Source organism: Ooceraea biroi, chromosome 2 (assembly GCF_003672135.1).
Source record: "Ooceraea biroi isolate clonal line C1 chromosome 2, Obir_v5.4, whole genome shotgun sequence".
Taxonomy (NCBI): domain Eukaryota; kingdom Metazoa; phylum Arthropoda; class Insecta; order Hymenoptera; family Formicidae; genus Ooceraea; species Ooceraea biroi.
In genome coordinates, this window is record NC_039507.1 from 11,308,126 (window position 1) to 11,380,214 (window position 72,089).

The window sequence follows — 72,089 nt, forward strand, 5'->3', positions numbered from 1 at the left end:
ACACATCCAAAGCTGAGCTCCAGATAGGAGCTCCGTAGAGCACCGCGGACTCCAGCACGTTTGCATACAAAAGTCGCTTATGCTCCGACGGCCCCCGCAGGTTAGGCATCAAACGGCCAAGAGCTCTCGTGACTTTGCACACTTTCCCCTGCGCGTACCTGAAGTGAACTAAGAAGGACAGACGCGAGTCCAGCATCACTCCAAGGTATTTCATCGAAGGCTGCATCCGTACGTACGTGCGGTCTATACGTATAACCGGATCGAAAGAGGGTTTCCGCCGTCCATAGAATAAGACCGCTTCGGTCTTATCCGTAGCTATCTCTAGCCCCAACTTACGAATGCGGTACAATATTGCTGCCACCTGAACATTCACTCTCGAAAGAGTCGCCTCCAAGTCCATCGCTCGACCGATGACGAAGGTGTCGTTCGCGTATTCCAACACCGATCCTCCGGGCCTATCGCGCATAGAGACCAAATAGTCATAAGTAATGTTCCATAACAATGGACCCACGATAGAGCCCTGAGGTACACTCGCACTGAAACCTTTTTTTTGTCCCACCATCCAACCACTCGTAAGGAGCCCCGGAACTGAAATACGCAATACATCAGGGCCAACCACCGGTTCCACGCACCCGACTAAAATGGGTGGCGTTGCGTCTACGTCCCCCTGTGGGCCCCCATGCCCCTAGGAGGTTCGACGATCGCCCCCCCCCCCCAAACCGGACTGCGCACGTCCATAAAAATACGGAGCAACCCTGCCATTACCGGGCAGAATGCCCCACCCTATACCAAACCGTACCAACATCAGGGTGGGTCATGCTGCCGGGTTAGCGAACTAACCTGCGCCCCTGGCCACCACTGCCCGTGCAGCAGCCAACATGCGTTCCTCCTCGCGGCCATCTTCTTCCCGGAGCATAAAGATGGTAGAGATAACCTCCACCACCTCGCTCCACTCGTCCTTGCTGGTTAGCATGCGGCTTACCAGGCGTCCTTCAGCCGCTGCGAGGCTGGCACCAGGTGGGTCGATGTTGGACCTGTAATCATGCCAAACAGGGCATGAGTATAGCACGTGGGTGGCGTCCTCAGAGGACGCCAGACAATAAGGACACTCGTCCGACTCCCTCCTGCCGATACGGGCAAGGAAGGAGTTATACGCTCCGTGCCCACTGAACCACTGGGTGGTGTGGTAATTGAGTCGGCCGTGGGTCCGATCCAGCCATCGGTCGAAGACCGGGAGGAGAAGGCGCCGACATCGGGACCCCGGATCTGCGGGGATCATCGCTGTGAGGATGGTTTTCCAGCGTTCTCGAATCCTGTCGCGCACTTGCTTGCGCAGGCGCGCACGAAGTCGAGGGTCCACAGGGTTCACTGCGTATCGAGTTCCTCGTATTGTCGTGAGGTGGTCAAAACCCCACGAACGTTCTTCGGCCAGGCATTCCACCGGCGGAATGCGGGCCAGCATACCGATCGTTGTGTCCGAAACGGTACGGTACGCCGACACAACACGAGCGCACAAGCGCCGATGAACCCGGGTCATCAGTATCTTGACGCGACGAGGCATACCCCGCTGCGCCCACACGGGGGCCGCGTACAGCAGGATAGCCAACACGGTGTAAACGTATAAACGACGTTTGTCTTCGCTGGGCCCACGAAGATTGGACATCAGCCGTGACAGCGCGTTCGCGACCCGAGTAGCCTTTTCGGCAACGTACTCGGCGTGCAGGATAAACGTCAATTTACTGTCAAGTTGAACGCCAAGACTCTTGATGGCGGGGGTGAACGGCACCACCACGTCATCCACGGGGAGCTCGCGCTCCTGTAAAAACGGGGCAGGGCCTCCGAAGACCACGGCGGCTGTCTTCGCAGGCGTGACCCGCAACCAAGGCGCTTGATGGCGTTCAACACAAGTGAAACTGCGAGAGTCGCACGCGCGCGTATCTCGCGTTCGTCCCGACCACCCACGAGGAGGGTGGTATCGTCAGCGAATCCGGACACGAAACAATCCGGCGGCAGTGCTGTGCGCAACACCTGGTCGTACGTGACGATGCAGAGAAGCGCGGCCAGCACCGCACCCTGTGGGATCCCGCATTCGACCCGATGTCGAATAACGGAGCCATCCCCTAACACCACATAAACCCATCGGTCCGACAGGTACGAGCGCAAAAGGGCGATGAGGTAGGCAGGAACGTGCCAATCCTCAAGCGCCACCAAAATCACGGACCACGGCAAAGTATTAAACGCGTTCTTAATGTCTAAAGAAACCGCGATGCAATAACCACCCCGTGTGGTATAAGCGCGAGCTGTGCGAACCATGAAACGCAATGCATCACACGTCGATCGATTGATGCAAAAGCCGTACTGATATTGGCTGATGCCACCGCAACGCGCGACGTGCTCCGTAAGGCGCAAGACAATAATGCGCTAGAGGACCTTGCCGGCCTCGTCCAATAGACAAATAGGACGATACCCACCATGGTCACCGTCCGGGCGGCCGCTCTTCCGAAGCAAGACCAATTTGGCCTGCTTCCACCGAGCGGGGAACACACCCGAGGCGATACACCGGTTGAAAATGGCAAGCATCTCGTCCGGAGCGGAACAAAGAAGGTGGCGCCAAATAAGGCCCGGTATGCCATCCGGACCAGGGGCAGTATTACGTCTGCCAACCCTGGTGGCACACCGCGCAACTTCCGCCGCGGTAATGTCATACGGCGCGTTCCAGTTCACGGAATCCTCGGAAGGAGGCGGAGGCAACGGAACAAGAGCGACAGCGCGTGCAGCCACAATATCCGGCGCGGGGGGAAACAACCCTGAAATAATGCGACGCGCATCCGGTGACGTCAACAACGCAAGAGGCGCAGGTCCACCCGAACCGCGAAGTCTCTTTAACACGATGCGATAGGGTCGGCCCCACGGATCCGCATTCACCTCGCCAAGGAGCTCAGCCCACGCGCGCTCTTGGGCACGAACGATGAGCTGGCGATACGATTTGCGCGCGGCTACATAAGCCTGTCGTGCCACCAACACCCGGGCAGCATTCCGGCTGCGACGCGCACGCGTATACTTACGATGGGCGGCGTTCGCCGCCGAACGAGCTTGAGAAAGTTCCTCGCCCCACCAATAGACGCCGCGACGATCCATGGGACGGCGAACACGCGGCATGACCACATCACACAAATCCGTGACCCTGGTCACCAGATCAGCGGCCCGATCGTCAATGGGCACGTCGGCATCCACCGCGCCCAAGAACCATGTCGCATACGCCAGCATGGTGTCGAGCTTCTCCTTATCGAGCTTTTTAAGGGACCAACGAATGTCCCGAACTACAATATCACGTTCGCGGCGAGCGGTGATTTTGTCGACCCGAAAAAGAATCATCCGATGATCCGACAAAGACTCGTCCTCCAGAACCTGCCATGCGGACAGGAACGGAAAAAGGGCGGAAGAGCCCCACGCAAGGTCGACGATCGAACGACCCTGGTACCGATCTACAGTGGGGGTAGTGCCCCGGTTGAGGAGGTGGAGCGACAAAGATGCCGCCCACTCACCCAAACACTCACCGCGAGTTGAAGTCCGCGTATCGCCCCATTCAACGGAGCGAGCATTAAAGTCGCCGGCCACGATTAATTTGCGATGTGAGAACACGCGCACGACGTCCTCAAGGTGCGACAAAAACCGCTCAAAATCCCGTTGCGGCTTGTTGAGCGAAAAATAAACCGCCACGAACAAGTCATTAATTTCCACGGAAACGAACCCGTCGCCCTTATTACGCGGTGTCCACGAACACGAAAACGACGAACCCGACCGCAAAAACACCGCGCACGTCGCGTCAAGGCTGGAGGACCACTTCCCAGCTCCAGCAGCCCGATACGGCTCGGCGAACAATGCGATGGGAGCACCACGCTCCGCCATCGTCTAGAAGGCCAGATCCTGGGCCGCTTTCGAATGATTGCAGTTGAACTGCAGCATGTCCACTAACGGGCTGAACGGGAACCAGCAGGTGGGGCAGCCCTCCGTCCCGTCCCTCGCGCATCAGCCACTGCTAGCTGACATTGTGCACTCCCCACGCGGTGCTCGGCGGGCAACCCGGCTTCCCGGCACAAAAGACAGTTCGGACTCGGAGCCGAACACGCGGAAGCCTTATGGCCCGGCGCGCTACATCTAAAACACACGTCCGTACGGTCCGGACGTGTGCAGCCCTGCGCAACATGGCCGACCTCAAGGCAACGGTAATAACGTAAAGGCTTAGCCTTCATCAATTCCGCCCTCATGAGCATCCAACCAAGGCGTACCTAGCCCTGATTGGACACTTTAATCGCTGCAACTAACGGGCATTGAGCCCACACAATCCCCAGGCCATTGCGCAGAGGTCGGATACTGCCGACGCGAACGTCATATGGCGAGCACTCGCCTATTTGCGCAACAACCTGCGCGACCTCCCCCGACATGACCGACTTGTCCAGCCCCACGAACCGGAGCTCGGCCTTCTTCACAGGGCGACCTACTCGAGCGCCGTCCTGGAGCATCTTCCGGAGATGCCCCGCGAGCGCGTCCGCTTTGGTCCTGTTATCAGGACCACCGACTTCGATGAGAAAAGGACGCCGGTATTCGTATACCGGACGCGGGTCTTCTCCAGCCCGATATCGGGTAGCTTCGCCTTGGCCTGAATAAGCGTTGCCGCATACGTAGGCCCATTCTCCGCGCGCGTTACCGTCACGACTGACGTACGGGGGGGACGACGACGATCGCGCGAAACGCGCTCAGCAGCGGCAAGAGCCGGATTCCAGGGGCGCTGAGGATCCACCGATCCTTGTGCATCCACGGGTGGACGCGATGGGGCGGCTGGACGGCGAGCAGCCCCAGCGTACGACAACGGGGAGGGGGGGGGGCAAAACGCGGATCATACGCGTCGGAGGGGTAAGCTCCAGACGGAGGACCTCTATGACCCATCGACGGGTAATTGCGGTCGTGTAAACCTCATCATATCCCTGCGTCGGGCCATCCGAATAGTACGAGTCAGCCACACGCGCGGCAGGCCGAGTCGAACCACGAACATCGCGACGAAGACCACAGGAGGTACTCCTAGAGGGCTGACGGCGCCCTCGGCTAACACTTCTAGACGCGCTTCGCGGGCGTGGACCAAGCACACCCTGCTGGAGCAAGGTAGCCATGACCGTTTTAACAACGGTATTTGTAATAGCCTGCACATCCGTCGGGGGAGAGGGCGAAGGCGACTCTCCAACAGCGAGCTTGTCAACACTCGCAGAACGACGATCAGCGCTCGCGCGGACCGGTGGGTCCGTTCTCACCAACCGAACCCTTGGACACATCTCACTCGAAACCACGAAGTAAGAGATAAGGAGACCGAGCTCCATAGCGCGTGAGTGATAAAAGTGGTTCTGATTCTGTCCCCTAATTGGGAGGGAGTCCGCTGAATGGAACAGTTTCTTATGGATGGACGCCATTTGCAAAACAGTGTCGTAAGGTTAGTTGTACGCATAGCGTCACTAATCGCAGTACGTGTTTATTGCTCCGATGTGCGATTATAAAGCCAAATAAATTGAGAAAGGATTAAAAAGTTTCTTTTATTGCATGCATCGTTATAACGTTTTCTGACAGGAGCGGAAAATATTCACGTCAACAGCAATAATGTGCAAAATATGCAATAATACATGTTAGGAAAGTTTACCTTCTTCCGAAGTCTTACATTTTTCCGCACAATATTTTTACATCTCGCACGGGTTTCACCAGTTCTTGACAATTTTTTCAGTCGTGTTGGCCTATTTAATATTTTAAGTTTCTTTTTATAATGTTTCGCACACGAAATACATCTTTCACGCTTCACACCACGTACTGAGCAATCTCTTGTCACGTATCCAATGTACAATTGTGCACTACAAAATGAGGGATAATGTAATACATGCAAATATGAACAATTTTTTACATTTTGTATTTTCAATTATTAAAAGATACTATGTAAATAAAAAGCTTTTCATTGCAATGTTATTTTTCAAAAATGTCAATACTAGTGATAATAATTAAATATTCATAAATACCAGGTTTTATTGCCAACTTCCTTACATGGATAGACATTGGATACTTTTGTAAGAATATTCTGAAGATCTTCTATACTTTCAATTTTCTCACTTAGAGAATCAATTTCTTTTTCTCCAATAAAAATCTGATATCATACATTTCAAGCATTAATTTCAAATGTGACAGAAAGTGACACGAACGATCTTGTATTCATAATTTTCCAACATAATTAATGATAGATACTTACATGAAGTACCATATTTTTTTGAAGTATCGGGTTGTTCGGAAAGTCTCCGCCGGTTTCCGATAGATTGTATTGGTCACTGTAGGGGACGCTGTATTGTTGTTATAAACCTTTGATATTATATATTTTTCGAAAGGTGGCGCTTTCGAGTATGTTTGTGGCTATTGACTATCAACATTGGTTTAGTCGTGTTTGTTTGGCGTCAGTGTGAACATGGAAAACGAAAAAGTGCATTTTCGGCATTTAATGCTTTTTTACTACCGCAAAGGCAAGAATGCTGTTCAAGCAGCGAAAAAGATATGTGTTGTTTACGGAGACAATGCTGTAAGTGAACGAACAGTGCGCGAATGGTTTGTGAAATTCAGACGGGGCGAATTTAACGTTGAAGACCGGCCACGCTCCGGTAGGCCATCTGCGGTTGATGACGACCAAATCAAGGCGCTGATCACAAATAATCAGCATATTACCACTCGTGAGATAGCAGAGAGACTCAAAGTGTCGAATTCGACCATTTATGAGCATTTGATGCGGCTTGGCTTCGTTAGTCGCCTTGATGTTTGGGTACCCCACGAATTAACCGAAAGAAATTTAATGGACCGTATTTCCACCTGCGATTTATTGCTCAAACGCAACGAAAACGACCCATTTTTGAAACGGATGATAACGGGCGATGAGAAATGGATCATCTACAATAATGTTGAGCAAAAACGGTCGTGGAGTCATTCGAGTGAGCCGCCATCAACCACCCCAAAGGCCAATATCCATGCCCAGAAAGTGATGCTCTGTTGCTGGTGGGATTGGAAGGGCATTGTCTATTACGAGCTGCTGCCGCATAACCAAACGATTAATTCGGATAAGTATTGTAGCCAGCTGGACAATTTGAAGCAAGCCATTGACCAGAAGCTCCCAGAATTGGCCAATCGTAAAGGGGTGGTCTTTGACCAGGACAACGCTAGACCACATGTGTCTTTGGCCACCCAGCGAAAGTTGTTGGAGCTTGGCTGGGATGTCTTACCGTACCCATCATATAGTCCTGACCTGGCACCTTCGGATTACCATCTGTTCCGCTCTTTGCAAAATTCGCTCAACGGAAAAAAATTCAATTCTCTGGAGGACTGCAAACAGCACCTTGAGACGTTCTTTAGCGATAAGCCAGGGACGTTCTATGAGAGTGGCATAATGAAACTTCCCAAAAGATGGCAAAACGTTATCAAACAAAATGGCGCATATATTATTGAATAAACTTGATTATTAGTACAAAAATTTTTTGTTTCAATTTACCCCAAAAATCGGCGGAAACTTTCCGAACAACCCAATACAATACGCCATATACATGAAGACAAATCTTTCTTCCAGTTAGTCCACATTGCCATCTCGTCTGTAATCACGGGGATGCAGTACTCTTATGTAAGAGTAAGATTGTGCAGGTTCCTCTTCATTGCAGCCCACGTTTGCAACTCGTAACGGTTATCAAGCGCATCTTTATTTGCTGAACAGTCTTCCTCGTGGTAAATAGGATTGACATCTGATTCACATGTAGGTAGCACGGAAACGGAATGATTAATTGTACTCTCTAACTGGGTCGTTCCTTCATTCTGCAGTTCTTTCCGGTTCTCCTCGTAAATAGGATTCAAACGATATGTACTGGATGGAAAAATAGATGGTACAGCATCTTCTTTCAATTTCGGTACCTTACGTTGCACCGTAATAGTTGCACCATCTGCCATATGAAAAATATCTTCTCGAAGAATGTCCATGTTCTCAAAATGCAACTCACATATGCGACTTTTTTTGCTGAATTCGTTGATGCCTCTTTCAGCAATCTCGCTGTCACACCAGTTCTTGAACATTTGCTCCGTGCGCGCTGTGAAAAGGCTTTTTTTTCTGGACGTATCTTTTTTCCCTCCTTTGGTGGTGCATCCACGGATCCAACAAGCCATTTCTATAGCTATATAAAGCTACCTTTTCGTATCTTTTCGTCACAATCGTCACTACTTACTCACGAGCACTGTGTACGGCCTCTCTCCAATGTATACTGATACAAGAAACGATCGCCGAGGCAAACATGAAGCCCTCGAACATCCAAAATGTTCTTTCCTCAAGCCAAGCCACTTTATCACAACTGTAAATGTTGCAACATTTTGCGTAAAAATAAAATACAGCATTCTCGTGTTGGCACGCTAAATCCTGTCGATACATCCTGACTTACCTTCTCGTTATTGTTTCTCCACTCTTACACTTCAGTACTTCTTTGTACCTCGCGTGAACGCAAACACCGATAATTTATGTATTGCCGTACGATGACCGCGTCGCTACGGCAATGTATGTACGTGCGCTGGCCCTAACAAACTGAGGTTAAGATAATTGCAAATGGCGTCCAGCCATAAGAATCTATTCCGTTCAGCGGACTCCCTCCCAATTAGGGGACAGAACTAGGACCACTTTTGTTTCACGGAGTTCGGTCTCCTTATCTCTTACTTCGTGCTAGAAACCATAATTGGCTTTTGCTTCGCCGGAGGGGCAGGCGCCGGAGGCGGCATAGACGCCTTCGCCAGTGCTTCGTCGCATGCGCGACGCAGATGCACGTTTGCATCGCGGAGCACAGTGACCTCGCGTTGTAGGGAGGCCAAAGAACGACGCAGATGATCCGACTCATCATCGCCGCCACGGCCGGCCAAAATAAAGGTGGCATCCTTTATTTGGTGGAGGAGACGTTTCAAATCCCCACTCAGCTTCCCCTGCATTTTTCCGCTCCTCTTGCGGATGTCGTCGACGCGTTCAACGTATCCCGTAATACGTGCGCAGATCTCATACGAGGACGTAGAGTCGTCGCCGGGACGGGAGGACGCACCCCCGTCGGAGTCTCCATCAGAAAGGCGATTATCAGCCTTACGCTTCTTATGCTTGTTAGCACGGGAAGCGCGCGAAGCGCTGGACCCCTGCGACAGGTACGAACAGACGGACATATCGTCATCGTCAGGGAACGCAACGACGTCCGTGAGGTCAATCGCGTCAACAACCCCTACTTCGGGGGGAGCTGCCTGAGAAGGAGGCTCAACATGGGCGCCAGAGGTGCCCGGTTCTGCCGGTGGAGGCATGCCGGAAAAAGGGCTCTCCGGCGGAAGAGGCTCGTCGCAATAGTATGCGTTAGTGACCCTATAATAAGAGTCTGGCCACGCGGTGAGAGTCGCCATTTATGCATAAAAGCACACGAGAGAGAGAGAGCAATATAAGCTCACCGTCTCACTCGATTGACGCATGCGCACAATTGTCCTTAACCTCTTTTCCTTACATAATTCATGAATAAAGCTGTATTTTGATATTACAAATCTTTTCTTAAAATAATTATTATAAAACAATTCCAGATAATTGATGTGATCTAATTGTATAATATGTAGTTTTCGTCGATGTTTTCTAAGATTATAATTGTAGTATGGAACCTTCGTCAAATAATAAAAGATAAATAATTCCATGTTAAAAGAGAAAGAGTTTTCAAGATAGATATTCGAATTTATTATTAATATTACAGTACAAAGTACATAATTTTGTGTTTTTTGTGAAAAGTCACAGTTGCTCTTTGTCTCTAGTACTTCGTCCTTCATCGCGAATCGTAGATTCACCTGAACATTGATCTGTAGTGCTTTGTCCTTCATCGCGAATCGTAGAATCAACTGAACACTGGTCTGTAATGCTTTGTCCTTTATCGCAAATCGTTTCATTTTGTACTGAATGTGTTAAAGGCGCCTGTCGTAATACAAAGAATTAAGAAATGTGCTACAATTATTATTTTTACAGTATAAATAACAAAATTTATTACCTTGTCTTCAGTTCGTTTAAATGTTTTTTCTTTTAGCAAATATCCAAAAATTGTTGGCACTGCATTCAGTTTCAACTTCGGTGTTTTTTCACGCCTTTGCTCCCACATTTCTGGAGAAAAATGCACCTTCAAAAAACATTTGTAATTAATATGTTAAAGTAATCTAAATATGCAACATTCCTGAAATAATTCATCACTTATTATTTCATTATTCTATTACCTACAATACATAGATATCTATAATAGCCCGTGAGTGTGAATAATCACTTTTATTTAAAAAATTACTTACCTCGCATAAATATGGTTGTTTGGTATTCAGTTTTCGATATTCATGTTTGCAACCCATTGTGCCCGACGTTCAGGATTTTTCGGAAACATCTTTACAATATATCCTTTGGCAGTAGTTGTTGTAAAATGGTGCTGAGCATCCAATCATATTTATTACTGATATAATACGTTTTACTTAATACGGTTAAAAACAAACACTGAAAGACTTCACTTAACATCTGTAACCTCAACACTGAGCGAGGTGACAGTCTACTCACTTGTGTGAGTAGACGAGAACACACGAATACTTCCGAACTTTATCGAAGAATGCATAAATGGCGGACCAATCAACAAGCAGGACCGCGTGGCCAGACTCTTATTATAGGGTCACTAGTATGCGTCAACCATCAGGAAACACGTAAAAACCACTCCAAAAGGCGAAACAGCCAAAAACCAAAAAGTAACTAAGCCTAGGGGAAATTCCCTAGGCCCATTTAAAATAAGCGCGACCAAAAACCGATCAATACTACTTGAACGATTCGAAATCTAACTACTGGTCCTCGAAAAAAACTCAAAAACCAAAACCCGCCAAAATCCAGAAGTCATTAGACTTTGGACAAATTCTCCCAACCGAGGAGAATACACAACTACCTTAACAACCCGAAAAATATAAACGAAAAACCTTAAAAATGCAAATACACTAATCCAGGAAGAATTCCCCAGAACGAAATACAATTTTGTCCAAAATTTAGATAAACGCAACACTACGAACAAACCGAAAATACAAACACTTCAAAACGTCAAGTCCTACCTTACAATGGCAGCTAACCTGCTTCGCGCCGAAAATCTGCCGCCAAGAGAAAACGAAGTCCCACACGCCTCGCACAGGCAAAAAGGCCACAGCACAAACATCGCACACAATATCCGCACTCCCGAAAAGCCGAACAACGCGAGCAAATGTCCTAGGAAGCGACAAAAGCGTCCGAAATGTATGAGGTGGCCGGAGACCACGACCCGTCACCGGCACAACACCAAGTCCAACTGAGGTTTTCCGGAATGTCTGGCGGGCACCAGAGTGTCCCGGATTCCTCGGAATAGCCGCAAAAACACGTCGCGCACGCGAAAAACCCGAAAAAGCAACCGCGAACGCGGTAATAAACTCGCGATGTCGAGCGGGCTAACCCTAAAATGATCGGCATGTTACTTCGACACAAAAATCAACGAAAACTCAGAATTGCGGCAAAACTCGACGAGAATCGGAAAGCGCGTACTGGAATACACTAAACCAGCGTAAAGCGAACACCGAAAACCAGAATTGAAAGGCCGGATAAAGCAGCGAGTGCGGAGCGTACTGAAGACGCGTCCGCTCGGCTCGAGGCATCCGTCCAGACCCCCCCTCACTGAAACCTACCTAACCCAACCTAACCTAACCTTGGTTAGGTTATATTTTCTGAAATTGGAGCCCCGGACATATACGCTCGGTTTTTAGCCCGCTTCGCGAGAGGGTGGGGAGGGAGGGGCTTCGCCCCTCCCCCCGCCGGCATCCGTGCCGTGTACCAAGTGATCAAAATCTGTGTGAAATTTGTTACACTGGTTCTGGCGGGGGGGGGGGGGGCGAAGCCCCCTGCCCCCCGCCCTTCGGCGAAGCGGGCTGAAACCGAGCGTATGTGTCCGGTGCTCCAGTTTCGGAAAATATAACCTTTTGCTTGTCGTGGACGGCTGAAAATTCGTGCAAAATCATTAAACTTCTTTTAGTAATACTTTTTAGTAAACAACAACCAACGGCTGAAACCTTTTGAAGGTCACTCAGGAGGGTAACCTCTATAATATATGTCAAGAACAAGGTGATAGGAGGTGGGTTCGCTACTCGGTAGATTTACCAAAATAATGAATATCACCAACTCAGAACTGCTCGGAAAAAGAAAAAATTTCTAACGGCTAGAACTTTTTCATTTCTGAGTTTACGGTATTTTCAATAGCAGAGAACTCTAGGCAATATAAAAAATAATGTTATCAACAACTCAGAACTGCTCGAAAAGAATTGCATAAACGTCGAGCGCTACCGTATAGCTTATCCGGAATTTCATGCCAAATTCATGTCAAACAAACTTTTGATTAAAATATCTCAGGAACTAAAGCCTTATTTAAAAATCTAACGGCACTTTAAAAATATAATATAAATGCAAGCTTTCGATTGTAACCAATTTGAATAAGATTGGTGCAGTCTATCCTGAGATATTGTAACTGAATGTTAGAATTGTGACGTTTCGTTTTCCTCCTTTTCCGAAACCAGTTTCAGACTCACGTATGTATGCTTGCACATACACATGCAAAGCGATTTTGTCACTCACGGTGCGTTCACAGATGCACGATTTAATTTATTATGAATTAAAACTGATTTTAATACATGGAAAATATTTTATTTTACGATTAAGATATAAATCGCAAAAACTATTATATAAAAATTTAAAATTACTTGTTTTAAATGAAATCATCGTGATAGCGTCGCAATGATAAGGAAATAATTCTTCTAATTTTGAAATATAAATTATGACAATTTAAGATATAAGTTGGAACATTTTATACTCATAGAATGAAACCGAGAAAAAAAGAGAGAGGGAGAGAGAGAAAATTTTAAATTGTCACAATTTATATTTGACAATTAGCAGTATTCAAAAGATTTGCACGATTAGATAAATCTTTATTATCCAACATTTTTATGTTTGATGAGATCTCACAACAGAAATAAAATGACATATTATTGTGGCAATACAAAAATACATAAAAACATTTAAAATTAATGAAATGTAAAAAATTTTTCACAAAAAGTAATGAGATCCTTCTAAAACACTTTACAAAGGTAAAAAAATACACCAAGTACATAAAAAAGCAAAACTAAATATGATGAAATCCATAGTTAACTAGCCAAGTACCTAGAAGCAATTCAGTTTGAGGATTTGTAATTTGAAATAATACTTTGGCGTGCCCGGGTCGCATCAAGAGACACGGTAGTGTCTCGCGCCAAGTATACGCACAGCGAGACCGCACCGTGACTCTTTTACGCGAAGCGACGCTTTCCCAGACATTCAGATTATTAGATCTCAATAACCGCTGAACGGATGAACTTCTAAGTAGGCTCAATGGATAGCTTGGGGTCGAATTATATAATAAAAGTTTTTTTATTTTTCTTGTACGTACCCTACGAGCGGAGATATGGCGATGCAAAGTCTGAAAAAGTCTGAAATTGGAAAATTTCATTTAAGAAACGTCGTCATCGTCGTCAAATGTACAGTCCGTTCTTTTTCGTCGAGATGGCAGCAGCTCCGTTTATACCGACCGGCGGGGATGCTGTTGGTATATCCGTGTGACTCACACATAACGATCATATGTAGAGGCTCTATGTGTAAGTCACACGGATATACGGACAGCATCTCCGCCGGTCGGTGTACGACAAGTGTACGACGCGATGTAGTGCAAGAAAAAAGATATATTTGCGAGAGAACGAGTGAGTGAGTGAGCGAGAGAGCGAGTGAGTGAGAGGGCGAGATAGAGAGAAAGAGAGAGTGAAAATGAGTAAATAAAGGAAGACCCGGGGCGGGCAATCCGACCGCAGGCGAGGAAGTGAAGTGAGTGTTATTGTTTCGTCGTTAAATAACCTATCCATTGAGTGAGATTGAATACAATGTAAGTAACCTATGTAAGTAAGCACTTTATTCTGATTATTATTAGTATTATTTAATAATGTTAGAGAAGTAATATAATTAAAATTAATAAATTTACTCGAGTTCTCTTTGATCAATCGCACTTTCCGTTATAGACACCAATTTCATGCACATTTCTGTGTCTCGTAGGCGATCAGAGTAGCTTTCCTGGGATTAGAGAACTTCCACAATTATCCTCAGGCAATCGCCGAAATTGAAAACCTGCTTCTCGGTGAACTAGCGGAGACGATAACGTCGATCGATCGACATTAACCAAGTTTTATTTGAAAAGATCATCGATAGATTTAATGATACATCCGCGATGCAAGTAATTCTCTAATTTAAATACATATCTCTGGAAAAATTATTTTAGACATTCTAATTTTCTATATACGGTTTTGTACTTTTGCAGCCAGGACAATTGGTCGAAATGTGTCTCGCACATAGACGAGCAAAAACATTACCAGAACCGTTTCTAGTTTCGCGAGAGATTATTGTAGAGAAATAATCTGTCGCACAAAGAAGTTCACTGAATACTTTACGAAATCCTTTCACGGAGGGGAAAATGCTTCGAGTGCGCTCCCAGAATAGCGTGTAGTAAGTTGAAGAATAAAATCAGTCGAGCATCCGACTTTAGTCTCGCGATATTATTTGACAGATCGTGAATGGTGAGTCGTTTGAATAAATCTATTTTGTTTTCAGTGAGCAGGAGGCGAAATTTGTACAGGATCGTATAACAGGCGTGGAGAAGCACTTCGCTGAACTATGCACGATATTTGCAGCGTTTACCAGGAAAACGGCCAGGTGATGACCGGCTAACTCTATCGATTATTTTTCCTCAGCGATACACACGGACCCTTCACTCGCTATCGCTTCGACGTAAAACCTCATTTCCATTTATTATTCACCAGCAATATTATTTTCAGACTGCGCGATAAAAGTGACGAGCTTGCAAAAGTAATACAGGTCTATGGTGATTCGGAAACTATAAATCGATCCATGAGTACTGGATTGGCGAACTTTTCCGCAACGTTATCAGTCGTCGGTGATTATAGGTAAAAACGATTCTTCAAATGCAGAAGTACAAAGATTGGACGCGAAAGTAATTGCGCCTCTTTCACAGTACGTAATGATTTGCAAGCATGCACGCGATGATGTAAAAAATACCTTCGCAGCACGCGACAGAGAATTCACAGGACGAAGGCAATTGGACAAAGTTCGAGAAAGAAATCCTAGGAATCGTCAAATGGTAGTATCCTTACAATTAAAACCTCATTGTACAAGCATCACTTAATTTCAATCGTGATTTCATTAATTCCATGGCTTTCGTAATTGTAAATCGAAAGATCATTTAGACGATAAATAAAATCGCGCAATAAATATATTGATGAAATCATTTCAAACTAATATAACTATGTTACTCAAGTATCTCTTGTTACAAATCTTTATCTAAAAAGGAATATTTATTATTAGTCACACGCCGAGTCTGAAGTGATGAAAGCATCCGTTGAGGTGTCCCGAGTGGTCAAGGGATTGGAGGAGCAGATCAACTCGTTCGAGCGACGAAAGCTGCACGATTTGCAATCTGTACTATTGGATTTTGTCATCATCGAACTGAGGTTTCACACAAAGGCTCTTGAACTTCTGACCAAAGCGTACCAAGATATCGTATCTATCGACGAGATTAAAGATCTCGAGAACAATTTTTTAAAATCTAAATTTCTTCAAATCGTGTGATCATTTTCATATTTCATATAAAATGAAAAAAAGCTTGGAACTTTATAAAGAGTTTATTTCAATCAATATTAAGAGATATTAAATATATATATATATATATATATATATATAATGTATAAGTGTAGTTGATTTAACATGCTTTTAACGTGCAGGACTTTCAAATTGCTAGAGGAGAAATGAATGCGGTAAACTTGCTTGGAATTAATATTGCGCGATAATTTTACATTTCAATATTATATATTATTAATTATAAACGGCGTAATAACGTATCGATAATAGTGTTTAACCAAATCACGCGATTATGTACAGGAATTTAGAGAAACAATGCGCGCCCCTGACTCCGTCACAAGGCTGGACACAGTAAACAGAACGTCGTTTCGACACGCTTATTCCTTAATGAACTTAGCTAACCGATTCTGCAACACTGCAGAAATTGGCTAATCGAGAAGCCGAGTCTGCTGTAAGCTCAACAATCAATAATTCATTCATTTAACGTGTGAGTCGTTCTACTATTCCATTCTTGAATCTTTAACGATGACTGCTTCCAGGATTCCGTACAAACCGGATTCACAAATTCATCCGAGTCGGTCCAAGTCGAGGAATACGCGGACAGCACGGAGGAAACGGAATCAGAATCGATTCGAGAGAAGCCTGTGAGAACTAGGCATAAGTCTATGTAACCTCAGGTCTTTTAATCGTGCCCCCCTATTTTTCCAGAAAAAAGAATACTCTGGATATAAAGTAAAGCAGCGCTTCGTTCTCAGGCCTATCCCACCAATCCCTACATGTCAGAAGTCCTTCATATCGTCCATAATATTATCGCATACTTTCGAAAATGAATTGAACGAAGTAAATTTTATTTACACACTTTACTTTTGAAAAATACTCGATTTGTACTTTAGATAGATATAAATGTCTATGAATAGTTGTTTAAGATGGAACAAAAATTCAATATAACAGTTTTAATAAAAGAAGAGGATCCTGAATCATCTTTACGCCAAGAATTATAATGTCTAATAATCAATATATGTATGAGTTACGTTATATTAAAGTTGTGTTATTTAATGTAATCCTCATTCACTTTCTGATAGCTCAGTCAATCGTAATAAAGATCATTCAAAGCAATAGAAAAAGTATAGTTTTATAGAAACGTGTAAGTTTTTTTATAATATAACAAAAGGATATCTCATGCATGCTTATCATTCCTCTACATGATTGTATGGCTATTCCAGATACTTTGGATGAGTGGTCACTTGTTAGATTAATATATTGAAGATATGGCACATTAATAGTACGATTATTACTGAGTAATATTACTAATAAGTAAATGCAGCTTTCACAGTTATATAAGATATATATACAATATGTATAATGCTGAAACAAATGTAAGTATTATGTTTGTTATCTGTATATAAATAAAATAGTTACATTAACAATGTTCGTTATCACGACGTGATCGACTTGAACACAGGAGCATCGATAATCGTTTTGTTAGAAGATAATAGGATGAAGAGATTACGATTACTGCAACGTAAAAAAAAGAGAAAGAAAATTAATAGAACTTTTCAAAATAGAAAAACGCGCTCATGCACTATTAGGCTTTTTTCACCAGGAATGGCGATAGGCTATTAATAAAAATAAAAATATATAATATTGGTGCGAAACACTACCATATACTACCATAGGTACGGTCAAAGTCACGCTGCGAAGCGCTTCTAGACACTTTTTATCCTTTTCTTGAATAACTTTCCATATATCATATATTAAATATATATGTATATCTTATATATATTAAATAGATATATTGAAAAATATTCTTAATAAATTTTATATTATTATTATTTATTATTTAGCTTTAACAATATATAGTATATATACATAAAAATATATTAGTATGTATACATACTATGTTTACGCTGGCGATGCTTATGTTATTAGCACGTTCTTATAATTTTGATCGATAAGTTCTTAATGTTATTAAAATACAAACAATAACTTAATTTTTAATTTTTGCAAAAATATGAACTCGTCAGATTAAAAATGGCATTTTTTAAAAACAATGGTTAATTTTTGTTCATAACTGCAAATGATTCTTTGATAGTCAATACATTATTTATTAAACTAGATTTCGAAAACACCTTAATTTTATATTTTAGGTTTTGAATTTGTAAAAATTCGCCTGTGTGCGCCGCGCTGCCTCCGTCCACATCACAGTCGTGCCATCTGTCGTTACCGACCGTTACTCATAACCGAAGGAAGGCATTTATGCCGTTGCTTGTACATTTACGACGCGCCCGCCACGTCCGTTTGTGGCGCATTTTCACATATTGCATCCTAATGAACCAATAGCGCACGGGCACCGCAGATGTGGGGGGCGCGGCGGGCGCGTTATTAATATTAAATACTTTATACAAAACCCAAAACCCACAAATACATATATTATATTCTATCAAGAGACACGGCAGTGTCTCGCACCAATATTATATATTTTTATTATTAATACCCTATCGCCTTTCCTGGTGAAGAAAGCCTAATAGTGCATGAGCGCGTTTTTCTATTTTGAGAAGTTCTATTAATTGTCTTTCTCTTTTTTTTACGTTGCAGTAATCGTAATCTCTTCATCCTATTATCTTCTAACAAAACGATTATCGATGCTCCTGTGTTCAAGTCGATCACGTCGTGATAACGAACATTGTTAATGTAACTATTTTATTTATATACAGATAACAAACATAATACTTACATTTGTTTCAGCATTATACATATTGTATATATATCTTATATAACTGTGAAAGCTGCATTTACTTATTAGTAATATTACTCAGTAATAATCGTACTATTAATGTGCCATATCTTCAATATATTAATCTAACAAGTGACCACTCATCCAAAGTATCTGGAATAGCCATACAATCATGTAGAGGAATGATAAGCATGCATGAGATATCCTTTTGTTATATTATAAAAAAACTTACACGTTTCTATAAAACTATACTTTTTATATTGCTTTGAATGATCTTTATTACGATTGACTGAGCTATCAGAAAGTGAATGAGGATTACATTAAATAACACAACTTTAATATAACGTAACTCATACATATATTGATTATTAGACATTATAATTCTTGGCGTAAAGATGATTCAGGATCCTCTTCTTTTATTAAAACTGTTATATTGAATTTTTGTTCCATCTTAAACAACTATTCATAGACATTTATATCTATCTAAAGTACAAATCGAGTATTTTTCAAAAGTGAAGTGTGTAAATAAAATTTACTTCGTTCAATTCATTTTCGAAAGTATGCGATAATATTATGGACGATATGAAGGACTTCTGACATGTAGGGATTGGTGGGATAGGCCTGAGAACGAAGTGCTGCTTTACTTTATATCCAGAGTATTCTTTTTTCTGGAAAAATAGGGGGGCACGATTAAAAGACCTGAGGTTACATAGACTTATGCCTAGTTCTCACAGGCTTCTCTCGAATCGATTCTGATTCCGTTTCCTCCGTGCTGTCCGCGTATTCCTCGACTTGGACCGACTCGGATGAATTTGTGAATCCGGTTTGTACGGAATCCTGGAAGCATTCATCGTTAAAGATTCAAGAATGGAATAGTAGAACGACTCACACGTTAAATGAATGAATTATTGATTGTTGAGCTTACAGCAGACTCGGCTTCTCGATTAGCCAATTTCTGCAGTGTTGCAGAATCGGTTAGCTAAGTTCATTAAGGAATAAGCGTGTCGAAACGACGTTCTGTTTACTGTGTCCAGCCTTGTGACGGAGTCAGGGGCGCGCATTGTTTCTCTAAATTCCTGTACATAATCGCGTGATTTGGTTAAACACTATTATCGATACGTTATTACGCCGTTTATAATTAATAATATATAATATTGAAATGTAAAATTATCGCGCAATATTAATTCCAAGCAAGTTTACCGCATTCATTTCTCCTCTAGCAATTTGAAAGTCCTGCACGTTAAAAGCATGTTAAATCAACTACACTTATACATTATATATATATATATATATATATATATTTAATATCTCTTAATATTGATTGAAATAAACTCTTTATAAAGTTCCAAGCTTTTTTTCATTTTATATGAAATATGAAAATGATCACACGATTTGAAGAAATTTAGATTTTAAAAAATTGTTCTCGAGATCTTTAATCTCGTCGATAGATACGATATCTTGGTACGCTTTGGTCAGAAGTTCAAGAGCCTTTGTGTGAAACCTCAGTTCGATGATGACAAAATCCAATAGTACAGATTGCAAATCGTGCAGCTTTCGTCGCTCGAACGAGTTGATCTGCTCCTCCAATCCCTTGACCACTCGGGACACCTCAACGGATGCTTTCATCACTTCAGACTCGGCGTGTGACTAATAATAAATATTCCTTTTTAGATAAAGATTTGTAACAAGAGATACTTGAGTAACATAGTTATATTAGTTTGAAATGATTTCATCAATATATTTATTGCGCGATTTTATTTATCGTCTAAATGATCTTTCGATTTACAATTACGAAAGCCATGGAATTAATGAAATCACGATTGAAATTAAGTGATGCTTGTACAATGAGGTTTTAATTGTAAGGATACTACCATTTGACGATTCCTAGGATTTCTTTCTCGAACTTTGTCCAATTGCCTTCGTCCTGTGAATTCTCTGTCGCGTGCTGCGAAGGTATTTTTTACATCATCGCGTGCATGCTTGCAAATCATTACGTACTGTGAAAGAGGCGCAATTACTTTCGCGTCCAATCTTTGTACTTCTGCATTTGAAGAATCGTTTTTACCTATAATCACCGACGACTGATAACGTTGCGGAAAAGTTCGCCAATCCAGTACTCATGGATCGATTTATAGTTTCCGAATCACCATAGACCTGTATTACTTTTGCAAGCTCGTCACTTTTATCGCGCAGTCTGAAAATAATATTGCTGGTGAATAATAAATGGAAATGAGGTTTTACGTCGAAGCGATAGCGAGTGAAGGGTCCGTGTGTATCGCTGAGGAAAAATAATCGATAGAGTTAGCCGGTCATCACCTGGCCGTTTTCCTGATAAACGCTGCAAATATCGTGCATAGTTCAGCGAAGTGCTTCTCCACGCCTGTTATACGATCCTGTACAAATTTCGCCTCCTGCTCACTGAAAACAAAATAGATTTATTCAAACGACTCACCATTCACGATCTGTCAAATAATATCGCGAGACTAAAGTCGGATGCTCGACTGATTTTATTCTTCAACTTACTACACGCTATTCTGGGAGCGCACTCGAAGCATTTTCCCCTCCGTGAAAGGATTTCGTAAAGTATTCAGTGAACTTCTTTGTGCGACAGATTATTTCTCTACAATAATCTCTCGCGAAACTAGAAACGGTTCTGGTAATGTTTTTGCTCGTCTATGTGCGAGACACATTTCGACCAATTGTCCTGGCTGCAAAAGTACAAAACCGTATATAGAAAATTAGAATGTCTAAATTATGTCAAGAATGTCAAAATGCAATTGTTGTCAGTAACGGAAAGTGCGATTGAATCAAAGAGAACTCGAGTAAACACGCGTGATTTACTTGGGCTGGTCAAACACTTTTATTTTACTTCTCTAATATTATTAAATAATACTAATAATAAGAATAAAATGTATAGCCGAGTAAGCAAACTGTCAGCAGTATGTCGACAGATTGGCAGCAGATTCAATCAGAATAATGCAACAGATCCGGTACCATCTGTGTCCGCATTAAGATTGTGTTCTGCCAGCAGATCCTGCTAACATGATCTGACAGCAGATTGGCGGCAGAAATAGAGCAAGATCTGCGCAGTTTAGTTGGCAGCAGATTTGGAGCAGAAATCGATCAGGCTCTGCGAGAAAGTGCCGTAGTAGTACAAATTTATTGGAGCAATATTGGTTAAAAATATAAATCTAATTTTTTATGTGGGGTATGAATTAATTTCTTATATTGGTCCACTATTGTAAAGTAATCTGTTTTTTAATCAATACTTAATTTGATTAAATGGGCAAATTTAATGCCTTCAGATTGCTTGCGGCGTGTGTGGACGTTGTCCATGAGAACCTCTGTGCCGCAAGTGCAAACATTCTTAGAAAAATTAATATTATTATGTCAAGACGCGTATATTAACTTATATAACTGTCAGACTAAATCTTAACGTCGAGTAAGAACTCAACATGTTCACCACCTAGCGGTGCGGAGCGAAAACGCATATTCCTAGCCGTGTAAATTTGAATAGTGTCAAAAGCTGCAGATCCTGTTCAGTTTCTGCCGCCAACCTGGCGCCAGGTTATGTCGGCAGGCTCTGTTCGGTTTCTGTCGCCAATCTGCTGCCAACTACACTGCGCAGATCCTGCTCTATTTCTGCCGCCAGGTTATGTCGGCAGGCTCTGTTCAGTTTCTGCTGCCAATCTGCTGTCAGATCATGTTATAAGCAGGATCTGCTGGCAGAACACAAGCTTAATGCGGACACAGATGGTACCGGATCTGTTGCATTATTCTGCTTCATATCTGCTGCCAATCTGTCAGCATACTGCTGACAGTGTGCTTACTGGGTGGATTTTGTACCCAATCTGTGGCCTCTCTGCTCACATATTTTGTCGAACAGATTTTGCCAATGTCTGTTCTTCGCAGGTTTGGCTGACTGGGAGGTTACTTACATTGTATTCAATCTCACTCAATGGAATAGGTTATTTAACGACGAACTAAAACAATCCTCGGCTGCGGTCGGATCTCCCGCCTGAGTCTTCCTTCACATTCTCACTCAACTTCTTTCACTACATGGTCGTTGCGATGTGTACATCGCAACGACCGCAACGTCATTCTGTCTTTATTGCTCACTGAACATTGAATAAAGATAGAATGACGTTGCGGTCGTTGCGAGCGTCAAGTGGAACGCAGCCACAGTGCATTACAATATACTATTTGATTGGCGCGAGACACTGCCGTGTCTCTTGATACGCGTATCAAACGATCGGTGTAACTAGGTCATTATCATGGTCTATGACTTACGTCAAATGGATTTGATACATCGACCATCAGTGACTGGTGTCTACGCGTGTCTCGGATTTGCATCGTAGCAACGTTTTACGCAGTTAGCCATAGAAGGAAGGAAGATATCAAAATACGGACCGTCAAAATAAGAACCGAGAAAAGGTTAATTTAGGTATGTCGAGATATAATAAGTGTTTTCATTTTTCTTGTACGTGCATTAGTCGCTCGAGTAATCAGAATTTGTGGATATTTTAATGGTACAAAGTAAGTGGTATGTTTGCTCGAATTTGCTCATAACAATTGCTCGTGTCGCATTTCCTCGGTAATTATTTTCTGTAAAATTTCTTAGTGTACGAATACTTTTGATTTCAAGATTCTCTTTTTGAAACAATGCCATCTTATTAGGCCGGTATTCATAGTCGCATCTTATATTATATTTAACACCGTCTTAAGTTTATCTGCAGATGCTGTATAGATCATAATATCATTGGCTACGGAGTATCTGAAGATACACTTAAGATGGTCTTAAATATAAGATTCGACTATGAATACCAACCTTAGTATGCGAATCATGAGGTGTTCTTATTATTAGTTATATAGTTTAAAAATGTTTTGTTTCAGGTTACGTTGGTTATATTTAAGTAAGTTTTTTTCTTTTTTTCTCTTTTCTATTTTTCTTTCTCTTTTTCTATTTCTATCTCTTTCTATTTTTACATTTTATTTTCATTTATTCTCTCTCTCGCTCTCTCTCTCTCGCTCTCTCTCGCTCTCGCTCTCTCTCTCTCTCTCTCTCCTCTCTCTCTCTCTCTCTCTCTCTCTCTCGCTCTCTCTCTCTCTTTCTCTCTCTCTCTCTCGCTCTGTATACATTCCCTTTTCTTTTCTTTATTATTTATTTTTAAGTTAATTTTAAGTTATTTTTAAGGTCGCTTTGCGCCCATATCTATACAAGGATACAAGGTCGCTTTGCACCCATACAAGGTTGGTAAGAGTAAAAGAAGTGTTGCATAGTTGCAAAACAATTTGTAAAGGGATTTAAAATATCTCTAAAAGCAAGGGACGTTATTTTCATGCCTGCAGAAAAAGATATAATTACCAGAGGCGAATGGCTTATCGATACACATATAAATAATTTCCAACGACTTTTACAAAGTTGTTCAGATTATAAACCTGTTGATACAGTGCTAATACAGCATCCTGATTCAATAGAACCCATACCGAGAAATAGAAAGCATATCCAGATACTACATAGTTCGTTGGGAGGAGGACATTGGGTATGTAGTTATTATGATACAAAAAACATATGTATTTACGATTCTTTAAATAATAAAATGTTACATGAGCATTATAAACAATTCTTGACGAAATTATTCCCAACACATGACTTTATTAAGTATCCTGTCAAATTTCCTACTGTGCAAAGTCAATCCAACGGTAGTGATTGCGGTGTTTTCGCAATAGCTTTTGCAGTTTCATTGTTATTTAAGATCAAACCAGAAAAAGTAAGGTATGATCACAGCTTAATGCGTTTGCATTTAATAAAAATTTTTTAGACAAATATTATTGAGCATTTTCCTCAAGATTTAAACTATGGCGTTCCTCAGAAAGTTCTTCCATTAGCAGTGGTAAGAGCAAGAGAAGTTGAAGCGGCCCGTATACGTATAAAACGTCAATATGAAAAGGAATATGACATATTGAATCAATTAAAAGAAAATCAAAATTCTCAGCAATGTATGAATAATTTGGAAAAGAATCATGCTAAGAGGAAACAGCAGTATCTATAGGATTTAGAGAATAATCGTGCTAAACAGCGGCGTCGATATGAACAGAATTTAGAGAATAACCGTGCTGAAAAGCGGCATCGATATAAACAGGATTTAGAGAATAATTGTGCTAAATAGCGGCGTCTATATGAACAGAATTTAAAAAATAATCGTGCTGAAAAGCGGCGTCGGTATGACAAGAATTTAGTAAAAGAACGTGCGCAAAAACGAAAACGTTATTGCATAAATTCTGAGCGTGAACGAGAAAGACAAAAGGAATTATCTTCTGATCGTAAGTGGCTTTATAATAAGCGATTTGATGCCTGCTTACTGCATTCTAAATAATCTCTCTGTATGATGTACCTGAGGTAATATCGTCTCTTCATGATTTTGAGAAGTTGCTTTTACAAAGAGCTAAAGCTTTTCAAACTGTTGTTAAAATGGGAACAGTTATTAATAAAAAAATACCTGAAAGACAAAAGATACAAAAAGTTAAAGGTAGAACATTTCATTTACCACTTCCTTTACAACAGACTTTAAATAAATTATGTTCTAACACTGATCCAATAAACCTAAATCACGAATTTATTTTACTTCGAAATGTTCCAACTAAATCAAAAATTATCTGGGAAGATTTAGTGGATATTAAAAAAGTATTTGAAGCTCTAATATGGTTGAAAAATAATAATCCTTTATATTCTAAAATTGTACTGCCCGAAACTCACGATAAACTATTTTTAGGGAATTTGGATAATGTAGAATTTGAAATGCAAGAAACAGAAAATGTTGTAGAAACAGAAAATAATGTAGAAACAGAAAATGATGTAGAAACAGAAAATGATGTAGAAGTTACATTACATGACCAACGTAAGGCAATGCTGACTCAAAAAGATAAAGATGATAGTTATTACGAGCAGTTTCCTATAGTTCCTCTACAGGCAAATAAAGAAAATCAAACTGCGAGTACCTTATATTAAGTGTTACCAATTCAGGATTCACCCTTGGATAATCGGGAAAAAAATTTGGATTTGATGTGTTTTCCAGATTTATTCCCACTTGGTTGTAATGGCGAATGTGATGAAACTAGACCGGTGAAACTTCAGGAACATGAATATGTTAAATGTCGTTTTACGTCTAGGCATCCACAATTTAGAGTAAATCAACAATACTTGTTTTATGAGTTAAATAAGGCGATTATTCGTCAGTTAAGTCGTGGAATTTACCATAAACTGAATATAACTAATCCACGGATTCGTTACACGGCTGCGGAGTATTTAGAGGCTATGTCGAAAGAAATTTTGGAACCTGACTTAAATACAATGTTTTCTTCACTTCGAAATACGGAACAATATTGGCGTAGACCGAGAAGTGATTTGTCTTGCATGACACAACATTACGGACCTGCGACATAGTTTCTAACATTAAGTCCTAGTGAATGACTATGGGACGATTTAGGTGAATATATTCGTGAAGTCAATGGATAGCAAAACTCTTCATTGAGTACCAGTGCACTTGTTGCTAAAGATCCTGTATCAACGTCGAGATTTCTTGATAATAAATTTCGGGCAATGCTTGATTTTATTTGTTCCAAAGATTGTCCGATCGGTGAAGTAACACACTATTTTTGGCGACGAGAATATCAAGGTAGAGGTATACAACATTTCCATTTACTAATTTGGGTTAAAGATGCACCGATTTTCGGTGAATCTTCTATTCAAGAAGTGTCTGAATTTATTTCAAAATACATAAGTTGCAAACTGCCAGATAAAAATATTTCGCCATTATTGTACAGACGCGTTGATACGCATCAACGACACAAACATAATGATTATTGTCTACGTTCTAAAAAAGTAGGACGTAAAGTTGTTCGTAGGTGTCGGTTTGGATTTCCTCGTTCCGTTACTGAAATAGTAAATATAAGAGATGTGCCAACTGCAATAGCAGGTAGAAAACAATTAAAACATAAAAGCAGATTGTACGATCTTCTTCGAAAAAATAATGAAGTCGATATTAATGATTATAATCCTGCTACTCTTACTGCATGGGAAGGAAATATGGATATACAATTTATTGGTGAAAAGTCGACATTGCTCACTTGGTACGTTACCAAATATTTGAATAAAGCAGCGAAAAGTAAGTTATCTGATTTTGATCTTGCCAATTGTAAGAATGATAAAAAAAAATCATTGGCAAGTGTTCTATGGAATTTTGGTTTACGATCCATAAGCAATAGAGAATGTGGAGCTCTTGAAGCTGCTGATACGTTGCTAGGTATTCCTTTATATGGGACTGATCGAAATACGACGATTAAATGGTTAGATGTTAATGTAATACGGCAGAGGAAATTAAAAAATCGTAAAGAAATTGAAGCTCTTGATGGTGAATCTACAGATATATTTCATCCATCTTTAGTAGATAATTATTATCCGAATAGACCGGAAGAATTAGAATCTGTGTCTCTTTATGAATTCGCACAATGGTATGATATCAACGACAATCGAACCGCGAAATAATATTATTGAATACTATAAAATAGATAATAGTCATTATCTTAAACGGCGTCAACGTGGATGTCTTATTAATCATTATAAACATAATGTTAATAATCGACCGGAAGAATATTTCTTTTTATTACTGCTTATGTTTAAACCATGGTGGAAATTAGAGGATCTTAGAGATAGTTGTGATACTTATGCGGAATCATTTTATAAAGTAAAACTGCATCTTACGGAGGCATTGCAATATCATGAAAAGCTAGAAGAATTAAAAAAAGCATTTGAAACTGCGCAAGAGTTAGTTCAGCAATTACTAGATGAAGAATTACAAAAAAACGTGTCTCAGGATGACCCTGACAATCCGATAGGCGTTCAAAATATATAAGCTGGTGAAGCAATGCAAGATTTTAGAGATCTTGGTAATAAAATAGACGAGAAAATTAATGTGTCTCAAATGATAGCACAATTAAATACGGATCAAAAAAGGACATTCGATAGAGTCATTGATACTATAAGGTCAGATAATTCGATATTACGATTGTATGTTAGCGGAGAAGGTGGAACTGGAAAGAGTTTCTTAATTAAAACAATTAAGTGTTGGATAAAACAATATCTCAATAAAGATACCGCTATAGCGGCACCTACTGGCATAGCAGCGTTTAATGTAGACGGTTTGACAGTTCATAGATTACTTCAATTACCTGTTGAACATGGTCTTACTCCAAACTATAAACAATTGTCTGATCATGTGTTAAAAGTTTTACGAGCAGATCTCAAGGATGTTGTTCTTTTTGTGATTGATGAAGTGTCAATGATATCTAATTTGACTTTAATGTATATACATCTTCGATTGTCTGAAATATTTAATACTAATGATTGTGAAGACGGTTGGTTCGGTTGAAAGCACATTCTTTTATTCGGCGATCTGCTTCAATTACCTCCTGTACGTGAAGATCCTATTTTTGTACGATTACCAAATGACAAAATTAATAAATGTGTGGGTTCTTTAACTGCTGTTAATTTATGGGCTACATTATTTGATTATGATGAGTTGACGATCAATACGCGTCAGCAAGGGGATGATTCTTATCGACAGTTGTCAAGAATTCGTATTGGTTTAGTGACAAAGTCTGATTGCGAGATTCTTGAAAATCGAAAAATATCGTTTAAAGGTGATTCTTTTGAATCTAGATTAAACGAATTATGTAATTTTATTAATGATTTTCCGTTGGACATTATTTGTTTATTGCCTACTCGTCATATGTGTGATGTTCTTAATGCTGCAATGTTAAACCGCATTGCTTCGAAAGAGATATTATTAATTGCCGAAGACACGATTGACTGTATACCATATGTGAGAAAGAAAGTATCAAAAGTATTATCGAATAATGATGATGATAATTCTAAAACTGCTGGACTTTCAAAAGAAATTGTAATTAAGATTGGAGCAAAAGTTATGATAAGGCGTAATATTGATGCTACCTTAGGTCTTGTGAATGGTACAATAGCTAAGGTAATTTCAGTTGTACAAGATACGTCTACCGATGATGTAGAAAAAGTAAAGCTTCTTTTACCATCAGGATTAGAATATTTAATTGAAAGAGTGAGCATTAAATTTCAAGTGGTGGATAGAGCGTTTGTTACTAGAAAACAATTTCCATTGTGTCTGAGTTATGGAATCACCATTCATAAAAGTCAAGGATTGAGCTTACAAAGTGCTATCATGGACATAGGCAACTCTATATTTAATTGTGGTCAAGTTTATGTTGCATTATCACGAGTAACGTCTCTAGAAGGGTTGCATTTAATTAACTATGATCCTTCGTCAGTAACAGCTGATGAAAACGCTATTAGGGAATATAATCGACTAAGAAATAAGTACAAACCAGAAGCAGAAATAATTACTGTTGCAAAAGAACGCTATCGCAAAGTGAAAGATGTTCAATGGGCATTGTCAAAAGTAATTGCTTCAATTCAAGAGAATTGTCAAAATCAAAATCAAAAATTACGGCAAAATGTTGCTTGGGTTTTACATGGTTTACAAAATACAGACAATGTTTCGTGTTATGCAAATGCAGCATTACAATGTCTAATGCATTTAAGTCCTATTAGAAAACAATTGGTGAAGTGTAATAAATCAGATGTTTTAAGAATGTTGATGCATCGATATGAAAATGGAATGTGCAATTTGAATACATATGCAGTACAGCAATATTTAGGAGAACCGTTTTCAATAAATGTAAAACGTGATGTGTTCGAGTTTCTTACAATCCTATGCACTAAATATGATTGTATAAGACAACTGGTAGAGCATCAAGTAACTTCTACTAGTCGATGTAAATCTTGTGATTATACAAAGAAATTTGCTTGTAAGGATGTAGTTATTTCAATACCTATTAACAATTTGGGGAAAAAAAGCTATGCTCTTAATGATTTATTAAATGTTACATTTTCACATTGGTGTGAATCAGATGGGTCATGCGAACAGTGTACAGGAAATGATATTTTGTTGAAGAACGAATTAACAGTAACGAAAGATATAGTTATTATTCGTTTAGTATTATTTTCATCCCAAGATGATAAAATGGTGACAGCAATACGTAAATTTAATATATGTACTATTCCTACAACTAAAGTTTTAATAGCTGGACAAACGTATAAGCTTATAAATGCTATATTTCATAGTGGTTTATGTATTGAGGATGGTCATTACACGAGTATATGTAGAGAAGGAATGTCTAGTAATTGGACTGAAGCTGATGATGCACAAATTAAAAAAAGACAATAGCTTAGAGGTGCTAAAGATATTTATATATTATTTTTACAAAAACTTGATAGTAAATAAAGTATATATCAGCGCCCGTATACAGGGTGTTTCCTAAGTAAGTAGACAAACTTAAGGAGGATATTCCTTGGCTTATTTTAAGAAGAAAAGGTCATATAAACATATGTCCTAAACTGCTTTGTTTTCCAAAAAAAGTACATCACTGTTTTCGTTCACTTTTCGGATAGCGTGCTTTTGCAGTACGAGTCAACAGCGGTGGGGATGGGAGTGGGGATGGTCTCGCGGCGCCGCAAGTGAACACTCGTTTCAGACTGCGCTGCGCGGCCGCCGCGAGACCATCCCCACTCCATCCCCACCGCTGTTGACTCGTACTGCAAAAGCACGCTATTCGGCATCACTGCTATCACGTTATCTTTGACGCAAACTTTATTAGTTCCTATTAAGTTTAGTAATTTTATTAATTATGGTAAATTACACAAACGCCGAAATGACAGATATGCATTTCGTATACGGTCTTGCTAATGGAAACGCTCGTCAAGCAAGACGTATTTACAATGACAGATACCCGAATCGTCAGGTACCTCATATTTCGACTTTCATCAGAATCCATCAACGTCTTATGGAAACAGGATCCTTCGCAAGGAGGACAACTGATATTCCAGGAAGGCCTAGAACAACTAGGACTCCTGCACTGGAGGAAGACGTTCTGAATGCAATTGAACATCATCCAGAAACGAGCACCAGAAAAATTGCTGCTGACTTCCATGTGAGTCATAAGTTAGTATGCACAATATTAAGAGAACAACAATTATATCCTTACCATATTCAACGCGTACAGGCACTGTTGCCACGAGATTTCCCGCAACGTTTAATTTTTTGTCGGTGGATGCAGCAAAAAATCGCACGAAATCCTCAATTCGTTGCAGAGGTACTCTTTACTGATGAGGTTAATTTCTCGAGAAACGCTATCGTAAATTTCCATAATAACCATCTTTGGTGTGATGAAAACCCACATGCAATATTAGAATCTCACTTTCAGGTTCAATTTGTATTTAATGTATGGGTGGGAATTATTGGTGATTTTTTTATTGGTCCTGTCTTTCTTCCCTTGAGACTTAACGGTGCTTCGTATCTACATTTTCTTGAAGATGAGCTACCTTTGGAAGATATTCCACTCATGCTCAGAAGTAGAATGTGATTTATGCATGATGGCGCTCCACCCCACTTTAGCTTAGCAGTTCGTCAATTTTTGAACAGGAAGTTTGCCAATCGATGGATCGGTCGAGGTACTCAAAGACCAAACCAGTTATGGTCTGCAAGATCCCCAGACTTAAATCCAGTAGATTTTTTTTATGGGGATAGCTTAAATCTTTAGTTTACGCTACATCTATTCAAAATGAAGAAGATCTCAGAAATCGCATAATAGATGGATGTGAGAAAATACGTAACACTCCAGGTATTTTTGAGCGTGTACGTCAATCAGTGGAAAGGAGAGTTGAGGCGTGTATCATGGCTGCAGGTGGACATTTTCAGCAGTTACTGTGATGTTATTATTTTTCTTTTTAGTTATTATTTTCTTTTTCGTTATAATTTTTCTTTTTGGTTACTATTGTTTTTCATTTGTTTCATTTGCAATAACACAAACTGTTCTATAATAAACGAAAAGTGAACGAAAACAGTGATGTACTTTTTTTTGGAAAACAAAGCAGTTTAGGACATAGGTTTATATGACCTTTTCTTCTTAAAATAAGCCAAGGAATATCCTCCTTAAGTTTGTCTACTTACTTAGGAAACACCCTGTATATACAAGGATCGCTTTGCGCCCGTATCTATACAAGGATACAAGGTCGCTTTGCGCCCGTATATATACAAGGATACAAGGTCGCTTTGCGCCCTTACAAGGTTGGTGAGAGTAAAAGTGTTGCATAGTTGCAAAATTATACTGTATAATAAATGTTATTAATGCCATTAATAAAAAGAATAAGATACTTACTTCACACTACAAAATGTGTGAAATCACAACAAAATTACCTTTTTAAAAAAAGGTACAAAAAAGCGCCAAGTATACGCGCCCAAAGTTCTTTCAAAAAAGAACTCTACACGCCCGATATATTATAAAAAAAATACTTCACACTACAAAATGTGTGAAATCACAACAAAATTACCTTTTTAAAAAAAGGTACAAAAAAAGCGCCAAGTATACGCGCCCGAAGTTCTTTCAAAAAAGAACTCTACACGCCCAAAGTTCTTTCAAAAAGGAACTCTACACGCTCGAAGTTCTTTAAAAAAAGAACTCTACGTGCCCGAAGTTGTTTCAAAAAAGAACTCTACAAAACTAATAATTGTATTTATATATAAATTTTTATTGTTTTCTTTCTTAATAATCAAAGAGGACCATCGTATTTTACAGACTGAAAATACGATGGGGGTGGTAGCGCGGGTCCTCTTAAAAAAATCTAATAATGATTTTACCAGTCCTAAAAAAGAAATCTCACAAATTTACCTTTTTAAAAAAAAGGGAAAAAAGGCGCCAAGTACACGCGCCAGTCGCACCCAACCAAATAAAAATGAACTTATTTAAAAAATAGGTTCAATTCAGTTTGAGGATTTGTAATTTGAAATAATACTTGGCGTGCCCGGGTCGCATTGGATATGTATTCTTCTAAATTTGTACTGCCTTGAGTATTTTCACTAATGATCGTAAATCTTTGTATTTGGTAATATTAAAACAAATACTTTGTATTTGGTAATATTAAAACAAACGTTTACAGTTTTGCACATTAGCAAAGTGATTATAAATATCCCTTTTCATACTCAATACAAATAATACTCAATACTCAATACAAATAATTTACATATAGAGTTTACACAAATTATAGTGTGAGCAATAATTACGTTGAGAACCGCTGTACAAGACGCGTCGGTCATGCGATATCACATTTGTTCATTGCATCGTAGCAACCTGTTTATTTATCGTGGTGATGCATATTCATTTGCCAAAATTACCAGACTACATATTTATTAATCGTCTTGACGACAACGGAAAAACAACGGTGCGAAGCTTGTCGATATAAAAGGCGCGGTTGCGAAGTCCGCCCGCTCTTTCGCACTCTCTGCCTTAACCTGTAACGTCATAATAAACTTCCTGTTTCCCGAATTCCTGTTGTTCTGCCTACCCGTCCGTCCTGTCTACAATAGGTAGAACATACGTTTTAATGCGACTCGGGCACGCCAAGTATTATTTCAAATTACAAATCCTCAAACTGAATTGCTTCTAGGTACTTGGCTAGTTAACTATGGATTTCATCATATTTAGTTTTGTTTTTTTATGTACTTGTCGTATTTTTTTACCTTTATAAGGTTTTTTAGAGGGATCTCATTACTTTTTGTAAAACTTTTTATATTTTTTTTCCAAAAAATATATATGCATTTTTAGCATTTCGCGGCCAACTGCACTTTTGTACTTTCGAATCATTTATTAATTGCCATTCGGTACCTTTAGCACGTACTATGTTTGTATAATGTCCATCAATTATACTTTCACCTTTATGAAAAATTCCACTAATAATTTTATATATATTCGCACCAATAGAGATCTTTTCCGTAGGTACACCTTTAATTTTTAAATCTGTTATTTTAATAATTTGTGTATCACTAACTTTAAATAACAATAACTGTAAGATGATAACACTTCCTGTTATACTTATGTCAGTCTTTGCAAGTATAGAAGTAGCACCACAATTAGTACATATTTTTTTCACATTATTCCAATGTGAAAAACTATATTGTATTAATTCTTGTAAAGTGTATGATTTTTTTAAATTGTCAGGTAATTGGAGCAATAATATTGGGTCATTAAGTATGAAACTTTACAAATAGAACATAAACTTTTGCATTTTTTGGTACATGGACATGATTTATTTTCAATCGAAGTATGCGCCCATGTTATCTACACACTTCTGCCATTTTAGTGGTAGTTGGTCTATGCCTCTACTATAGAAGCCAGGAGTACGGGAATCGATGAAGTCGCGGAAGGCTGTTTCGACTGCCTGTTGAGAATTGAAGAATTGTCCCACCAACAAGTTGTCCAAATTCCGGAAGAAGTGATAGTCGGTAGGTGATAGATCTGGTGAATATGGTGGATGACGGAGAGTTTCCAATTCCAACTCCCGTAGCTTTGCCACGGTCAGTCGTGCAGTGTGCGGTCGAGCATTATCATGCAACAGGATTGGCATTGACCGATTGACCAATTTCGGTTGTTTAATAGCAAGCTGTTGCATCATTTCGTCCAGTTGCTTGCAATATACTTCAGCCGTTATCGATGTACCAGGTTTCATAAAGTTGTAGTAGATAACACCTGACCTGGACCACCAAACAGTCACCATAAGCTTCTTCTGTGTAACGTTGGGTTTCGCGTGATGTCTCGGTGGTTCATCAGCGTTCAACCACTGATGTGAGCGTTTACGATTGTCGTAGAGTATCCACTTTTCATCGCAGGTCACAATTCGATTAAAAAAAGATTCATTTTTGTGACGGGAAAGCAAAGAAAGTGAAGCCTCTAGACGTTGCGCCTACTGCGCATCGGTCAATTCGTGCGGGACCAATTTGTCCAACTTCTTTATCTTACCAATTGCAGCTAAATGAACCAATATGGTGGGTATGGAAACATTGAATATCGATGCCAATTCACGTGTACTTTGAGATGGATCGGACTCTACTACGGCTCTCAAGTGATCATTATCCACCTTCGTCTTTGGTCTTCCACGTGGCTCATTAGCGAGGCTGAAATCTCCATCTCTGAAGTTTTTGAACCAATTGCCCACCGTTGCTTTAGTAGTTGAACCTTCACCAAATACAGCGTTGATATTACGAGCTGTCTCCGACACTGTGGTTCCACGGCGGAACTCATATTCATAAATCACACGAATTTTGGACTTTTCCATAGTTCTATAAAAAAGAATCGACCAATAAAACTAATGAAGATATTTGAACAAACAAATATGACATTTGAAGAGCGAACGTACATCTATCACACTAACCTAACCTGGTACTGACGTCTGGCGCCAAATTTGAGATAACAAATGTTAAAGATGGCGCTTTTACATTTGTAAAGTTTCATACTTAATGACCCAATATATAAGTTGTATAAATTTTTATGTTTGTATAATTGCATAGTTTACATCGTAAAGATATGTTTAATTGATGCTCGATTACACTCTTTATATTATCAAGCGACGCGGTAGCGTCGCGACGCCAAGTACATAATCAAAAATAAGGTTCCGAACAATGAGAGTCACTGTATAATATCGAGTGTTACCAATTTCATTGCATAAACGTCGAGCGCTACCGTATAGCTTATCTGGAATTTATATTATTTGACAGGTCACATAGACTTATGATTAAAATATTTCAGGAACTAAAGCCGTAATCAAAAATCTACCGGCACTTTTATTATATAATATGGGTGCAAGTTTTTGATTGCGACCAATTTGATCAAGATTGATACAGTCAGTCTTGAGATATTGTAATCGTATATTATAATTGTGACGTTTCATTTTCCTTTTCCATGCAATTCAGGTTCAGACTCACGTACATATGTTCGCACATACACATAAGTAGTATAGCTAGGCGGGTTCTGGACCACTTTTGGGGAGGGGGTAAGATCGGTCCTAACCCAGGTCAGTTATGACTCATGCGCGGTCCTAACCCAAGTCGGTGTGACGAACGGAGGTCCTCGATTTTAGCGAGGCCGACCCTAACCGGCTGTTTTCGGTTTCTGACTAACACCGGCACGTCAGCTTAGAATAATGAGTGTACTGTCACCAATGAAGTAATTGAAGCGACCCGAATTTGCATATTCGTGATCAAATTGATTTTTAGGCGTGTGGGCACATTGATGGGATCGAATGGATCAATGCCCAAACGTCCGGTGCCATCGACGAGCACGAAATAAGTGAAATAAAAAATAATTTGAACGGGTTCCACGTTTTGTACGCGTACCTTGAAGAATGTCCTTGGCAGAACGGGGTTTTTATAAACAATAATCATTCATATGATCGTTTCAGCGTAAAATCTTGAAAAGACCGGTATCGGGGCCGGCGAACGAATCCCTGCCGTGGCTGAGCGGATTTACCCCACAGGAATATCGTGTGCGAGCAGCGAACCGTTGTGAATATTCGTTATAATTTTATTAATAATATATAATGCCTTGTTCATAATATTCGTAACTTGTGCAAACGTGTGCGTGTGTGCGCGACATAATGTAAATGTAGATATATGTAGACATGTGTATTCATACGTAATAATAATGAAAAACTGTATATTCGTACATAATAATAAATTCAGTGTAATAAAATTTTATAATAAACATAATCATAGTCAAAAATAATCGCTTTCGTATCAATATCCTTTTGTAATTAACGTTGGAAATATTTATCGTGAAATATCATAATACCAGTGTATATTAATAGGTATTATAATAATTATCAGTGTAATATCCAATCGTAATCGATAAGACACTTTGTTGAAATAATAGTTAATATTATTTTATTTGAAAATTGTACGTATTCAATGTAATAAAAAAAACGTGTTCGTAGCAAATAATCTAATATTCATTTTCCATAATAAAATAATGAATCATTCGTAATAATCTTCAGGATCATTTAGATAATATTCACTTGTAATTAAATGTAATATTATTTTCCATTTGAATACTGTAATAAGTTCGAAAATTGCAATGTGTATTTAACATTTTATCAATAAAGCTTGTAATTTCGTAGTTATCATACTTAATAATCATAATTTCATCTTTTCTGTGGCATCTGGTTAATAAAAAGTTAGTAATAATTCATGCAAATGTTGAAAATAATATTTTTCCGTACGCGGAATTAAGCAAAATTTAATATTAATCATCTTGACAATTTAATACTTAATAATCTTGACTATAATGATGTAATAATTCATATAATAATTCATTGGAAAAAAGAGAAACTGTTCGTGTTAGTTCGTTAATCATTATTGCAAATAATCATTGTAAGAAAATAGCTTGTCGCTGGGAAATCTCATCCTCAGGAAAGTGAAAGTAGTCGGAATAAAAAGGTTCATATTTTATAATAATTATTATTCATTCTTTTCTTCGTGTGATAATTCGATTTCGATGGTTAATATTTATATTCTTCTTTTAGGTAAAGATCCTGACAAGGACCGAGTGGAAAATAGTACGTAATATTAATAATTAGGAATTGAAAGATTGGATTGATGAGTTCTCTACTCTAAGTAATAAATTCAATATAATAAGAATACTTTGCACAATGCGTGATAACTTTATTGTTAGTTAACGGAATAAGAACAATAGTCGGAACGTGAGTCTACTAATGTCGGCTAATAATTTTAACATAGTTTGAAATACCTTTCGCAAAGTAATTGTGGCGATGAGGCTCTTACGCTTTCGAATATTTCGTAATTGATTATCGGTACTCTTCGGTGCCTTCTTTCGTGTGCTCGGCATTCAGAGTCTTTACAAGAAAAGTGAAAAATGAAAAGATGTCCTCTGGACTTCGCAGAATCTTGAAGATCGAATGATGCAATCGCGCGGTTCGGTCGTCCGACGGGCGCGACGCAACGAAAATTGTTGTTCGCGTATTGCGGTGTTGAATATAGAAAGAAAGATAGAATACGCGTCGCGTACTTTTCAATGTCGGCGCGCACTTTAGAAATTGACTTTTGTATTTTTACGAGTGTCGTAAATACGGCGGACGCAGTACATGCGTCTGTTTTACTCGAGGTTCGCCCTCGAACTTTGTAATCGCGTATTATTAGGTGAAAAATACGGACTGACGCGACACACCGTCTCTTTTGCTCGAGGTTCATCCTCAGACTTCCTATATTCGTATTAATGGTGGAAAAATACGGAATAACGCGACACACACATCCCTCTTATTCGAGGTTCGCCCTCAGACTGCTGGCTGTCGATCGCGAGTCGTCAACGCCGCTAATCTCTGTGTGGCTGCAGCGAGAACTATTGCAGGGCCGCACTTACAAGACGCTCTTGTAATCTTGGCAATAATCGAGTAAATTATCAAATCGCTCGCTGTTTAAACAATTGCTGCGCGATATCACTTCGAATGAACGCATAAAGATTAACAATAAACAAATTACTATGATCAACCATCAAATAAACTATCATCACTGAATAATTAATTAATCTTTACGGTAAATATTCAAAATTATATCTATCTTCTCAAAAATTATATGGATAAACGTAAATATTATTACAACTAATGGTCAAAAATAAAATGTAACTAATTATTAATAAACTACAAATCGTTAACTACTGAAAAAAAATGTTATCAACTATTGTTCCAAAATATTTAAATGTATCGCGCGGTGAAACTAATGTTCTAATGTGCAAAATAAAATGATTCTAATTATTATCACGAACATAAACAAATAACTAATTAACAAATAATCTTCTCGCGGGCGCAACGCGCTTATATATTCGCATGTCCTATTCTAAACGCGGTAGGTTGAAAATTAATCGGTTGTTTATCGGAATGCACGATGAAATCACCTAAATCGGGGTAATTGTTGCTCGTCTTAATTAACAAATAAACAAATGCTTTTTCCTCGCGGATGTATCGCAGTTTATACGCAAATTGGGGGTGCCGGAGGTGTGACTCCACGGCAACGCTGTTGTATCGCGAAAATAAACCGGTTTCTATCAACTATTAATTAATAAACAAATACTATCAATCATTTAAATTATCATATACGCTGTTTAACTAATAAAACCAATAAACAATAACTTTAATACAAAATAACTCTCAAATCTATGATGTTGAGCACAAATGTTCGATCAGCTGTGACAATATACCCATATATATACGTATTAGTGACATTTTATGATAAAATTTTAAGAAATGTATATATATATATACAGGGTGGTCCACTTAAATCGATCATTTTAGATATTTCACTTGTTTTTGATGATACGAAAAAATGTCTAAGGAAAAAGTTGCACCGTTCGAAGGGGCTATCATGATGACAGAACAACAATTTTTTCAAGGCTATTTTTTTCGGAGATTCAAAGGTCAAGATAATTTTTTTAAATGGAACTACATATTTTTGTTTGCGCAATTTTATAGCCAACATTGAGAGTAGTTCAGCGACCTATGACAACATGACCTGTAAATGATCTTGAACGCGGGAAACAGAAAAATCAAACTTTATGCTCTTCAACACAAAAATTTATTTAAGGACGTGTTCGAAATTATGTCCTCCGACTTCAATACATTTTCTAATACGATGCACAAATGATACTCTTACCCTTTCTATCATTTCTGAATTTATACTAGCACATGCATTCAAAATGCGCTCTCTCATGTTCTCTTGTGTAGTTGGTACATCATTGTAAACAGTGTTCTTTAACATTCCCCACAAAAAAAAGTCTAAAGGATTCAAATCAGGAGAACGTGCTGGCCAACTGATATATCCTCCTCTTCCTATCCAGCGTTCCGGAAACATTTCGTGTAAAACTGTACGTGCAACACGTGCGTTATGAGCCGGACAACCATCATGCTGATACCACATTTGTAAACGAGTTTCTAACGGCACCTCTTCCAATAAGTTTGGTAATTGTTGGGACAAAACATCAGCATATTTTTGACCATTTAATGTACCATCAATAAAAAAGGGCCAATGATTCGATTATGTAAAACACCACACCATACATTAAGACTCCATGGACGTTGACGTTCTACTTGTCGAAGCCACCTTGGATTTTCAACGGACCAATAGTGCATATTTCTTCTATTTACTTGTCCATGGTTAGTGAAAGTTGATTCATCGGTAAACAAAATTCTGTTGAAGAAAAATTCATTGACCTCCAACTGTTGTAGCGCCCATTGACAAAATTCTATTCGATTAATAAAATCATTTCCATGAAGTTCTTGATGCAATGCAATGTGATATGGATGAAATGAGTGACGTTTAACAATGCGTAAAACACTTGTCTTGGAAATACCAGTATTTCTTTGTATTTGTCGAGAACTGATATGTGGATTATTTGCCACTGCAGCCAAAACAGTAACTTCTGCTGGTTCATTAGTTTGTAAACGAGGTCGCATTTTCTTACGTGAACAAACACTTCCAGTTTCACGAAATGTTGTAATAAGACGGTCAAAAGCAGCGCGAGACGGTAAACGCTTTTCAGGGTATCTTTCGCCGTACATTCTCTGCGCCTCTGTAGAGCTTCTTCCGCTTTCACCGTAAATAAAAAGCATTTCTATTCTTTCCTCTTTCGTATAATCAGTCATATTTAAACTCTGATATCGAGAAGCTCAGGAAATGAACTGAACTGCAAAAGCATTTCACGATCATAAATATTTACATACACATACACACACGCACACAATACATGTATGGAATTATTTCAATCTTACATTCCATTGAATTCCAGAACATGAGAATGTTTACCGATGAATCAATGTTCACTAACCATGGACAAGTAAATAGAAGAAATATGAACTATTGGACCGTCGAAAATCTAAGGTGGCTTCGATAAGTAGAACGTCCATGGAGCCTTAGAAAATGTATTGAAGTCGGAGGACATCATTTCGAACACCTCCTTAAATAAATTTTTGTGTTGAAGAGCATAAAGTTTGATTTTTCTGTTTCCCGCGTTCAAGATCATTAAAAGGTCATGTTGTCATAGGTCGCTGAACTACTCTCAATGTTGGCTATAAAATTGCGCAAACAAAAATATGTAGTTCCATTTAAAAAAATTATCTTGACCTTTGAATCTCCGAAAAAAATAGCCTTGAAAAAATTGTTGTTCTGTCATCATGATAGCCCCTTCGAACGGTGCAACTTTTTCCTTAGACATTTTTTCGTATCATCAAAAACAAGTGAAATATCTAAGATGATCGATTTAAGTGGACCACCCTGTATATATGTCAATCGGCTATTTTGACGACAGCAACAAATCAAGTATTTTATTGCATACATAAGAGTACATTGACTCTCTGACGTATACATTTCTTAAAATTTTATCATAAAATGTCACTAATACATATGTATAACGAATTATGTATAGATCGGCTAGTACAACGACAGTACAAAACTACGTATAGTACATTATACTAATTGGTTATTACAGCGACACCATATTGGCCATATCGTTTCCGCCATGGAGGATACAGGGAAGGAGTCCAATCGGAGCACTTTCAGAATAAAGACACAGAATAAAGACCATAAAAATTGATAAAATTCCAATGATATTACAAAATTTTAAAATTATTAATTTAATTTTAATTCTTATAACTTCATAAATAAAATGCATATTAAAAATTTATAATATTCTTATGCCTATAACATGCATTATGCATAAATATTTTCAGGGCAATTTTCTATTTACCATCTAATTTTACCCTTAACATTATTACTTCTTTTGGTCGTTTTTGACCTTTATTAACTTAATTATTTCTCTTAATAATTTGTTAATTAATAATTTCAGTTTAATTATTTAAAAGCTCACAACTTTTACACTAATAATAATTCATTAAAACCTTTTACACGAAACTTATTGAAAAATATTATGAATTCGTTTAATGAATAGTGACTTTTCGATTTTTACGATATCTCGAAAAGTAGCAATGCTCCATAAACCATTTTTACACAGGTATCATGAGACTGCCGAAAAAAAGTACTCAACGAAAGTTGTTGGTAATTTCCAAAATACTAGTTTTTCCTTAATTTTAATGGCGTAGTATGATTCCCTTTTCCATTATAAGAAATTATACATACTTATTTTTTTTATTTTCCAATGGTTAAGATTTTAGAAAGTTATTAACAAATTAGTAATATTAATAATTTCAAAATTTTAAACACGTACAGGGTATTGATGTTGCCCATAAACAATTATTACATGGATTTCACCCAATAAAATTCGTTTCCTTCCATTGTTATAAACATTAACCTTAATAAATTTGCAACAATTGACCCAAAATAACTTCATGAATTTGATTGTACATCAGTTTAGCTATACGAACGCATACTTATTTAAATCGCAACTACAATTGTTATTGAATAATTAATTTGTTTCTAAGCAAAAATTAATATATTTGAAAAATTACAAAAGTTCTTAAATATACGTAAATTATGCATTTCGCATAACTGAAATATCATGTTATCATAAAAAAAACTTTATTATTATTATACATATTTATGTAATATGTGACAAAAAAACTGACAAAAAAATTTGCTGGTATTTTATACTTCCTACAATGAACAATAATACATTTTTTTAAAAGAAATATAATAATTACAAAACTAACTATGTTCTTAATAATTATTAAAATTATTACTTTTTATATTTTGTATTTATATGTTTCCTTGGTATGGTATTATACTAACAGATTTATATTCTCTTTCCTTTATATTGTATTAAATGAAAATGTTATCTGTATAATTCTTATGATAATCATTTTCTGAAGATAACATTATATGATAACATGTTGTGTGGGTATATTAATATTATATGGTAAGTTTTATTGAAAGGTAACTGTATAGGTAAGTGTTATTACAATTGGTAACCTAGTTCCTACTGGTAAGTTAGAAACATGTGATAACCCAAAGGTCGATAACTTATCCTAAAAAATCGGTAGATGAATAAAAATTAAAATATGAAAAAAATTAATATGTGTGGATGTCGTGAGACTTCACACGCGTGATGAAAATCGATCCGCCGCGATATCGACACGGAAAGTAAACAATCTTTGCAGGGCATTACAATGGAAGTAAAATCCTTTTTGTTCCAATGTGATATCTCGCTTCGTTTCTGAGATATCAGCTTTAAAAGATAATGTTTATTTCCGCATGAGAGAGAGAGAGAGAAGGATGGCAAATGTCGTCGCGTGATGAAAGTAGATCCGCCGCGATAGCGGTAACGAATATATGCAATCTTTGCAGGGCATTACAATGGAAGTAAAATCCTTTTTGTTTCAAAGTGATATCTCGCTTCGTTTCCGAAATATCAGCTTTAAAAGATGCTCTTTATTTCCCCGCGAGAGAAAGAGAAGGATGGCAAACGTCGTCGCGTGATGAAAATCGATCCGCCGCGATATCATAAGCGGAAGTCGTTAATCCACGCAGAGAATATTTTCAGAAACAATGTCCTTCGTGAACGTGGGCGATATCTAGTTCCGTTTCCGAGATTTCAAACTTAAAGTGCGATGTACCGTTTCGTGCGAGAGGGAGAAGGACAATAAACGCTGTCGCGTGTTGAAATTCGATCCGCCGCGACATCATAAGCGGAATATTCTGCACACTCTGTGCTACTATGATAACCGCTTTAGAATTATACAATGACCGTCTGTTTGTTTGTTAAAGCAAGAGAGAGCGTTGGAGTCGTGACGCTATCACTTTCTTTTTTAATACTCGAATGCATCTTTGGCTTTAATCTCGGAAACCAGGAGAGGTATCGAGTTCAATCAAGAAGCAAATAGTCTGGATACTCTGTGTTCCTATGATAACCGCATTAGAATTGTACAATTAATGTATATGTGTTTACTAAAGCGAGAGAGAGCGTCGGAGTCGTGACGCTATCACTTTCTTTTTTAATACTCGAATGCATCTTTGGCTTTAATCTCGGAAACCAGGAGAGGTATCGAGTTCAATCAAGAAGCAAATAGTCTGGATACTCTGTGTTCCTATGATAACCGCATTAGAATTGTACAATTAATGTATATGTGTTTACTAAAGCGAGAGAGAGCGTCGGAGTCGTGACGTTATCGCTTTCCTTTTTAAACCTCGAAGGCATCTTTGGCTTTAATCTCGGAAACCGGAAGAGATATCGAGTTCAATCAAAAAGCAAAATATTCTCGATACTCTGTGTTACTATGGTAACCACATTAGAATTGTACAATTAATGTATGTGTGTTTACTAAAGCGAGAGAGAGCGTCGGAGTCGTGACGATATCGCTTTCTTTTTTAATACTCGAATGCATCTTTGGCTTTAATCTCGGAAACCACTACAGATATCGACATCATTAAAAAGCACAGTATTCTCCATAGTCTGTAGTAAAAAGATAGCCTCGTTAGAATTTTAGGAACACTATATCTTCGTTTACTAAAGCGCGAGAGCGCGTCGAAGTCGTGACGCTATCTCTTTCCCGCCTATTTTATACTCCAATGCATTGTTTGGTGAAATCTCGGCAACCAGGAGAGATATCGATGTCATTTAAAATGCACAATATTCTGCATAGGCTGTAGTAAAATAACTTTATGCATTTGATTGTACATCAGGTTAGCTAGACGAACGCATACTTATTTAAATCGCAACTACAATTGTTAGTGCATAAGTAAGTTGTTTCAAAGCAAAAACTAATATATTTGAAAAATTACAAAAGTTCTTAAATATACGTAAATTATGCATTTCGCATAAATAAATTATCATTTTATCATAACAAACTTTATTATTATTATACATACAGTGCTGGCAAAAAGTTCCGGAATGGTTAAAAATCTTGAAAAATAATGATTTAGTGGAAAAATGTTTCAAACAAAAAGTATAGGGCTTAAAAAAATCTATTAGATGATGATATCTATTTGACCTTGGTATGACCTTGGAAAGCCCGGTCATGGTCAACATAAAAATCTTAAATGGAAACCCCTATTTTTTATTACATATTCTTGTAGCTTAGTTCGAGAGCTTTTCGAAACGCTATAATAAATTTTTTTTCTCTTACGTACTTTTTGACTTATAAGGCTTGAAAGTTACACAGTACCGCCGGCATTAGAATTACCCAAGGTGTACCGCGTGGAGGTTGCACGGTCGGATTTACACCTCTTTTGTGTGTGTGTGTGTGTGTGTGCGTGCGTGCGTGCGTGCGTGCGTGCATATGTGTGCGTGTATGAGTGTGTGCGTCTCAAATAATAATATTCTTGTAATTCTCAAACACACATTAATGACTCAAAATTCTTAATATTGTAATTTCAAAATAAACAACTTGTAATGTCGTTGTTCGTACATACGAGTATAAACTATTTTTGTGAAGTTAGTTTTATGAAGAACACACACACACACACACTCATACACGCACACATATGCACGCACGCACACGCACGCACACACACACACACACACACACAAAAGGGGTGTAAATCCGACCGTGCAACCTCCACGCGATACACCTTGGGTAATTCTAATGCCGGCGGTACTGTGTAACTTTCAAGCCTTATAAGTCAAAAAGTACGTAAGAGAAAAAAAATTTATTATAGCGTTTCGAAAAGCTCTCGAACTAAGCTACAAGAATATGTAATAAAAAATAGGGGTTTCCATTTAAGATTTTTATGTTGACCATGACCGGGCTTTCCAAGGTCATACCAAGGTCAAATAGATATCATCATCTAATAGATTTTTTTAAGCTCTATACTTTTTGTTTGAAACATTTTTCCATTAAATCATTATTTTCCAAGATTTTTAACCGTTCCGGAACTTTTTTCCAGCATTGTATATACAGGGTGGTCCACTTAAATCGATTATTTTAGATATTTCACTTGTTTTTGATGATACGAAAAAATGTCTAAGGAAAAAGTTGCACCGTTCGAAGGGGCTATCATGATGACAGAACAACAATTTTTTCAAGGCTATTTTTTTCGGAGATTCAAAGGTCAAGATAATTTTTTTAAATGGAACTACATATTTTTGTTTGCGCAATTTTATAGCCAACATTGAGAGTAGTTCAGCGACCTATGACAACATGACCTTTTAATGATCTTGAACGCGGGAAACAGAAAAATCAAACTTTATGCTCTTCAAAACAAAAATTTATTTAAGGAGGTGTTCGAAATGATGTCCTCCGACTTCAATACATTTTCTAAGGCTCCATGGACGTTCTACTTATCGAAGCCACCTTAGATTTTCGACGGTCCAATAGTTCATATTTCTTCTATTTACTTGTCCATGGTTAGTGAACATTGATTCATCGGTAAACATTCTCATGTTCTGGAATTCAATGGAATGTAAGATTGAAATAATTCCATACATGTATTGTGTGCGTGTGTGTATGTGTATGTAAATATTTATGATCGTGAAATGCTTTTGCAGTTCAGTTCATTTCCTGAGCTTCTCGATATCAGAGTTTAAATATGACTGATTATACGAAAGAGGAAAGAATAGAAATGCTTTTTATTTACGGTGAAAGCGGAAGAAGCTCTACAGAGGCGCAGAGAATGTACGGCGAAAGATACCCTGAAAAGCGTTTACCGTTCGTGAGACGAAAATCGTCTGAGGCCGCATGACGATAACGATACATCGTACCAAGTCTACAACACCTTACATGGGGACATTACCGCGTACCGTTATAAATATATATATCATAGAATAATAAAAATGTATATAGGATAATAATAATAATAATAATAAGAGTTGTATTTCATTGTATTTATATTTTATATGTTGTATACATCATATTGTTATTATCATATGTTTGTGAAGAAAGAAATAAATGTATTAAACAGCATTGTTTTGTGTATCCATGAATTGTGCGATCCATCGAATCCAACCACTTCACGTAGACCTTGTCACCTCTCCTGCGCAGTACTTTCTCCACGAGATACACGTCCGGATACCTCGCGCGATGCAACTCGTGCTCGTAGAACGCTCCAGAGATAGATTTTCCACGATAATTCGAGTATATAGGTCACGGGATTGGTATGTTGCACTTTGATGATCTTAACACCTCGGTGGTCCAATTTGGTGTGTAACCTTTTCAAAGACCGTCTTGTACTTGCTGACGCGTACCGAGTCGCCCACTTTGAACCTGGCTGGACCCTATCTTATCGCGCTGTACCCGTACTCAAGAGTCTCTCAGCGTCCGGGGGTAAGTCGGCGGGTCGCATGCCGATCGTTCGATGTTTTCGGGTGTTGTACTCCGCAATGAGCCGGGTAGCGCGTCGACCACTTGTAATTTCCGTTGAGCGTAAACATCTTTCACATGTTATTCTTCAACGTTCGGTTGAATCGCTCGACGACCGAAGCTTTCAAGGTTGAATACGTGGAGTAGTGATTGATGTTATGTTTCATGAGTCGTTGCACGTCAGTATTGTAAAATTCCTTTCCCTGGTCGGTTTGCAAGTTTTTTGGATATCTCTTGCTCTCTCGAATTATTCCGGCGATCGTAGCAGCTACCTCGCTTCCACCTTTGCTCTTGAGCGGCACGGCCCATGCGTACTTGCTCAGCACGTCGATGACGTAAGTATATAATAGTATCCTCTGTTGACATGAGAATACGGACGCATCTCAACGAGGTCAGCCTGCTACAGATCGTCAAATCCACAATGACCGTCTTCGTGGGAAATTTCTTCTCGCTGGTACATGCAGTTCTTCGACGAGTCGACGCTTTTCGAAACTTTTGACAGAGATTTCACCATGCCATATTGTAGGGAGTGAAGAGCTATCGACCAATCAGTTCGTAATGACGCTGTTTTTCAATGCACTGTTGCGTTTATATTTAATTTTTCGATGTTCGATCGGAGCTCCGTTATAGCATTTTATGCCTCTTCAACATCTCATAATGGTTCTCTCACCCCATATCATATCGTTAAATCTTTTTGAGCTGCATTAATCTCTTCTTGCTCATGCTTCATGCTCGTGTTCCATCGTTGAATTCTTTTTGATATGCATCCAAACGGGTGTTAACGTTTTGCAAATCCGCAATGAAGCCTACCCGTGTTTCGTGTTGATGTTTGCCACATGACTTCTAAGCGTACTGAAACGGTAGGGAATCTTTTATCCAACTTATCTATTTTTTCATTTAATTCAGCGACTCTTCTGTCTATTTTCCGGTCAACACTGTCTCGATAGAAATCTAACATGGCGATTGTTTTCTGCATATCGATGATTTCCTTCTCGAGCTCTTCATGTTTAACTCTTAAAGTATCATGCTCTTCTCCATATTAGATTTCGTAGCAATGTTATCACTCGTCTGCAATAACGTTTCAGACTCGTTGATCGTCATCTTCGCGTTACAAGTAACACCGCTCGATTGACTCACGTGCTCAATGGTACGTTCAATTTATAATGATATCAGCCTCACGAAGTTCGTACCACGTTCGATATACGTTCAAACACATTCGTTCACGTTCGATAACGTTCAAACACGTTCGTTGCCATTGTTGAGCCGTTTATAACGTTCTTGACTCGTTCGTTCCACGTTTCAACCGTTCACCGGTTCGTAACCGTTGTTGAGCCGTTTATACACGTTCGATATACGTTCATTCCTTCTTAAATGTGTTCTCGTTCGTTCGTTCTTGACTCGTTCGTTCCACGTTGTTGAGCCGTTTATACACGTTTGATACACGTTCGATGCGAATGACGTCGACGGATTGAGTCATCCTGACGATACACGAGTCAATTTATTATGAGACCAGCTCTCGAAGTTCCTCGATGATCGACAGCATCTCGTTGTCGTGAGAGTTGTTTCGAGCCTGACGCGAAGCGTTGAGCAATCGTAGGCGATCCACCAGCTCGTTGGATTGTCCCAGTGCACGTAATCGATCGCATTGTCGTTCAGTGTCATAGCGCGGGGTAATCCTCTTCCGGATTTCGTCTTAGGTTCAGTTGCTAGTAACGGTGCGATTACGTATTTACTTGTGTCCCTTGTTACTCTTTACCTGACCTCGCGCGCTGTGATCGCGTCTATACGCGTTCATCACCTGCAGCATGCTCCTGTACTTTTCCAAATAGTCATCCGTGTACACGATGTCATCGAGAATTTTCTTGAAAATCAGCTCGTAAAGACCTGGTGTACTTTGTATCGAACATTGTCGAGAATTATGTGATCTTCGTAGTCTACATCGAACGGCTTACAACCGAACTTCATTCCATCGTTGCTCAAATAAACTCGTAAACGTTATCTATGTCTTTGTCACACGTATGACAGCCCGATGTACTTTTGGCCCAGTGGACCCAATGGAGCCGCAACGCTTCTTGACCTCTGGCGTTTGTACTTCTCATTGAACGGACGTCGCGAACGATTCGTTCGTGTTTCGAAAATGCTCTCGTCCTCGTTGGAAGATTCATCGGCGATTGTACGGTTCCAATCGTCGTAAGCGGTGTAGAGGTTATCGTTGGCGTACCCGGTGCATCGCTCGATTCGGTTTGAGGCTGTTTCGATTTATGTGATTTGCGACCCAACGAGTCGTTCACTAGTTTCCTCTTTATCCAGTCCTTATCGCATTCTTCTTCTCACGCTTTGGGGCGCAAAGTCTCCACCCTCGCCTCTGGCAAACCCTACTCTTATTTTTTTCTACGGGCTACACACGAAAAATTAACTTCCTTCTTCCAAGATATTTCCAAAGCATTTCAAATTTAAAGTTTTGTACAAAGAAGTATAAAGTGCTGAGTAATAAAGTGTTTGAAGAAATGGCACGAGCTCGATTAGACTATGATGATTTCAAAGAAGACGACAGCGACATGGATATTGATATGATTGTTGCTGATATGGAAAACCATGCCGCCCGCAATCGTCTTTTAATGGATAGTGAGGAAGAGGAGGAAGTATTATCAGACGACAGCAATTATCATAGTGATGTGGAGGGATATGTCGAAACGTACGGCAGGATTGTTCCGAACCCGGAATTGTTATCTATGGCCCCAAACACAGTTATGTGCTGTATACAATTTTTCTACATGGCACGTGACAGCGTAGTGTTATGCAGTCCATGCCTAATACGTGTCATTGGCGCCGATCTGACATATGTACCATTTTAAGACATCAGACTAATGCACAGAGTGAACTTTTTGGGCGAACCTGTCACAATTGCAGGTTACCAGTTTATATCATAATAGCTTGCAATATGTACCCAATATGCACGCGGATCGCCTCCATCCCCTCCATTGAGGAAGATATGGAAGACCTACGAAGAAGAATTTATGTAAGTATGATATCATTTATGTATAATATAATAATAACAGTATGTACAATATGATAATCATAATATTTATTTATTTATGTTACAGAAGGATTGCCACCGCAGGTCTCCCTCACCGTAAGTCTCTTTCACCACCACCACCGATGAAGCGGAGAGGAAGAGTAAAAATATAAAAATATCAAAAACATGTAAAATACACACACACACACATATTTATAGAAAAATAAAAATTAAATTATATACTAATAATTACAATTTTATTCGCCCCTTCCATCTTTTCTACCTGCTCCTTCACCGCCACTACCTGCTCTTTCACCGCTAGTTAAAAAGAAGCTGCAGTCGTCTGTATTACCAACATGAGTAAGCGATCTTTATGGGGATCTTGGAGTATTCCGTATTTCCGATAAAAAGATTTTTTCAAAATGTCATTCCGTCGGTAATATAGATGACTGCAGCTTCCCTTAAAGACTAACACTTCGAATGCTGCATAGATGCACCCGTGTGAGAAAAACGGGAAAACGGGTGTGGAAAATAATACAATTTATGTTCGGAATAGTATTTATTTATTGTATGTTTTTTATTAATAATAATATTTTTACATATTATATGTATAGCTTGCTAAAAACTAGAGCCAGCAGTTCACAATCGATAAGGTGATTCTCATCGAAACAATCGCTGGCGCGTATGGCGTTCGATACATTTTTAGGGTTGGTGGACGCCATGTTTGAATATTGTGCGAACTTTGTGTCGACTTTATCGACCATACGGTTCAAGTGGTCGAACATCAAATTGATACATCGGTCCAGGTTCAACATGGAGAAGAACGTTGAATCGGTCATCGCCAAACGTATGTTGGATGATTCCGGATATATGAGTTTATTATCACACGCTGGACTCTCACTGAATCGCACCGTCAACGGTCCAACGCTGATAGGGCGACCGCGAACATCATGGTAGAGATGGTACTGAATATTCAATCGTTGTCCGTAGAGTACTTTCCATGTTTCAAGTGACAGAATCAGCTAATTCCCGCGATTATCTCCTATCGCAATCTCGATATAGCTCGACGGGCCAGCGTTGATACCGATTTCCAAGTATTTATACCCCGTAGCTGTCAGCGCGTATCTCCTGCTCAGTATACAATTCGCAGGACGCGTGGGTAAAACGCTATGGGAAAAAAAATCATGAATAAAACTATTTTCTTCAAAAATGTAAAAAATCAAAGTATAAGACAAAGGAGAATTCTGTAACTTACATGGTACATTTTTTCGATGGAGTTTCAACATCTTGAGGCGGAACGTATGGAACGTAATAGTTCATGCTGCTCCCCTGACCGGTATACATTGCTGTTGGTTAGAATCGAGGTTTTCACATGCTGTGGCTGATGTAAAACTGAATGTGCGCTCACACGTCTGAACGCGTATATATAATATACAATTCTTTATCACGGGGAGGGGATTCTTTACAGCAATAAGGAGGGTATTATCTAAAATAAACGAACAGGTTCGAACGTGTATACGATTCTTTACCACAACGGGAAAAAGGAAATATGAGTGGATAAAGGAAGTAAAAAAATTGAAAACGTAGTTCTTATACATAATATATTTTATTTTTCTGCTGAGACCACCAGTTGAACATTTTAAATACATTTTGCAAAGCGCAGTGCGATACATGTTTGTTACAACGTAAAGTGTGTGTAACGTCCAGCTTATTCAAAGATGGTATATCCTCGTAGTGAGCGTCAATGGTCTCGATGTAGATATCATCGTCCAGAAGCAGATTCCGCAACCATCCGCGTTTCTCGAGTCCCTTGACGTATACGATGGTTGGTGCGTCGTCATCGTCGTCATCGTCCATCACCGCCTTCGTAATCAAACGCCTAGCCCAGCAGTATGGAATCGTTCCATCCTCCCATTGTGTTCCATGATGATGCGTCGTCAGCCAAGAGGTTTGTGATCTCTCCGCTCTAGTGAGACCGCGCCATGGTCCGCAGGGTCCAAAAATGTAGTGAGAGAGAATATTTCCATTTCTCAGCACGGCAACCTCCTTCACGACAAAGTTCCCGCTGACGATGAAGCCTTGCAGATCCACGAACGTTGGTATGGACATGGTTGATCGTTGTTGTATCAACGCGTCGAGAAGAAGACGACTACAATCGTTCTCGATAAATCGCGGATGTTTTATATATCAGGTTCTCGATGTTGTCGCGCGCTTAGGTGATTCTGTGCACAACGTTGGTCAACGGGCTGTATTCGACCACGCGATCGTGTATGATGAGACAGTAGGCTGTAGTATTCGCCGGTATGTCTTCCATGCAGTCGAACTCTAGTCGCACGTCGACGGTGGCAGTCTTCACAGATTCACTTTGTCGCGAACAATCGATGACGACGAAGGAGCCGCAAAATCCAAATTTGTCGATGGGAAAAGAAGCACCTCATCATGATTGCCTCCATAATACAATTTGTAAAACCGCGCGTACATATCATACAGGATGGCGTATCTCCTCTTGCCGAAATCGAGGTTCAAATCGTCGTATGGATAAAATTCCGAGTTTAGATAAAGTTTTACGTTAGTTAATTTGCACTCGTCGAATTTAGTTATCGATCCCGGTATGTTATTCTTTCGACCAGTCTGCAACGCAAAGATGACGTATCGCGGCTTCTCGAGTTGCGTTGTTGCCTTGACGGTCCACGAATGCTTAGTCGTGCTCTGCAGCAGAGGAAATTCTTGCAGATCCCACGAGCGGAAACTCATGCTCAGAAATCTTCCACTCTCCAGAGTTCGTAGCATAGCCAGCTTGTTGATCTCGTTTAATGCGATGTGGGGCATACGCCACTGTACTTTGAGTAATTCAATCTCAGGCTGAATCTCGGCATCGCCTCTTAGACAATTGTTGTCGTTGCGCGAGCGTATGACAATTAATTCATGACGTGCATTAATCACCACACACCTGTAGTCTTCACAAAATCCCAGCAGCATGCTAAGCGGTACGCAAAAGTTGAAGTGGCCCTCTTCGCCGTTTGAAAAATTCACGATATCCCATCCAGCATTCTTCAACATCCCATTCCTTGATGCCGTCAGAGATACATAGTTTTTCAGAGTGGAGGTTATTCCGGCGTTTCTGCTGCGATCAATGTCCACACCGTTGAGTTCATAACGAATCTCATCGAACATGAACGCTACACAATTGTTCTCCAATACCACATGCTTATTCGCTGCGGGTTTCTTTATCGTTAATTTACCCTCGACTGAGAGAAAACTCTCGCATGGTAACGTATACAAATCTTGATGTTGTAGAGGTATTCGTATCTCATCGCTGTATCCAAACGTTGTGTTGGCATACGGATTGTACGTGTGTCTCGATTTTAACGATGCGATCGTTAAATATCAGCTTGTCCCCAATGTTGAGAATCTTTGTCATTTTAGATATTTCGTACTGCGAAACCCAAAGATCTCAAAAATGCAACGTTCGATGCGGTGAGCTTCCTTCTTTTATCAGGTTGTTGTTGAGTTGTATTATCACTCGATACCGTAACAGCAGTTGACTTCCTCGGAAAAATATTACCTCTCGCAAAATTGTCGTTTAACACGAGCATCACCAACGCTCCAACGTTCTGTTACTCTTGCCGCCGCCGCCGCACGTGTAATCTAATGGTAATCTCCTCGCCGCGAAAATCGAGTAGTCGTCCCTCTTGATCTACAACGCGTATCGTTAGCTCCGTAACGCTCCTGACGACGATCGGAAGGTAAATGATCTGCGCAGGCGTTTCTGATATTTTATATCCCGGTTCCACCCTCGGCGAGAATTCATGTATCGTGTGCACGCGTCTGCCATTGCTGTATGCACCGGCAGTCACCCTGCATTCCACACGAATAATGTTTACATTCATTATTTTTATCGACACATCCGATTCGTACCATTTTCCCGGTTGTAAGATACGATTCGCAGAGAATCCTAGCAGCGATCCTATGTTGTTAGGTTTACTGAAATTCACTCTGTATGCGCACTTGATTTCACTCTTCATCGTGCTGTGATTAGCGCGCAGTACTATCGGATAATCCTCATCGTTGTCGTCCTCTCGTTTCGTTAGATGCGTGACGCTGCGCCGTGCACCGTTGACGGGACGTTTCACACGCTGTGAGTGTATGAACGTGCGTTTTAGATATTGGTTTATGGTGTTCAATTCATATGATCCATCGGGAATCGTAATCTCCGTGTCGTCTTCGCCAAAATAGAATTTATTGTTCGAAGCGTTCACATTTGGTATCGTGTGATACGTTTCGAAGACAATCAGATGTCTATGTCGTGCTCGCGGCACGCTGCGTCCAACGGATTTATACCCGGATCACCTCTGGCTAATCGTTTTGCGAGTCGCGTACCCGGCCCACAAAACTGATAGCCGGGGATGTGCAGCTCGAAAGGAAGCGTATCGCGCGATTTAGCAGACTTCCACCTCTCACTGATTCGTTCGTCGCGAGCGCCGACATTCACGACAATCCCTGATCAACGGTGCCGGACCGTCGATGTGCGTTCGTTGCCACGGTTGATTATAATGTTCGTAACAACGGCGGAAAGTCTGCACCTCTGAATCCGCCTTTATATGTTCCGGGAGCTTGTTCCACACGTGTTCGATATAGTTCCCACACACTTGCAGTAGAACTACCTTTGGCACAAATTGTAACTGCTCAGCGGTTAAATCAAGTATATCGGAAGGACTTGTCAGCGTGACAAACATTTTGATACTGAGCGATCCGCGATTTCACGCACCTATAAATACGAGTGTGACTCCGCACCTAGCAGTGGCAAAATAAGATTAGTGCAGCAACCATTGACGATACGGGTTACAAACTGCGACGACAGATGGGGGACAATGAGGCGATACGTAAACATGGCCCGATGCTGCCGACCACTATACGCGCGATCATCTGCGGTCCCTCGAACTGTGGTAAAACCAACGTTCTGATAAGCTTACTGGAAAGTTCGCACAGTGTACGTTTCGAGAACATGTACGTATACTCGAAGTCGTTGCAGCAGCCGAAATATCAATACCTAGAGAATCTATTGACATCGATCGATGAAATCGGCTACTTTACATTCTCCAATAACAGTGACGTTATTTTACCGTGCGAGGCAAGTCCAAACTCGATCTTCGTCTTTGATGATGTGGCGTGTGATAAGCAAGATACGGTGAGAGAATACTTCTCGATGGGACGTCACTCGAACGTCGACTCCTTCTATCTCTGTCAGACGTACGCGAGAATACCGAAACATCTTATACGCGACAACGCTTACCTGCTGATCCTATTCAAACAGGATGGTACCAACTTGAAACAGGTGTACAATAATCACGTGAATACTGACATGCCGTACGGTGATTTTTGTTCATTGTGTCACAGTTGTTGGCAACGCGAGTATGGATTCTTAATGATAGACAAGGATAGTGCGCTTACTAACTGGCGATACAGAAGAGGATTTAACGAATTTGCGGTACCGCAGAGCGGTTAGTCGTTGTCGATATCCTGTCGGGGTGAAACACGAACAATTGACAACATGGTTGGAAGCAGTGATATTCGTGAGCGTGAAAAGATTGTGAAGGAGATTGAGAAAACGAGCGAATCGATCTGCAAGAAACATCATACTCTGAAGACTGGTAAGATTGAGGATGATATCGCGGTAAGGAGACACCTCGGACCTATTATCGAACCGCTGCAAAAGATCGTTGACAACTCGAGCATACGTGCGGTGAAGGACGAGTCGGACGTGGCGGTTGAAGTATCCTACACCCCGAAGCGCGAGCCAGACGTAGGGCTTGAAATACTACGCGCCCCAAAGCGTGAGAAGAAGAATGCGATAAGGACTGGGATAAAGAGGAAACTAGTGAACGACTCGTTGGGTCGCAAATCACATAAATCGAAACAGCCTCAAACCGAATCGAGCGATGCACCGGGTACGCCAACGATAACCTCTACACCGCTTACGACGATTGGAACCGTACAATCGCCGATGAATCTTCCAACCGAGGACGAGAGCATTTTCGAAACCACGAACGAATCGTTCGCGACGTCCGTTCAATGAGAAGTACAAACGCCAGAGGGTCAAGAAGCGTTGCGGGCTCCATTGGGTCCACTGGGCCAAAAGTACATCGGGGCTGTCATACGTGGTGACAAAGACATAGATAACGTTTACGGAGTTTATTTGAGCAACGATGGAATGAAGTTCGGTTGTAAGCCGTTCGATGTAGACTACGAAGATCACATAATTCTCGACAATGTTCGATACAAAGGTACACCAGGTCTTTACGAGCTGATTTTCAAGAAAATTCTCGATGACATCGTGTACACGGATGACTATTTGGAAAAGTACAGGAGCATGCTGCAGGTGATGAACGCGTATAGACGCGATCACAGCGCGCGAGGTCAGGTAAAGAGTAACAAGGGACACAAGTATAAATACGTAATCGCACCGTTACTAGCAACTGAACCTAAGACGAAATCCGGAAGAGGATTACCCCGCGCTATGACACTGAACGACAATGCGATCGATTACGTGCACTGGGACAATCCCAACGAGCTGGTGGATCGCCTACGATTGCTCAACGCTTCGCGTCAGGCTCGAAACAACTCTCACGACAACGAGATGCTGTCGATCATCGAGGAACTTCGAGAAGCTGGTCTCATAATAAATTGACTCGTGTATCGTCAGGATGACTCAATCCGTCGACGTCATTCGCATCGAACGTGTATCAAACGTGTATAAACGGCTCAACAACGTGGAACGAACGAGTCAAGAACATGGAACGAACGAGAACACAGGTTTTAAGAACGTGGAATGAACGTATATCGAACGTGTATAAACGGCTCAACAACGGTTAACGAACGCCGGTGAACGGGTTAAGAACGTGGAACGAACGAGTCAAGAACGTGTATAAACGGCTCAACAATGGCTAACGAACGTGTTTGAACGTATATCGAACGTGGAACGAATGTGTTTGAACGTATATCGAACGTGGTATGAACTTCGTGAGGCTGATATCATTATAAATTGAACGTACCATTGAGCACGTGAGTCAATCGAGCGGTGTTACTTGTAACGCGAAGATGACGATCAACGAGTCTGAAACGTTATTGCAGACGAGTGATAACATTGCTACGAAATCTAATATGGAGAAGAGCATTGATACTTTAAGAGTTAAACATGAAGAGCTCGAGAAGGAAATCATCGATATGCAGAAAACAATCGCCATGTTAGATTTCTATCGAGACAGTGTTGACTGGAAAATAGACAGAAGAGTCGCTGAATTAAATGAAAAAATAGATAAGTTGGATAAAAGATTCCCTACCGTTTTCAGTACGCTTAGAAGTCATGTGGCAAACATCAACCACGAAACACGGGTAGGCTTCATTGCGGATTTGCAAAACGTTAACACCCGTTTGGATGCATATCAAAAAGAATTCAACGATGGAACACGAAGCATGAAGCATGAGCAAGAAGAGATTAATGCAGCTCAAAAAGATTTAACGATATGATATGGGGTGAGAGAACGGCCATTATGAGATTGTTGAAGAGGCATAAAATGCTATAACGGAGCTCCGATCGAAACATTCGAAAAATTAAATATAAACGCAACAGTGCATTGAAAAACAGCGTCATTACGAACTGATTGGTCGATAGCTCTTCACTCCCTACAATATGGCATTGGTGAAATCTGCTGTCAAAAGTTTCGAAAAGCGTCGACTCGTCAAAGAACTGCATGTACCAGCGAGAAGAAATTTCCCACGAAGACGGGTCATTGTGCGTGGATTTGACGATCTGTAGCAGGCTGACCTCGTTGAGATGCGTCCGTATTCTCATGTCAACAGAGGATACTATTATATACTAACCGTCATCGACGTGCTGAGCAAGTACGCATGGGCCGTGCCGCTCAAGAGCAAAGGTGGAAGCGAGGTAGCTGCTACGATCGCCGGAATAATTCGAGAGAGCAAGAGATATCCAAAAAACTTGCAAACCGACCAGGGAAAGGAATTTTACAATACTGACGTGCAACGACTCATGAGGAAACATAACATCAATCACTACTCCACGTATTCAACCTTGAAAGCTTCGGTCGTCGAGCGATTCAACCGAACGTTAAAGAATAACATGTGAAAGATGTTTACGCTCAACGGAAATTACAAGCGGGTCGACGCGCTACCACGGCTCATTGCGGAGTACAACACCCGAAAACATCGAACGATCGGCATGCGACCCGCCGACGTTACCCCCGCGGACGCTGAGAGACTCTTGAGTACGGTGTACAGTGCGATATAGATAGCGGGTCCAGCCAGGTTCAAAGTGGGCGACTCGGTACGCGTCAGCAAGTACAAGACGGTCTTTGAAAAGGGTTACACACCAAATTGGACCACCGAGGTGGTTAAGATCATCAAAGTGCAACATACCAATCCCGTGACCTATATACTCGAGGATTATCGTGGAAAATCTATCTCTGGAGCGTTCTACGAGCACGAGTTGCATCGCGCGAGGTATCCGGACGTGTATCTCGTGGAGAAAGTACTGCGCAGGAGAGGTGACAAGGTCTACGTGAAGTGGTTGGGATTCGATGGATCGCACAATTCATGGATACACAAGAACAATGCTGTTTAATACATTTATTTCTTCTTCACAAACATATGGATATATAACAATATGATGTATACAACATATGAAAATATAAGAAAATACAATGAAATACAACTCTTTATTATTATTATTATTATTATCCTATGATACATATTTTATTATTCTATGATATATATATTTTATAACGGTACGCGGTAATGTCCCCATGGTAAGGTGTTTGTAGACTTGGGTACGATGTATCGTTTATCGTCATGCGGCCTCAGAGCGATTTTCGTCTCACGAACGGTGTACACGTTATGCAGCTTTGACTGTATACGGGATTGATCTCGAGTCATTTCTATGCGGTTTAGCAGCGCCAAGTATTTTCAAAAAAATTCCGAATAAAAAATTCTCAACAAATCGAACCAATATGTTAATTGCCTTATGCTTCTTTCTTCCTCTCTTGTGAATGTGTGTATTTCGGCGATTGTGTTATGTAAGTTAGTTGTGCATGTTCCCCTCTCTCGTGCGCGCACGCGCGCGTGTGTGGTGAGACATTAGAGTTAAGTATAGAATAAGTGTAATTAACTACATTTGTACATATATTTTATGTATTTCGGCAAGTTGTTGTATAAATTAGAGTCTAAGCAAATTATTGTAATGTTTAGATTATTTAAATACTAAGAGAATTTTGTATTCGGTTTAGCAGCGCCAAGTATTTTCAAAAAACACATTTGTATTGACATATTTATATATGTATATGTATTAAAATATTTATCGTATAAAAATATCTGCTTATTATTATACCCTTTATTTTTCTAATAAAATCTTTAAGGCCGTGTTAAGTACAATCATAAGATGTTTGAAACCAATCACAGAGCCGCATTAGCATCTTAACACATTATTACTTCAGATCATCTGGAAATAAGAACGGACTAGGAGATAAATGCGGACTAGGAGATAATATTACAATATTTATTTGTATGTTGAATGTAATGTAAAACAATATGTGCTCAAAACTGTCCATTACAGAATCATATATTATTAACTGGAAATAGTACTTTAATATCAAAGGCCAGTATTCATAGTCCGTTCTTATTTCCAGACGCGATCTAAAGTAATGTCTTAAGATGCTAATACGGCTGTGTGATTGGTTTCAAATATCTTATAATTGTACTTAATATGGTTTTAAATAAGAATCAACAATGAATATCGGCCAAAGAGTAATAATAAAAAGTAATAGATTTTCTGGTTTGCACAAATACCCAACTAAAGTAATAGATTTTCTGGTTTGCACAAATACCCAACTAAAGTAATAGATTTTCTGGTTTGCATAAATACCTATTGTAGTTGGCGCAATTTGTTAATATCATTAGTTTTGTAGAGTTCTTTTTTGAAAGAACTTCGGGTTTGAAAGATATCATTAGTTTTGTAGAGTTCTTATTGACAGAATTTCGAGTTTGAAAGATATCAGTTTTGTAGAGTTCTTTTTTGAAAGAATTTCAGGTTTGAAAGAACTGCGGGCGCTTATACTTGGCGCTTTTTTTATACCGTTTTTAAAAAGGTAATTTTGTTGTGATTTCACACATTTTGTAGTGTGAAGTATGTTATTCTTTTCTTTTTATTAACGGCATTAATAACATTTATTATCAGCAAAATGATTTGTTAATATCATTAGTTTTGTAGAGTTCTTTTTTGAAAGAACTTCGAGTTTGAAAGTTAACATTACCGCTACGCACTCGAGTATAAATGATTTTATCTGAATTGATTTTGGAAATTCTTGTGTATATATGATGACACACGTTTCATGAAATGTGCGCAACATGTGTGCACGATTAAAAGTGTATCTTCAATCGGAGTTCCTTTATACAGACTCGAATACACACGCTCCAAATATTCTGTGATGTCACATCTATTCCATTCGTTCATAAGGGAATTTATTAATGTCCAACTCCAATCTACCACTACAAGTTTAAAAAGTGGCCATTTTCTTCGGTTCACCTCGGCAAACTGTCGATACCTTTTTAATAATATGCTTATCGATGGAATGTCGTGTTCAGATGTAATCATTTCAGCGATAGGTATTATTGATTCATCCTTTTTCACAACTATGGCGTAATACAAAATCCTTTTGCAAGAAATATTATATGGTTTACGGACTACCGAAACCGTTGCGTCAAAATGAGCTATAAGATAATTAGTATCTATAATATCCAATTGTTCCTGTGAGAACATAATAGCATGTAACGGTAGACCAACATATCGTATATATGGATCCTTATAACGCGAATCTTCTATCCATTGTTGAAATAAATCAGACAAATCACTTGAATTCAGTACTCGATCATTTTGGCAATTATGTTCTGATTTGACTTTTTGATAGGTGGATAGCAGTCTCAAATCTTGCATATGTCCATCTTGTGCGAGTTCCGGATTGATTTGCTTTGCAATTTCACGCTGCATTGTTCTTGGAGGAATGTATTGCAGCTGTTCTTTTACAATTTTACGGACATTTCCTCGTAAAGTACAAAAAATAGTAGGTCCTTCATGTTTTATTTCTTCACATTTTGTACTGGAGATAATAAATGTACATATCCTTTCATCTAGTTTTACGAGAACAAATCTAAACGATATAGGATGACTTTTATACCTACATCGCGCATATGTTACATAGGAATCGAGATTTTTTCGAATTCCACCAAAAAATGCTAAGGGACATGGAAATTTCAACGTATGCAACATAAATTTGCATATTTCAGCGCGTACATTTTCCTTGTTAATACTGGAATCATCGTGCTTTAAAGCAAATGTACACGGAAAGAAAAAAGTAACTGCCGTAGCTAAAAACTGCGTGTGGTAGCTAAATTTCAGTCGTAATATATGAACAACTAACATCTTACCTGTGACACCTATTTTAATTAGTTGAAAATGTTTAGCTGCCTTATATGCAAGACTTGGCTGCAGTACATATTTTAGTTAGCAGTTATCACAACATATGTTGCAGCGATTAGTTGTAGCGTGCACACTACTTGTATATGGAAGACACAATTTTTGCTGTCGTTGCTAATACTTTTGCTGTGGCGATCAAACTGATGCTAAACCCGAAATATGTTCTGCAGCTAAAAGTGTATACAAGATAGCTACATTAATTAGCAATAGCTAGATCAAGTGAATCACTAACTCAATTATTTACCACTGCGCATGCGCAGCGCTGTTCGCGCCGCGTTTGCATGCGGTAGCGAAATAATGTTGTATCTGTGGCATATCGGTTAGTTCCGATAGCTATTTTTATGTTGCTGTACAATATGATCCTTACAGCTATGCATATTTTGCTACTTTCTTTATGTGTTAGGTTAGGTTTCTCATTCATTAGGTGCCACAACAAACCATTTTGCTGTGGTTTCGAAATTTATAGCTACGGCAGCAAACACAGTTTTAGCAAATCATGATTAGCTACGGTAGCAAAATCTTTTCTTTCCGTGTACTTATTTCAATTTCACCGTGATCAACACAGTACTTTTGTCTTATTAATGGTGACTTTAAAGGAGAGAGAACGTTTGAATTACATTCGTCGCTTTCGCTTTCGGATATTTCAGACATGCTGCTATCGACGTCGCTGTTATCAACATTGTTTTCAGAAAAGAGCTGTACATTTTTCTTTATGTGTGATCTCTTAGGCGTTTCACTAATTTCATTACTTACGTTACTTTCCAGTCCATCCTCATCTTCTTCATTTTCTGCGTTAGTAATGTCTGCATGTGTCGAACTTCGAAAAGTATAATTTGAGTTAATTGGATTATCTTCACTGCTTATGATTTCAGCTGAAGTTACTGTTGCGGATTCCATTGGTTCATACGGAATGTTTCCATTATTTTCTTCTTCCAACGTTTTACGTACAATATCTTGTAAGTTGTGCACGTTTTTTTCCACAGACGTGCATATTGCATTCGACTCTTATTGTCACATTTCGTTTTTAATATTTTTGAAATCTAAAAACGAAGTGTTCATAAATTGTTACAATAAAACTTTATAATAGTTATACACAATTTGATTCAAATCACACTTTGCCTTAAATAATATAAAGGCATTGCAGCTTTGAGAAAATTTCGTATCTTTCACATAGTACAAACAAAACACATTGCTAATTGAAAATATGCGAACATAAGAGAACATGAGTGATAGAATCGAGTATCAAAACTCTTCCGCTTACTAGGAGTCTCAGTTTACATAAATTTTATAGAAGAGCAAGTTGGCTAATTGAATTATTTCTGCCGTTTTGTTAACACTACCTTCGATATTTTAAAACTCGCTTGCTCGATTCTGTAATATGTTAGAAAATAGTGAAAATAAGGGATAAGCCAACTTATTTCCTTAGTCAACTTGTCTCAGTTTCCTCCCTATTCATAATCAGCATATTCATATTCTGTCGCCTGTTCTCTACATACTTTCTAATGACTACTAATATGCATATAAACAAACTCTTCTTACCATGTAACATAGAGATCCTTCGCCTCTTCCGTAAAATTTTAAATCTAAAATATTTGATACACTTTGGCATATTGCTTTAGCAATAACCTCAATCGTAGATTGTGAAATATTGCTTTCCTGAAGCATAGTAATACAATGCTTGTAATTGGCTTTAAAAATCAATTATGTTCTGATCTTTTTAAGCGTATAAAGCACACAGTAGTACAGATAAGGAATATCACATCAGTAGAAACAATTGATTGCGCGATTCTGCCAACAGTCCACGTCTAGTTCTTCTTGCAACAAAAACGATTGACAATCGAATGTTCTGTCGGCACTTGTTTCTACCAGTGCCGTACAAGAACTGGCACATTCAACGGAATATATTTTGAAGAAGACGAAGAAGAGGAAAAAGAAAATGGGAGCAAAGACTTTGAATATGAAAATACAATAATAAATGAGAAGAATGAAGGAAGAATCTTCAGCGCATCTCCTTTTTTCAAAAGATATAATTATAAATATGTACACTTAAACGAGAGGATTCAAAGAAGTGATAACATCACTAATAAATATTATAATCCCGAAATTGCGGAATATATTACGAACAAACTTATGCCATTTGTGCCAATGTGGTCGAGCATTTTATTGTCACAACGTGTACCTAACGTAGCCAGATTAAGTAACGCGTATGTAGAAAGTTATTTCAATGTAATAAAGAATGAAGTTCTACAAGGACAGGTAAATTTAAAGATTGGTCGGTTCATTAATAAAATGAAAAACTACAAATGTAGCCTAATTGCCGAAGCGATGATAAACATTCCAATTAAAAGTCGCCAGAAGAAGATTAAACGTCTATGTCCTGAAAGTCCGCTAAATCCGTTTGTTAGAGAGATGTGGCAACGTCGAAAGAAAGCAAAATATAGTTTAATGGAAGGACGTCAACTATCTCAAGTAGCGAATAAATGTGAGTCAGCTTATCATACGCCTGTATGTGGTGTACAAGAAAAACATAGACAAATTCTCATGCAACAAAGTAACAACTCAACGCACAATCGTGCTTTGAATAATGGTTTATTTCTAGACATCGAATATTATATGCAAGACACAGAATGTAATATAACTATTGGTCGTTATTTCGAAGACAGGAATACGCCAATACTATCTGATAAAGAATTCAATTTATTTTCGGAACAGTTCAAAACGCTAAAGTCAGAACAATGGATTGATGGGACAATCATAGATTGCTTTGTTATTTCTCAAATAACTTGCTGGAAAAATATTGTATACGTGCCAACGGATCATACGTCCTTTATATTAGGCGATTATTGCGATAAGAAACCACATGAAAAATGGCTAATGTATAATATAACAGAGGAGATACACGGAAAGATATTATTACCATATTTATATCAGTCGCACTGGAGATTATTAGTGGTCGACATCGACGAAAGAACCATTGCAATATTGGATCCTTACAAACATGGTAAAGATGATAAAAGGGCGGAAGAATCATTCACGAGATTTCTAGAAGCTTGTCCCAACACATCTTTAAACACACTAAAAAATATTAATTTCAAGCGAAAGAAAATTTGTAATCGTCCATTTCAAAAAGCTAGCGATGGAAATAACTGCGGAGTATACGTTTTGCATTACATAAAATGCATTGCAGAAGGTCAGCATTTTGGTACATCATTAGAACCGACAATTCTTCGAAGAGAAATTGCGGAAACTTTGCTAAACACGTCTTGTAGCATGAAAGATACATGTCTGTTCTGTTTTAATAAAAAAAAAAGGAATTTAGTTATGTGTAGTTTATGTAGGCGCTGGGCATATCCACAGTGCATTGGAAAAACTGGTACAGAAAAAAGCATTGAGGAATGGGCACATCCGAATATTACATACATCTGCACTTTATGTAAATTAAGCACAAGAAACTGGATGACGAATAAATAAAATATGTACAACAAATTAAACGAATAAATATGCTTCTTATTTGTCCTGCTTTCACTTTCTTAACACTTTCGGTGCTGCATACTTTAAAAGAGTGTGTCGCATACGCGCGGAATACTTTGTTCCTGATACACCTCCGCGCTGAATACTTTTCACATGTCGCGTACACTTCAAGATATCCTTAAATATATTGCACTTATAACAGCTATCAATTTGTGACATTTCCTCTGCAAATAATATATATGAGTTGTAAAACATGTTCTTGTTAAATCTGTCATTTGATGAAAAGAAAGAAATAAGTTTGAGGGAGGCGTACTACCTGTCAAAGTAACGCACTGTACAATAATTTCAAGCGTCTCAACCTTGTGACCTCTTGTTAACCAAACATTGTTATGTGTCGTTTGTGTTAAATAATGATTGTAACACTCATCACTGTGTGCGAATACCGACGATTTTCATGCCAAATAGTGACTCAAATACAACGATTACAAAATAATATGTGAAAATGCATGAAACAATCTTCTTACCTCAACCACGTTAACTGTTCTTTCACGTGCTGCAATCTCAAATAAAATAAATTCTGTTGTATCAAGTCAGGATTTTCTGTATACTACAAAAGAAAAATGTACTAAATACATTCTGTAGAGTATTAATTCTGTAATTGTAGCTTGAAAAAAATATATGTCTGTAATTACTGTACAATTATATATAAATTCTACTTATCAAATATCCTACATGCTTCTTCTTCTTGCAAGATAGTTAAATTTCTCTTTTCAGTCAGAAAAGAGAACGATCAGTTTTCGCGGAGAACGGAAGTCTTCCGAGACCTCATTTCTTACAAACTATTTTTTTTCTACTTCCCTACATTCTGCCGAGTACAAAAGTGCCGTCGGTTTTTGGCACAAGCCACTGTAGCTACCCGCACGAATTTAAAGGTTTCAATATTTGTAATTGTTTTCTCTTTCTGTTTGTTTATTTACGTTAATATTGTTAATTTTCATTCAGTTTTCGGTTTGTTGCATATGTTTGGTCGTTTACTGAGATGTGGCTGCAAAAAAAATTATTTTTAATTTCCGCTCCATGATTGGTCCAAACTTCAACCACATATATATTATTATAAATCGATAAATGTTTATTCAATTTCAACTTACAGAAACTTCCATGGGCATTTCATTGCGGAACATGGAAGCAGTTGAACAACAGCAGTACCGCAAGGCAATTCATGACTTAACTAAATTATTATTGTACAGGTAATTATGGAGTTAATATTAAATTTAAGGCTCCTGGGTAGTCACCGCAGACATGTTGAATTATGACGTCAGAGGCGAGAAATGACACGCTGAGAATTCTTGCGTGCCATTGCCAAATAAAAAGATATTCGCATAAAACAACACTTTAGATCGCTTTAGCATACTTCTAAAATAGTCCGGAAACTAACCTTTTTTGTTAACAGTTAATCAATAGCCGTAAAATGCCTGTAATATGAAAATAGTCTTGCACATGCACAGCCATTTTCGCATGACCAAGTCTCATATCACAGTTATTTTACGACTATTGACTGTTAACAGAAAAAGTTAGTTTCTGGACTATTTTAGAAGTATGCGAAAGCGATCATAAGTGTTGTTTTATGCGAATATCTTTTTATTTAGAAATGGCACGCAAGAATTCTCAGCGTGTCATTTCTCACCTCTGACGACATAATTCAACATGGCCGCCAAAGTATACGGAAACTCGTAGTGTCGTAATAGTTACACAACAAAAGTACCTTTTTTAAAAAAGGTACAAAACAGCGTCAAGTATACGCGCCCGAAGTTCTTTCAAAAAAGAACTCTACAAAACTAATGATATCAACAAATTGCGCCAACTACAATGGGTATTTATGCAAACCAGAATATCTATTACTTTTTATTATTACTCTTTGGCCGATATTCATTGTTGATTCTTATTTAAGACCATCTTAAGTACATTAATAAGATATTTGAATTGATACGAATAAATATTTTAATACATATACATATATAAATATGTCAATACAAATGTGTTTTTTGAAAATACTTGGTGCTGCTAAACCGAATAAAAAATTCTCAACACATCGAACCAATATATTAATTGCCTTAGGCTGAAGTCACATGGCACGTATTTTCTGCGTAACGCGTAACCGCGTAACCAATCAAATCTTTGCCTGCAGAAGCTGATATCCAAATGAAACAATGTGATTGGTTACGCGGTTACGCGTTACGCAAAAAATACGTGCCATGTGACTTCAGCCTTATTCTCTTTCTTTCTCTCTTGTGAATGTGTGTGTGTGTGTGTATTTCGGCGATTGTGTTATGTAAGTTAGGTGTGTGTGTGTGTGTGCCCCTCTCTCGTGCGCGCGCGTACGCGTGTGTGTAAGACATTAGAGTTAAGTATAGAATAAGTGTAATTAACTACATTTGTACATTTCGGCAAGTTGTTGTGTAAATTAGAGTCTAAGCAAATTATTGTAATGTTTAGATTATTTAAATACTAAGAGAATTTTTTATTCGGTTTAGCAGCGCCAAGTATTTTCAAAAAACACATTTGTATTGACATATTTATATATGTATATGTATTAAAATATTTATTCGTATCAATTCAAATATCTTATGAATGTACTTAAGATGGTCTTGAATAAGAATCAACAATGAATATCGGCCAGAGTAATAATAAAAAGTAATAGATTTTCTGGTTTGCATAAATACCCATTGTAGTTGGCGCAATTTGTTGATATCATTAGTTTTGTAGAGTTCTTTTTTGAAAGAACTTCGGGCGCGTATACTTGGCGCTTTTTTGTACCTTTTTTAAAAAAGGTAATTTTGTTGTGATTTCACACATTTTGTAGTGTGAAGTATTCTTTTTTATACTATATGAGGATTTGCATAACACGAAACATTATCTGTATTTTGTAAACCATGTAAACCCCAAGCAATATTTTGCCGTGATATTTGATTTTGACAATTCTCTTGAAGCAATTACTTTTGACAATGCCCATGGAACATCTTTCACTTTGCGATAGCGTTCTTTTGTAACAATAATTTACAATGAGATTTTAAGGCATAAAACTTAAAATTTAGGCTCGATTGCACCTTTGTGTTTTTATAAAGGGCATATAAAAAAGAGACGAAGAGTGAATTAAGAGTGAATATTCTCAATTATAAGCTTTATATATATATATATAAGCCAAATACCACTTACTCACTCACTGACTCATCAACGTGCAGCCCGAACCACTGCACCCATCGACTTGAAATTTTAAGGGTATATTCCTACTATTACGTAGGTGCTCACTAAGGCTGGGTTTTCCGAAATTCCACCCCTAACGGGTGAGAAGGGGTAAAATGTGTTTTTATTTAATTCTACACATAATATCGCGGGCGAAGCCCGCGTGATGGGGGATGCTAGTAATAAATATTCTAAATATTTTACTATTTTAATTTTTTAATTATATCGATATTTTAACAAATGGCAAAGTTAGCTATTGTTTATTTAAACAAATGGTAATAACTGTTAAAAGTTCAACTACAAACGGAACAACTAGAAACGATTCTGAAAATGATAGCGCAAGCGGATTCGCGATATCTTAACACATGGCAGTTAGCTATTTTTTATTTAAACAAATGTTAATAACTTTTAACAGTTCAACTACAAACGAAACAACTAGAAACGATTCTGAAAAAGACAGCGCAAGCGGATTCGCGATATCTTAACAAATGGCAGTTAGCTATTTTTTATTTAAACAAATGGTAATAACTTTTAAAAGTTCAACTACAAACGAAACAACTAGAAACGATTCTGAAAAAGACAGCGCAAGCGGATTCGCGATATCTTAACAAATGGCAAAGTTAGCTATTTTTTATTTAAACAAATGTTAATAACTTTTGACTAGTCAACTATAAACGAAACAACTAGAAACGATTTTGAAAAAGACAGCGCAAGCGGATTCGCGATATCTTAACAAATGGCAAAGGTAGCTATTTTTCATTTAAACAAATGTTAATTAATACCTTTTGAACAGTTCAACTACAAACAAAACGAAACTACAAACGATTGTCAAAAAGTCAGCGCAATCAGATTCGCGATATCTCAATCACACAGATATACCGACTTTTTTTTTATTGTATAAAAAGAGAGGGCCTTGGCATCGCCATCCGGCCAGCGGTTACAATATATCATAGATCTTATATACCTGGATAGGCCTTGTTAATGAAAATCGGGGACCGAGATGCCAGAGCGAGAGAGCAATATATTTTCTGTCCTTCTATTGGAAAAGGAAAGACTGCGCAAGCGCGGAGGCGCAGGAACGTAATATCTGATGAAGCATTAGAAATATAATCAAATGATATATTAAAGATTATAAATAAACAAGTATAATAAAAAATCAAGCGGCAAGGGCTTTTACGGCTATTAAACAAACAGATAATTATAAAACTTCAGAATTAAGGAAATTGAAAGTGGAATACCTGGAGATATTTTATAGGGATGTAAGAAGGAAGGAGTTATTTTTCCGGGAAAAGGAAACAAGAGAAGATATAAAAATTAATGTATGATTGAGAAAAGAAGTAATAGCAAATATCATTAGCATGTTATTTAGTAGTATAATATAAACAATATTAATATAATATAAATACTATTTCTAACTTATAGTATCTATAAACTTATAGTAGTACTTTTACATCAAACTTTGTGGGATGATTTTACAAGGAATCAGTCATGAGAAAATAAAATTAATTTAGTTAATTTTTTACGTATTTTATTTGGCTTTTCGTTATTTTCACGTGCTATGTGATGAAATCTTATGTCTATGTAAGTAGAAACAATAAGATTTATGAGCTGATTTCTGTGATTACAATAAAAATCTTGGCCCTGAGAGTGACCTGTAATAATTTCAGTGAAAACAACTTTATTAACTGAATTTTTTACTTTACTTATTCTAAATCCGACTGTAGCACAAAGCAAATACATATCCTTTATATGCGTCTGAATATTTTCAATTACTTTTATCACATTTTTAACCAATATCTGCCGCATATTTTACATCTTATCGTCATTTTATCGATAAATGAATAAATCACTTTTATAGGTTACATTCATGACACATACGTGAAACCGAACTGTTGGCCAGTTTTAATACATCATTTCGCGCATGCGTTTCGTATACTGTAAAGTGAAGAATGGACGATGAATGGACAAGTTCTCACTCTTTCTCTCTACAGGGAAAGGCCTATCCAGGTATATAAGATCTATGCAATATATGGACTTACAGTATCGACCGAAAACTACAGCTGGTCTCGCGCTAAAACTACGACATAGCTGAGACCATGGTGGAAGAATACAAGGTGTGCTCATTTATGAGACGAATTTCGTACCGTTCTGCGCAGATTCCAGATGCCGCCATTTTTGTTCAGATCATATATATATCGCCCAGACAGCACACAGATATCCTAAAGATATCCATCAGATGTCCTTCAAGGATATTGAGGATATCCATAGACCATCCGTTTTACGTCCTTTGGACATGTTATGGATGTCCATAGTATATCTGTTTATGAAATTGGTGTACATGTTTTACGTCCTAAATACGTCCATAGGACATCCACTGGACATCCTGGGACGTGATAAAGGCCCAGGTAGCAAGCACAGAAGACGACATTCTGAGACGTTAAAAAGACGTAACTTCGTAACCTGTTTTTACCTTTTAGTAACGTCTTAATGACGTTTTAATAACATCATAACGCGAAATAAAAGATAAAATCGAAATTATATACCAAATTATTATTTTATTTTAAACAAGATTTATTTTGCAACGTGTACATATAAATTGTTATACAGTTATAATGTACCATTGAAAATGTACCATACTGAAAGAGTATTCGATTTTTGTTAATTAAAATTTCCACTTACCTCACACGGGATTTGAACCTGCGTCGTTGAGCTTCACAGTCCTCGTTCTAGTCCACTACGCTATCGAGTATATTTAATAAGCGCCTTTTAAATTCTGCTCTTAGTGTGTTAAAGAACACTTATGTACGAACTTAAAAAGTCAAAAATATACATACAAATAAAATATTCTTAAACTTCATTTTATGTCTAATAAAATATTATAAAGAAAAGAACTAAAGATTACCTCTAAATTCGTCGATAATTCTTAGAGAACCAATCAAAAACCATAAAGCGTTTTACCATCAATAATAATTGTGAATAAATATTTGCTGCGCGTTTTACTGATTATAAAAATGGAAGTTGAATTTCTTCATCTCAAAGTTTGATTTATCAAATAATCCTCGTGTGTGTGTGTGTATGTGTGTGTGTGTGTGTGTGTGTGTGTGTGTGTGTGTGTGTGTGTCTGAATAATTTATTTGCATATAGCATGCACAGAAAAAGATCGGAATTACATGCAGATGGCGTTGACATAGCGCATACAGGGAGCAAGTACAAATAAGAATAGCATATGGATATACAAACATGTCCATTTTAGGATAGTCCTGCAATGTTCACAAATGTATATCCTATGGATATCTGTATAAGGTTCACAGATATCCCGACAAGAAATGGACACAAAACGGATGTCCATAGGATATCCTGTGCTGTCTGGGCGCGGTAAAGCAAGTATAGGTTTGTGATAGTTTGCGATTGTGAATCTCCAGTGAATCTCTCTTGAGTACCACAATGAGTACATGTTCTGTAAAAACATGCAAAAACGACACTCGAAAATCAAATAATATTCAGTTTTTTCTGTTTCCGAAAAACAAAGAATTATTATTAAAATGAGAAGCAGCGTGTGGAAAAGAAAATGTTAATATGAAAAATGGTATGTATAAAATCAATAAATCCTTGCTTAATTATGAGAATAGAATTGATAATCATAAATTTACTCATATAACGAAACTAATATATTTTATACATAGGACGCATCTGTTCTGTTCACTTTGATGCAACGGCATACAAAGACCCCTCATGGATGCAACCACTGTTAGGTTATACAACGCCGAAGAAGCGTAAATTGAAATCTCATGCAGTCCCCACGCAGAATTTAGATTCAACTAGTGAAGATGTACAAGTAGCATCTTCATCAGTCAAGAGTGAATATTATTATATACTGTTTTATTTCAAATATAAATTTCCAATTAAGCTTATACAATATATTAATTACTTGTTTATCCTTTCAGGATTTCATGAATTTAAGGTAATACCAAGTGTAACATCTACTACAATACAACCTGAAGACCAAATGGAGGCTTCGACTTCAAGATATTCACCACATTTTGGTAC

At 38.7% G+C, this 72,089-nt stretch overlaps 7 protein-coding genes, 1 long non-coding RNA gene and 2 pseudogenes across 9 annotated transcripts in view; 5 read left to right on the forward strand and 5 right to left on the reverse strand.

The window, feature by feature from the left end:
• Nucleotides 1-5,629: 5,629 nt before the first annotated feature.
• LOC105285490 lies at nucleotides 5,630-6,363 on the reverse strand. The gene is made up of 3 exons (XM_020033663.1): nucleotides 6,281-6,363; nucleotides 6,054-6,178; nucleotides 5,630-5,891 (listed from the first exon to the last, which is right to left on the reverse strand). Exons 1-3 carry the CDS (start codon nucleotides 6,290-6,292, stop codon nucleotides 5,630-5,632), a joined length of 399 nt encoding a protein of 132 aa, XP_019889222.1. The 5' UTR covers nucleotides 6,293-6,363.
• A 100-nt stretch (nucleotides 6,364-6,463) lies between these two features.
• On the forward strand, nucleotides 6,464-7,540 carry LOC105285486 (histone-lysine N-methyltransferase SETMAR-like). Its single transcript, XM_011349725.3, has one exon. It carries the CDS (start codon nucleotides 6,491-6,493, stop codon nucleotides 7,517-7,519), a length of 1,029 nt encoding a protein of 342 aa, XP_011348027.2. The 5' UTR covers nucleotides 6,464-6,490; the 3' UTR covers nucleotides 7,520-7,540.
• A 133-nt stretch (nucleotides 7,541-7,673) lies between these two features.
• LOC113563599 lies at nucleotides 7,674-8,239 on the reverse strand. The gene has a single exon (XM_026975392.1). The coding sequence runs from the start codon at nucleotides 8,215-8,217 to the stop codon at nucleotides 7,681-7,683; it is 537 nt and encodes a 178-aa protein (XP_026831193.1). The 5' UTR covers nucleotides 8,218-8,239; the 3' UTR covers nucleotides 7,674-7,680.
• Nucleotides 8,240-8,245: 6 nt separating this feature from the next.
• On the reverse strand, nucleotides 8,246-8,557 carry LOC105285491 (the record flags this gene model as incomplete). The annotated part of the gene is made up of 2 exons (XM_011349729.2): nucleotides 8,246-8,399; nucleotides 8,487-8,557. Coding segments are annotated over 2 exons (198 nt in total), but the record flags the coding sequence as incomplete, so codon positions are not given.
• Nucleotides 8,558-9,451: 894 nt separating this feature from the next.
• On the reverse strand, nucleotides 9,452-11,382 carry LOC105285487. Its single transcript, XM_011349726.3, has 3 exons — nucleotides 10,384-11,382; nucleotides 10,095-10,220; nucleotides 9,452-10,021 (listed from the first exon to the last, which is right to left on the reverse strand). The coding sequence occupies exons 1-3, from the start codon at nucleotides 10,438-10,440 to the stop codon at nucleotides 9,842-9,844; spliced, it is 363 nt and encodes a 120-aa protein (XP_011348028.1). The 5' UTR covers nucleotides 10,441-11,382; the 3' UTR covers nucleotides 9,452-9,841.
• A 2,638-nt stretch (nucleotides 11,383-14,020) lies between these two features.
• Nucleotides 14,021-16,865, forward strand: LOC105285488 (annotated as a pseudogene).
• Nucleotides 16,866-18,861: 1,996 nt separating this feature from the next.
• LOC113563649 lies at nucleotides 18,862-38,065 on the reverse strand (annotated as a pseudogene).
• LOC105276352 lies at nucleotides 22,727-24,163 on the forward strand. The gene is made up of 4 exons (XR_893390.3): nucleotides 22,727-22,986; nucleotides 23,436-23,455; nucleotides 23,737-23,792; nucleotides 23,892-24,163. It is a non-coding gene; the product is annotated as an uncharacterized LOC105276352 (long non-coding RNA).
• On the forward strand, nucleotides 27,404-31,052 carry LOC113563667 (ATP-dependent DNA helicase pfh1-like). The gene is given in 4 exon segments (XM_026975603.1): nucleotides 27,404-29,405; nucleotides 29,755-29,864; nucleotides 30,432-30,620; nucleotides 30,894-31,052. Coding segments are annotated over 4 exon segments (2,397 nt in total). The 5' UTR covers nucleotides 27,404-27,466.
• Nucleotides 38,066-68,924: 30,859 nt separating the features above from the next.
• Nucleotides 68,925-72,089, forward strand: part of LOC113563635 — a 5,718-nt gene continuing 2,553 nt past the window's right edge. The window contains exons 1-4 of one of the 2 annotated variants that reach the window (XM_026975477.1): nucleotides 68,925-71,432; nucleotides 71,572-71,628; nucleotides 71,726-71,899; nucleotides 71,987-72,085. In XM_026975477.1, the coding sequence (XP_026831278.1) occupies nucleotides 71,619-71,628; nucleotides 71,726-71,899; nucleotides 71,987-72,085 (283 nt within the window). In that variant the 5' untranslated portion in view covers nucleotides 68,925-71,432; nucleotides 71,572-71,618. Of the gene's footprint in view, nucleotides 71,629-71,725; nucleotides 71,900-71,986; nucleotides 72,086-72,089 lie in introns of both variants that reach the window. The other variant, XM_026975476.1, reaches the window with a different exon arrangement.

Bases quoted from the DNA above. Each gene is read 5' to 3' on its own strand.
- LOC105285490 (XM_020033663.1), bottom strand. The intron at 5,892-6,053 runs GTATTTATGAAT...CTCATTTTGTAG, and splicing joins GAAGTTGGCAATAAAACCTG to TGCACAATTGTACATTGGAT.
- LOC105285486 (XM_011349725.3), top strand. From the start codon at position 6,491: ATGGAAAACGAAAAAGTGCATTTTCGGCATTTAATGCTTTTTTACTAC.
- LOC113563599 (XM_026975392.1), bottom strand. From the start codon at position 8,217: ATGGCTTGTTGGATCCGTGGATGCACCACCAAAGGAGGGAAAAAAGAT.
- LOC105285487 (XM_011349726.3), bottom strand. From the start codon at position 10,440: ATGGGTTGCAAACATGAATATCGAAAACTGAATACCAAACAACCATAT. The intron at 10,221-10,383 runs GTAAGTAATTTT...TGTTTTTTGAAG, and splicing joins AACAACCATATTTATGCGAG to GTGCATTTTTCTCCAGAAAT. The intron at 10,022-10,094 runs GTAATAAATTTT...GTATTACGACAG, and splicing joins TTAAACGAACTGAAGACAAG to GCGCCTTTAACACATTCAGT.